At 41.4% G+C, this 70,077-nt stretch overlaps 6 protein-coding genes across 8 annotated transcripts; 3 read left to right on the forward strand and 3 right to left on the reverse strand.

Moving 5' to 3' along the window:
* Positions 1-9,130: 9,130 nt before the first annotated feature.
* Positions 9,131-14,042, reverse strand: rhoua (ras homolog family member Ua). Its single transcript, XM_052064107.1, has 4 exons — positions 13,499-14,042; positions 12,401-12,459; positions 11,461-11,649; positions 9,131-10,750 (listed from the first exon to the last, which is right to left on the reverse strand). Exons 1-4 carry the CDS (start codon positions 13,743-13,745, stop codon positions 10,466-10,468), a joined length of 780 nt encoding a protein of 259 aa, XP_051920067.1. The 5' UTR covers positions 13,746-14,042; the 3' UTR covers positions 9,131-10,465.
* Positions 14,043-14,646: 604 nt separating this feature from the next.
* On the forward strand, positions 14,647-17,338 carry pdcd2 (programmed cell death 2). The gene is made up of 7 exons (XM_052064105.1): positions 14,647-14,941; positions 15,052-15,160; positions 15,235-15,291; positions 15,741-16,076; positions 16,766-16,866; positions 16,947-17,060; positions 17,151-17,338. Exons 1-7 carry the CDS (start codon positions 14,762-14,764, stop codon positions 17,328-17,330), a joined length of 1,077 nt encoding a protein of 358 aa, XP_051920065.1. The 5' UTR covers positions 14,647-14,761; the 3' UTR covers positions 17,331-17,338.
* A 539-nt stretch (positions 17,339-17,877) lies between these two features.
* Positions 17,878-22,141, reverse strand: tbp (TATA box binding protein). Its single transcript, XM_052064106.1, has 9 exons — positions 22,013-22,141; positions 21,485-21,703; positions 21,029-21,188; positions 20,707-20,884; positions 20,485-20,572; positions 19,812-19,903; positions 19,556-19,723; positions 18,947-19,041; positions 17,878-18,771 (listed from the first exon to the last, which is right to left on the reverse strand). The coding sequence occupies exons 2-9, from the start codon at positions 21,533-21,535 to the stop codon at positions 18,692-18,694; spliced, it is 912 nt and encodes a 303-aa protein (XP_051920066.1). The 5' UTR covers positions 21,536-21,703; positions 22,013-22,141; the 3' UTR covers positions 17,878-18,691.
* psmc3 (proteasome 26S subunit, ATPase 3) lies at positions 22,141-24,236 on the forward strand. The gene is made up of 2 exons (XM_052064104.1): positions 22,141-23,115; positions 23,782-24,236. The coding sequence occupies exons 1-2, from the start codon at positions 22,171-22,173 to the stop codon at positions 24,118-24,120; spliced, it is 1,284 nt and encodes a 427-aa protein (XP_051920064.1). The 5' UTR covers positions 22,141-22,170; the 3' UTR covers positions 24,121-24,236.
* A 1,325-nt stretch (positions 24,237-25,561) lies between these two features.
* On the forward strand, positions 25,562-35,669 carry ddx21 (DEAD (Asp-Glu-Ala-Asp) box helicase 21). Of its 3 annotated transcripts, none has more exons than XM_052064101.1 (16): positions 25,562-25,736; positions 27,479-27,700; positions 27,809-27,943; positions 28,161-28,236; positions 28,559-28,737; positions 29,672-29,789; positions 30,147-30,332; positions 30,908-31,053; positions 31,437-31,586; positions 32,660-32,821; positions 32,934-33,053; positions 33,213-33,286; positions 33,440-33,599; positions 33,910-34,044; positions 34,219-34,263; positions 34,781-35,669. In XM_052064101.1, exons 1-16 carry the CDS (start codon positions 25,656-25,658, stop codon positions 35,021-35,023), a joined length of 2,232 nt encoding a protein of 743 aa, XP_051920061.1. In that variant the 5' UTR covers positions 25,562-25,655; the 3' UTR covers positions 35,024-35,669. The 3 variants fall into 3 exon arrangements, with proteins under 3 accessions (XP_051920061.1, XP_051920063.1, XP_051920062.1); XM_052064103.1 differs by lacking the exon at positions 34,781-35,669 and adding an exon at positions 34,650-34,673; XM_052064102.1 differs by lacking the exon at positions 27,809-27,943.
* A 717-nt stretch (positions 35,670-36,386) lies between these two features.
* chs1 (chitin synthase 1) lies at positions 36,387-54,181 on the reverse strand. Its single transcript, XM_052064100.1, has 36 exons — positions 54,074-54,181; positions 52,789-52,861; positions 52,593-52,690; positions 50,528-50,663; positions 50,209-50,394; positions 49,885-50,086; positions 49,612-49,772; positions 49,139-49,214; positions 48,752-48,870; positions 48,444-48,621; positions 48,288-48,384; positions 48,057-48,153; positions 47,298-47,419; positions 46,092-46,187; positions 45,826-45,990; positions 45,481-45,628; positions 45,157-45,219; positions 44,903-45,075; positions 44,633-44,691; positions 43,087-43,287; positions 42,826-42,994; positions 42,571-42,686; positions 42,299-42,478; positions 42,094-42,198; positions 41,886-42,003; positions 41,584-41,665; positions 41,263-41,492; positions 40,713-40,828; positions 40,532-40,613; positions 40,256-40,409; positions 39,909-40,013; positions 39,663-39,773; positions 38,758-38,895; positions 38,565-38,644; positions 38,373-38,439; positions 36,387-36,943 (listed from the first exon to the last, which is right to left on the reverse strand). The coding sequence occupies exons 3-36, from the start codon at positions 52,637-52,639 to the stop codon at positions 36,869-36,871; spliced, it is 4,254 nt and encodes a 1,417-aa protein (XP_051920060.1). The 5' UTR covers positions 52,640-52,690; positions 52,789-52,861; positions 54,074-54,181; the 3' UTR covers positions 36,387-36,868.
* Positions 54,182-70,077: the final 15,896 nt, after the last annotated feature.

Raw genomic sequence — 70,077 nt, forward strand, 5'->3', positions numbered from 1 at the left:
GTATGGGAGACAAACAAAGGTTCATGCACAAAAACTATTAAATGTTCAAACAAACAAACAAACAAAATGTACTGCTTTAAAATTGTCCCCCGAACCCCTGTCCCCCAAAAGTTGATTATGTCACCTGAGAGAATACGTTCCTCCACAAGACAAGAACATTTGATGCAAAACATTTTCTCTCCCTTTACACTTGTAATCATTTGCACATGATGCCGTCACGGCCTTTTCTGCCTCTTTATCTCATTTATTTACTTTGTCACGGAGTAGATTTGGAGCCTTTTGAGGGGAGGGGGGAGTATTCCTTTGCTGACAACATGGGTACATTCAGACTTCTCTTACTCACTCCAGCACGAGCTGATAAGAGAACTTGCCTTTCAAGTAAAATATATTGCTGCACCAGTTGCAATTTTGCATTTGTGGTAAATGAGGCAACAGATTCTACTGTGATGGAAAAAATAAGTTGTTTTTCCTTTATTCATCCATTCATCCTTGACCGCTTGTGCTTATGAGGGTCAAAGCTGAACTGGAGCTGATCCTATCTGATAGTGAGCGAGAGGCGAGATCCACCCTGTAATGGTCACATGACAAACATGAATTATTTTCCTTGGTCTTTTTACATCGCAAAAACCTGGCATTTGAAAAAGGGTGTGTGGACTTTTTGTATCCACTGTAACTTGTTTAGGGCTTAATGCTGTTGGCGGGGTTACCCGGGACAAACAGGTTCGAGGCAAAAGACTGGCTTAAGTTCCCCTCCGATGACAACAAACAGTGAACGCAGGGTGAATTTTTTTTCACCAAAAATTACAAAACCGAAAATGCATTTAATGAAATGAAAACTAACTGGAATGATATCTTATGTTTATAAAACTGACTAAAACATTGGTATCAAACTCAAGGCCCGGGGGCCAGATTCGGCCCACCACGTCGTCTTATGTGGTCCTCCGAAAGACAATCATGTGTGTCAACTCACATGACCTTGTTAAAATCTGTACCAAAATGTCAAATTCTCATGTGAAATAAATAAATAACAATGACATTATACAATTTTTTTTTAATCCTATTTACACTCACTTGAACAATAGCCAACCAAATATTATAGTTGACTTGACTGATTTCACAATTAGAAATCCATTAATTTGTTGTGTACAAGGGGCGGCCAGGTAGTCCAGTGGTTAGCACGTCGGCTTCACAGTGCAGAGGTACCGGGTTCGATTCCAGCTCCGGCCTCCCTGTGTGGAGTTTGCATGTTCTCCCCGGGCCTGCGTGGGTTTTCTCCGGGTGCTCCGGTTTCCTCCCACATTCCAAAAATATGCGTGGCAGGCTGATTGAACACTCTAAATTGTCCCTAGGTGTGAGTGTGAGTGCGAATGGTTGTTCGTTTCTGTGTGCCCTGCGATTGGCTGGCAACCGATTCAGGGTGTCACCCGCCTACTGCCCGAAGACAGCTGGGATAGGCTCCGGCACCCCCCGCGACCCTAGTGAGGATCAAGCGGCTCGGAAGATGAATGAATGAATGAATGAATGAATGTTGTGTACAAGTAATTATGCGATGAGACAGTCAAACATTTTTTGTGGTTTCACTGTCATATATGAGATTTTAGGGTCCATTTTACGTGTTTATTTTGAAATTGCTGCACGTCTGTACAGAAGGAAGGCCTAACAGTCGTTTGAGAATTGTTATTGACTTTGTTTGATTACACTACGTGTATATATTTTTAATTTATTTTGCATTCGACACATACTCCATATATAAAAAAAAGAAAAAATCAACTAAAAGCAAAGCTTTCCTAAAAAAAATAAAAATGAATAAAAACTGACCCATTGTCAGCATTACAATCGGCAAACAAAATCTCCACTGTCACCATGGGAGCTTCCACACCGGGGAACATTAATAAGAGTGCTTGGTTCCTAAGCAAAATGTGACCAACATGTGCATTGTACGAGTGAAAGAGCAGCTGTTTCACAGTCACATGGCACACATAATTTTGTCACACTGGAAAAAAAAAATAAGTATTACATTTGGTTGTCTGAGGCCATGAATAGAAACATGCTTTAGTAATTGATTGTTAGGAAAAGATCTTGTGATGGAGGGGTGGGGGTCGGTAGGGGTGTTGTCTTGTGACCTGATTGAAAACGGCGACCGCACTGATGCTACCAGCAGGTCTGACGTCGAGATGGAGCACACAGCTCTCGGTTCATACGGACTACAGTTTGGTAACGTGAATGATAGATTTTAGAGAGCAGTCATGCGTGTCTCAACAAATCAGTCACTGCAATGTACTGTTAAAAAAATAAAAAAAGATGGAATTCCTAATTTATGATTACAGAAGATTAGTACGGAATATGCAAAGGATAATCCCTCGAACAATCTATATTAGGCACTTTTAGGTTGACACGATGGACTGGTGCTTACCACAACAGACTCATAGTTCTGAGGTTCGGGATTTGAATCTCTGCTCCGGCCTTCGTCAGTTTCCATGTTCTTCCCGTGCTCACATGGGTTTTCTCCCAGATCCTGTGGCTTTCTCCCACATTCCCAAAACATGCCACAACACATTTTCCCACGTGTTCGGGAGATTTGGTAATGACGTGATGAAGCCAGGGATGAACTTTTTAGAAAAATCTATTTGGCGCAAACACAACATTGCACTCATCAGAACATCATACCTAAAGTGAAGCATGAAGGTGGCAGCAACATGCTTGGGGCTGGGTTTTTTTCGGGTGGGGCGGGGGGAACGCTGGTCTTAGACAAGGTGGTAGGCTTTATGAACAGCTTGAAATAGCTGTCGGTGTTCTCACAAAACCTTCAGGCTTCTGCTAGAAAATGAAAGAAGTGTCAGGAGAAGCCTTTGAGAAAATCTGATCTTTATTTCGGGTTTATCAGAGGCACTTGGAACAATTGGTGTGCCGTCTCCCATTTAACACAAGTTTTGAATGTGATCGTTGTTGATTTTTAATTCGCCTGTTCAAAAAGAGTTTTAAAAAAATCTATTGAGTTGTACAAATTATAGGTCACGCAAATGTCTTATCTTGGTCCATCAATCCCTCACCCGAGCCGCTTCTCACATTTTTTTTTCATTTCAAAAGCCTATGAGGGGTGTGTAGAATTTGTTAATCTGCTGTCCCGATCAGGTGATGTCATTAAACGTTTGGAAATACATCTGGTTGAAGATGCGGAGGAACCACCATTTCATCGCAAATTATGAATGTTCAATGAAATATTTTTTTCTCATGAGGAAAAGTATGAACAAAACAAGCACACAGACAAAAACATGTTTCATTTGATCATCTGAGTGATGCAATTTACAATCTCTTACTTTGTTTTCCAGTCACAGCTGGGTCCACTCGCTGAAGGCTTCTTTACTGAGAGTTATCATCTTCTCCTCTATTCATACAATCAGACACACTAAAGAAGCGAGACAAACGCCCTACCGCTATTCTCCTCTCATTGCTGGAAATGCTCAGTTGTTCCGAAAGTGTTTTCCAAGTTGCCCTCTTGGTCAAAGCATCATATATACATCATGTTAATGGTAACGTTCATCTTTTTGGGATGGGGGAAGGGGGGAGTGCTCACATGAGGATCATCTGGACCGACACTAAGTTGCAGTCACCTGGTCCCGAGTAAAGTCTATACCGACAGACATAGTATTTGTAAAGATTATGTATACATTTATAGAGCATAGGAAGCAAGCACCGGCGGCCCGGTAGTCCAGTGGTTAGAACGTCGACTTCACAGTGCAGAGGTACCGGGTTCAATTCCAGCTCCGGCCTCCCTGTGTGGAGTTTATGTTCTCCCCGGGCCTGCGTGGGTTTTCTCCGGGTACTCCGGTTTCCTCCCACGTTCCGAAAACATGCATGGCAGGCTGATTGAACACGCTAAATTGTCACTAGGCGTGAGTGTGAGTGTGCATGGTTGTTCGTCTCTGTGTGCCCTGCGATTGGCTGGCAACCGGTTCAGGGTTTCCCCTGCCTACTGCCCGAAGATGGCTGGAATAGGCTCCAGCACCCCCCGCAACCCTAGTGAGAATTAAGCGGTTCGGAAAATGAATGAATGAATGAATAGGAAGCAAGCATGAAACACAACAAACCATGACTGAAGTGACACAAGGGAACAAAATATACAAAGACGAAACACGATGAGACACAGCTGAACAGGCCAAGGTAGGAGAGAGGGAGCTGATTGGAAGACTATCTAATCAAAGTTTAAATTACACAGTTTTCTCTTGGTATAATGTGGCTTTATGTTCATGATCCACCAAAATTGCGGATATTTCAATGATCAGTTTTGATGAGTTTTTACATCACAGTGGCCAAACCGATTTTAGAGTTGCACACCTTCAGTGTAGTACGGAGTTGTGCCATAACATGCCAGGCAAGAGACTAAAGCAAGAGGAAGCGGACACCCTTTCATTGTAACACAATAGCGTGTTTTGCCATTTTAATATTTGTTGTTCTAACAGGGCAGAGAAAATATATGTCTCTGCGTATCGTTCGATGCAATGTTTGTTTGTCTTACTGCTCCGTGTGTGTAAAGTAGTAATTGTTTGAAGATGTATAATTAGCCTGCCTGTGATGTTGGGCATTATGTGTTAGCATTAAGCTAGCACAGTTTCACAAAGTGAAATTATAAGGCTGAGTTGAACATTTTGGTGTTCAAACAGACTTTTTTTAAGAGCTAAGCTTTGTTTCTTGACGGTTTTCCAATAAAATCCACCTGGGTGTGACACATAAACAGCTTTAAACAAACACACTGTGATTCTTAGCCATCTGAGCTAGAGAGTGAGACCAGTCATTAAATACCAATTTGAAAAGTGTGTTGAACTTTAGAGTGTGTGTGAGGAAAAACTATATTTTAAAAAAATCAGATAGTCTCTCAATATCGCACCTTTTCACTAGTTGCGTCTGGAACGTATCCCTTGTGATAAAAATGAGTTCATTGCATATACTCTTTGGTAGGAAAAATAACACTTAGGAGAAATGTTTGCAAAGTTGTGTTTATGCATATGTGCGAGGTTGTGGTCAGGAAAAATGAAGTGGATTTTGACCCTGGCAGTCATGTCTACAGTGCTATGTGTCTCACTAATGTGCTTATGTCAACACAGTGGTCAGCTGTTGTTAGTCTTCCGCAGGGAGGAGATGTGTCGGGAGACAAGACAGAGGAGGTAGGGGGAGGGATGGTGCAAGTGTACGCCTTACACCGTTTCCCCACTGTGTAAATGTCACATGGCTCGCTGTGTGAACTTTGAGCACACATGCAAACATGGATGAGATCACACATAAAAGCCAGACGCACATACACAGGCAGCTCTCAATGGATGAGGGGTGAGGTGATGGTCTGCGGAGACTGGAGGGGAGAGTTTCATGGGAACCTACTGCAATTGCAACAGTGATAAGAGAAAGACGGTTTAGAGCAGTGGTGGCCAACACCCGGCTCACGTCCCGCTCTGTGGCTGGTTTAATGCGGCTCCTGGGCTTTCACACGACAAGCGTGGAAAACGCCTCCGCGGTGGCAATGTCATTCAAACAATGGCGCTAAATACACAGAACGTACTACGTTAGCCTATCATCAATCCCGTTACTTGATTGACACAGAGGGCAACCAATCAGATGACTGAATCATCGCTCCTGTGCAAACAACGGCACTAAGCGCAAAGATAATCGGCGAATTACCTCTGTTTTTCAGGCAGGGCTGCCCAATACATCGATCGCAATAGACCGGGATCCAGCGGACTGGTTCCAAGTCAACCGCAAGGGGTGGGAGGAGGAAATTGGGGGCCCGATCACACTTTTGATGGAGAGCTTGTGCAATCTTACAAGAGTAAAAACACTTTTAGACACAATTCTACACACCCACGCACACAAACTGTTTCAGTTTATAGTTTGTCCAAAAAGTTGTCGTTGAACTAGTTATCTGTAAATGATTCGAACTGTTGTCACTCTTGCCCTAGTAACAACACGCAATACACACACTGACGACAAACGCACGTACTTTCCCTTTCTCGTGTGCATGTGCACAAGTGACATCTTGCAGCAATAAACACTCAAACAAAAAAATGTAAATTTGTCAAATGCATCTGTTTCTTGTTGCTCTGTGGAAATTAAATTGTTTTGTGTTGTTTGGATAGCACACATTTCCCACAGTTTGATGTACAAAAGAACAACATGCAACTGATAAAACTAAGTCCTAAAATATTCAAGATGATGGCACATGAACCCAGAGGCCTCAAATATGGGCGCATTTTGTCATGACATAATAGATGAAAAGTCTTTTAGGCACGCCACTAAATTTGTTGTTTTACCGAACAATTCTATGATTGTCAAACTGCAGTCCTGAAGCCATTTGTAAGTACTATTCCAGTTACAATCCACAAACACCCCGACGGCAGGATTTATTCTTAGCTAACGGTGGTTTTCCCAGCCCGAATCTTGTGACCTAAAACATGTCCGGCTTCAAAGCGGAACATCTTATCTAACCTTAACAACCTCACCGCAAAGCCAAGGGGGGCAGGTTGGTTCCCAGACTGAATTCATTTGCAGCTCGCTGCCACGTCACAACCAAGAACAAGGCCACTAAGCAAATGAACACATGACATCTTTCGAGATAAAGAGCTTGCAGAACTTGCTGAGGGTTCTGGCTGCAGTGACTGTTTACAATGATCTGGCTGGGAGATGGACAACTTGGACGTACGCTCGGCAGAAAACACGTCTGCTACTATCCTGTTGTGCATCAGCCGAGTACATCGCGGCTGTTGTTCTGTTTGGTTATCACAAAGCCAAAACATTACCTCGGTCACATGCACATGAAAAGTTTAGCTTTGAGTTCACATTTGGGAGGCAAACAAAAAGTCTTTGCATCACACTCCGATTTTATGTACAGCGATCTGAAATGATCGCAGACGTAATTTAGCCTCGCGCGGGTGAATCATTACCAGTGCTGATTTACAGTATATGTGCAACACAAACATACAGTACATGAAATGTATCTAAAGAGCCTCAAAACCAAGTACCGTATGTATTATTGCAAAGGTCCTTTACATCTCAAACTATAAAACTTTAGTACAAACATCCTTTTGGATTGGAGCCGACAATCTGGTCTCAAACAACCGCAGCAACAAGTTATATTTGTTAACAAATGCTGAAATGACAAACAAAGAAAACAATCGTTCTCTACTTGGAGTACATGTACACCTCTCTCGACAGCCTGCTTCTGTCTTAATAAACTTAAAGGGAGAGAAAAAAAAAACAGTGACAAGAATGTGTTTCATACCTCAAATGGATCACAAATTTGGTGTTTCGACTGACAGCGTGACAGACGGAAGCCGTCAAATGTCACGCTTTGTGCGCGCCACGGGTCAAATAAGTTGAGAGGAACATGAACAGAATCAGTTTAATGCCAAATATCATCAAGTATAAGCAAATGAGCACAGAATCTAGATGAACGATGACATTTGTTTCTCTCGTCTTTTAAATCATCAACATATGCAGAGGAAAACTGGAAAAAGCTGACAAGGAAAACCGTCAACCGACAAGAGGGTCTGTGTGACCTTTGGCCTACTTCCATGTGCCGTCACTCTGCGAGGCTGTGCATAAACTGCAAGACAGGCCTCTTTGTGCGTACTTTCCCCACCGACAAACAATGTATCGCTATCAGGATGGACACAGAGGGGCCATTCATTGGCAGCTGGAACATCTGAATGACCAAACAATTCCAATGATACAATCACAGCTTGATACTAAAATCGAAACTCGGTTTTGTCAATCTTGGTTTCCTTCTTATGACCAAACTTGTTGGTTTGTGTCAAAGAAAACGTTTAATAGGCACTTTTTCAGGAGGGTGGGGGGTATCGCTGATAAAAACCTTTCCGACTGAGGAAGGTATTGGAATTTGGATAAACAGTGATAAACAAACCTTTTTATTCTATCGTAATATATTATCTTCATTTGTGCAGATGGACACATGAACAATAATGCGCGGATATCATGCTTTGACTTCTTCTTACACGTGTTTTCAATAATATGCACTTATATAAATCTTTCCATACTCCAAACTTGCTCACGCCCTTATCCCTTCTGATGCTGACACACGAAACACAAAGACCCGTTTTTACAACTGGACCTCGGAGAAAAGATACACTTGTTGACTTTTGACCTGACTTTGGGAACAACAATGCACAAAAGAGGGTGTGGACGGCATACTTTATGTTTCGGTGTGTTTTGGATGACAACGTGGAGCAGAATGGACTGCAAAAGAAGTAACAGGGCTAGTGGTCATCACTGTTGGACACTTTGGGAGATGGCGCACACTCTACCAACAAGAGTATTTGCACATACTCTCTACATGGGATTTGGAAGACACTTTAGGTCCTTTTGAGTTTTAATTCAACAACAATGACAAGTAGATTGCACACAGATCAGATTGTCTGAGTCGACCATTTTACCGTGTATTGAATGTTCACCAGAGTTTGGGGGAATTTTTCAGTTAAAATATTATTTTTCCCCTAATGCTTTTCAATGGACATCAGTTATATGTGAATTGTGGGCTGCGTTGGTCGCAATCCCCCACAAATAATATAATTTCTATAACTATATTTATCTATAATAATTTCTATAACTCGGTGGCGGCCTCGACCATCCATTATGGCATTGTCTGCTGGTCAGGCAGCATCTCAGCCCGGGACAGAAAGAGACTGGAGCGACTGGTCAGGAAGGCCAGTTCTGTCCTGGGCTGCTCCCTTGACACTCTGGAGGAGGTGGGCAACAGAAGGATGCTAACTAAGCTAAAAGCTATGATGGCCAGTCCCTCCCACCCTCTCCAGCCCGCCCTGACAGCACTTGGTAGCTCCTTCAGCCAGAGACTGTTACACCCGCGCTGCAAGAATGAGAGATACCGACGCTCGTTCCTACCGACTGCTGTCAGGCTGATGAATAAAAAATAACAAAGACAATAATAATAATAATTAAATGATGTGAAAAACTATTGTAAATAGCACTGCGATTTATCCATTTTGTATTTATATTGCACTTGATTGAACAGTGTTTGTTTGTTTTTTCTTCTTTCTTCTTTCTACCCACATTCTTGCTGCTGGAGGCTGTAAATTTCCCCAGGGTGGGACAAATAAAGGATATCGTGTAAGTATAAATACTTTTAATAGTTTGATCCATTTTATGATCAGTTTGGTAATGTTTTTTTTAATAACTTGAGCTCAGCAATCATTTCCAAAATCCTGATCATGTAAAGTCTAATGGCAACAGATTTTGAACAATTGTATGCTTCTAAGTTTAAGGGAAGACCCTTCTCTGTTGCAATTGCACAATCGAACCTTATCAAACACTGTTGGGATGAACTAGAGAAGAGCTTGTGAGCCACCGGGGGCTTGTCTCGAGTCCAGCATCGCTGATCTCACAGCTGGATGAATGGACAAAAAAAAAAAAATCCCAGAGACACATTGCAACATCTTGTAAAAGGCTCTCAGAAGCGTGCAAGCTGTTATTGTTGCTGAGAGGGGCTAACTCCCTATTTTCTTCCGTGTTCACGTCCTGCCTGCGTAATGCCCGCATACTTTTGTTCATACAGTGTGCCACAACCCAACAGATAAAAAGAGCCCTCAACAATCTGCACCTGGAAGCTATGATCTCATGATAATCAAAAAGTCTAAAAAAGGAAATGGATGACAGTCATGGTCAAGCGCGTGCCAGCAAGCAGAGGATTTACGGTTATCTTCACTAGAAGTCATAGCGTTAAGATCCTTGATACAGATGCAACCGAACAACTCACTTCCTGTTACGGGATAAGACTTTGATACTAATCTCTTGGCCGGGCATTGTCTTGACCTTCTTCAGATAGCATAAGTAGCGCTATGAGCACTTTAAGCATTTTAATCTTGGGCTTTTTCCCAACTGACCTGGTCAACCATCTTTGGGTTGTCTACTGCGGAGAAAAAGAACAGCGGGAGGAAGTTTGGGTCTTTCTTTGGTCTGGTCCATTTTGCTGTTTACATGCTGCGACTTCCATAATGTCCATTTGGTGCACTCGCCGTCAGACGTTCAGTTTCAGTTTGGCTAATCAAATAAGTGGACTGAGCTTTAACCCCACGTAAATACGACGTAATAGGTCTTAAAGAGATGTGATGTCTTCACATTCAAATAGAGGAAAAGAATTCTCAACAATGTTTCACTTCTTGCTGAAATCAGCCTCCTCCACCGTCCGTTTTCTGCTCCTGCAGGTCACGATAGACATACCAACAAAGGGTCACGCTGCAGTCGGATCACCCATTGACTGGGCTAGTTCAATGGGTTCTTTTTTTTTCAGCACATGCCGAAGGAGACTGGAGTTTGGTTGTGAATGTCCCACGTCATAACACAAATATAACTTTGGTTACCATCAACACTCCTTAAAAAGGTTTGACTCAGGCTCCGAGTTCAGGTTTGTCTCGAAAGTGTTGTCAAGATAGCAACCTGGAGTGCTTTACGCCACACAGCAGTACCTTTTCCACCACGACTTGGACAAACTTTTCATCTTATCGGGCGTCTGCATTTGCTTTGTTCGCCGTTTCGGTTTCCCTCTGGAGTGCTTCTGGGAGCTTTGGTTCTGCAGGCTGGCCAGTATGGCCGTGTCAAAAACTTCTTTTAAGTTTTTCTGGGTCAGCGATGAGCACTCCACGTAGGCCACGGCGCCGATCTCAGCCGCACAATCTCTAGCATCGGCTGGGTCCACCGGCCTCTCTCGGTACTTAGCCAAGTCGATTAAAATCTGTGGAGAAAAACACGGTCGTAACTTTCTGTATCTATTCAAAACATTTATTCATCATTAGGAAGGGAGCTTTCTTTCTTTCTATGACTTGATCACGTCGATGTACGACAAACGTTAACCTTTTAGAGACCAAAGAGACATTTTATACAATTCACTTTTTTTATTTTCAACCCATTTGGGGTGCATTGAATGAGAAAAGGGTCAATTTGCCAAAGGAGAGTGATTTTTATTTGGAGTTGTAGTGTCCGCTCCTTAAATTACCGGTACCCTAAATGATCACACTGAAACATTGTTTGGATCCCACCTTAATGTTAGTTTAAAATCATGCTGTCCATTTTCTATATGACTTGTCTTCATATGCTGCCGCATATTCGTGCTGAATTTGGGTGCGAGGCAGAGTACACACCGGACTGACTATTAATCTTTTGCATGGCACAACAACGATTTACATCTATAGTTAATTTTCATTCATCCATTTTATGATCAGCTTTATCTTCAAAAGGGTCGCTGGCGTGCTGGAGCCTTTCCCAGCTGTCTAGGTTAGATACACCCTGATTTAGAATAAATAAATCTGATACTGTTTACTGTAATACAGATAAATCTATTGCTCGTGTATGTTAAAACATACACGTAACGAGGACCATTGTATCTTAAAGTGAAATATTGAGGAGAAAAAAAAACAACAACAGATGAATGAACGATGGCCCAACCTTGACATCTTCTCGGAGGTCACACTGGGTCCCAACGAGAACCAGCGGTGCGAAGGGGGCGTGCCTCCTTATCTCGGCGATCCACTTCTCAGGGACGTTCTGGAAGGAGACAGGGCTGACCACGCTGAAGCACAGCAGGAAAACGTCCGCGCTGGTGTAACAGAGCGGACGCAGCCTGTCAAACTCATCCTGCAGAGGAGGGGACACCCACACGGCATCACTCAGAGGCGAGGAGGTACAGTAAGTAGTAGGGGGGTGGGTGGGGGGGTTCACACATGAGTGCAATACTGTAGTACTTTTGGGGGAAGGGGGATTGACAAGGAGAGGAAGACTCAAGAACAGATGGAGGAGGGGGAACAAGGTGACGATGATGCACTTCCTCTGGTCTTTGAAAAAGAAACGTGGTCTATTGATTTTCAAAGATCAAATATATTTGCATAAGCATCATATAAAATTGTAGTTTCTTCCCTCTTTTTGTCCATCCAAGTGTCACAGTGGATCCCATCGAAAGGGACGATAATGAAGATTAGCAGAGCTCCACTTTGAGCGAATCGCGATGAATACTTGGCATGCTATGATGACATTCGATACTTGATGTCAGGCAAACAGCTGCAAACGCCAAGCCAGAGAATTATTTCCTTGCAAAAGGACGCATCAGCTGGTGCACAGACTCAAGTCCAAACCTCAAAACTTGACTTTTCACAACATGTCAAAACTTTTAATGCATTTTTTAATATTAGTATTTTGTCATCTTCTCACACAAAATTAGACGATGACAGGAAAATAGATGACTATGAGTTTAGAATGGGTTTGGAACAAGGAAACACGGATTGGGTTTTTCCTTTCACTGTCAGAGCATTGTTTTGATTACAAATAAAGTTACAGGAAGTGTGTGACTGTGCGTGCATGCGTGTGTGAGAGTGTGTGAGAGATCCATTACCTGCCCAGCTGTGTCACAAAGTTGGAGTTTGACTGGTTGCCCATCCACTGAAACCACCGCTACACACACAAGGAACACGTTTTTACACAGCATGAAATACCTATTTTAAAATATCATAAATTTAGCATGTTCGGGGCTTTTTAACCAATTAAGACTAAAATATTAATTGGTTTAAATCAAAGAAAAATGTACTGTATTATGCGAACACATTTCTATGAGATGTTTGGGGGCCGAGGGGGGTCACTGGCATTGTCTGCGTTTGCCTAATGGGAAGTCCGCCTCTGTGAAGCAGAGTTTCTGCCTCACCTTGCACAATATTTGCCATTTTATGCGCTCATCAAAACTAAATATATATTGCACCAATATTGAATGTATGCCTAACTATGGGAAAAAATTGTCAAAAAAACAGGTTATTAGAGACGTGACGAGACACCGAAACTGGGAATTGACAAGTACAAGCCTCCTCAACCCAGTGAGTGAAGGGTTGCGCAATCTCAGGTGAGGTTCGGCTGCTCACTGCCACACTTCATGACTCGCCCACGTACAGTATTTGAGCAAGAAAAACGCCAATTCGCCATTTTGTCTGTGAAATCACGCAAATTATTAGATTATAAAATAAATAAAAAGATGATACCAGAGAGCTATGCCTTTAAAATCATAAACTTGCAGTACACATAGGAATACAGCTATTGAATGGCATCGGCTGGGAATTTGGGGCAATTTAGACACTTGTTAAGACAGTGCAAAGTATCAGCCGACTACCACCGCAAACCAATTTTACACGGGTGTAATTTTGTTGATGTGTCTCAGCAATAAATTGTTTCCTCACACATAATCCACCAACTAAACCAAGCACATCGTGTACCATAAAGCACGCTACAAACAAGGAAAGGAAAAACACGTGGAAATTAATTGAAAAGTTAAACTGGTTTATAGAATGTTTTTGTGTAAAATCAATGTACGAAAATATATTCCCGTGAAAACGGAAACATTCCATTGCTGCAAAACTTTTCAGACTTTACACACACTTGACAACGTCTTCTTTTTCGTGTATATTGTGTGGAGAAGGTATCAGTCGATGAAGAGCCATCATCTTACCCGAGAAGTTGTCGAAGGCAGTGGGGACATACTCGGTGGGGTACCCATTGGTAGTGTAGCTGACCACCAAGCTGGTTTTACCCACAGCTCCGTCCCCCACCAGGACACACTTCACCCGCCTCTCCGCTCCTCCGGCCCGCCGCGTCTTGCCCAAGCCCCCGTCCCGGCCACGGAGCCTCCTCGGTGGGACGGGCGGAGCTGGAGACACGGGTGCTGTCTTCGGAAGCATCGGGGAGGAGGGGGACATGGAGCCGCCCTACGAAGAAGTGCCGGGGCGACGGCGGCTTTTCGCTTCGCCCATTTTTCTGCTATCTTCCGGACGATGACGCTTTTTGACTACTCTTAACTTTCCATAACTGGGCGATCGCAACTTTGACTATTCCTGGTCACGAAATGACATCGCGTTCATTTTAAGCTACATTGTGCATCGTGGCTTTTTCAAAAGTCAGCGTCTATTTCAAAGTAAAGATATTCAACGAATGCTGCTCCGGTCCACAGCCCCAAACTCCACTTCAAATGACATCACTACAGTGTAGCGTGCGCGTGTGTTCTCGCGCGTGTTTGTGTGCGTGCGCGCGCGCGCGCGTGTGTGTGCGTGAGAGATAGAGAGAGAGAGAGAGAGAGAGAGAGAGAGAGAGAGAGAGAGAGAGAGAGAGAGAGACCTTAATTAGGAAACATTTACCTTCTGTCTGCTTACTTGTATTCAAGATTTAAATTGTTGGCTTTGTTTGTAATTTAGAAGACAACGCGACGGCACACTGTTTTATTAGATACTCTATGACAAGTTGACATTATAATCGATTAAATGGGAAGTCAAGTCTTCTTAGGTGAGAAGAAACGATAGATGTGGTTGATTCAATGATGATGGAGTGACGTGCAAATGCTTCGGCTGCCGATTAAAAAAAAGTGCAATCCATCAATAAATATGATACAAAAGTAATACGCAAATTAAAATGACATTCAAGTATGTGTTTAATTAATGCGTTAGCACGAAAACAATTTCCACAAAAAAAGTGCCTGGCGGGTTTATTTTGCAACCATATATTATATGGGTATTTTCAGAGCACAGCTAATAAATAGATTTATAGTTACAGTATGCATGACCATATTAACCAAGAGAGAGCATTGACATAGGATCTTGAAAAATGCTGGTTAGTATTTCTACACGGACATACTTCCGTGTTGGGCCACACATGTGTTGATTCGCGCCGTAGTTCCGGTCTCGCGCACCGTCCAGTTTTTTTATCCCCGTAATTAGACGTCATGTCTTCATTGGAGGTCGTTTTGGGTTTCCTGGACGACGCGGAGTCTTGGAGGCTTCGTTCGCCGCAATTCCCCAGTAAGGTCGGCGGCAAACCAGCGTGGCTTTGCCAGCGAGACCTGCCATCGCTGGACCGACTGGAGTGCGAGACATGCCGCCTGCCTATGGCCTTTCTGCTCCAGGTTAGTAACCCAGAGTCAGGAGTCAACCAAGTTTTAATTCAAATTTCTCGTGTGATTGTCCTGTTGTGAATCCGAAACCGCGGATTAACTTTCGTCAATGTTTTCCTCAGGTGTACGCCCCAATCTCCGGTCAGGACAGAAGTTTCCACAGAACCCTCTTTGTGTTTTGTTGTAAAACTCCACAGTGCTACACACACAACGACAGCCGCAGTATGAAAGGTATGTTGACCCGTCAAAGATTCCAGGTTTTTGATTGCCTCATATAGTAATGACAATTTTCTCTTCACTTGTAGTTTTCAGAAGTCAGCTGCCTCGGAGGAATGAGTTTTATTCCTACGACCCCCCACCAGGTTAGTGGATTGAAATAGGAAAGGTACTTCGGAATATATATGTACTGAATATGTATTATGAATGGCCTTCTGTTCGAAATATGTGAAATTGTCATTGGAAAACAAATTTTATTTCTTTCCTCATATAGTGTTCAGGGGCAATTCCTCAGCTGGAGGTTGTGGGAAGTGTTTATTTGTAAAAGCACATTTGAGCTGAATTATATTAAACCTTGTTCAACGTATGTTAAGATTTGATTTAGTTGGGGGAAATGTGTTTAGTGTCAATTATAAAGTGAAGAGAATTTTAAAATATTGCACATATTTTCTGTCAAATCCAAAAGAACAAATCTATATGGAAAGATGGGCTTTATTTTGGCCAGATCTCGCTCCTGGGCCTTGAACTGTATTCGAGGGATAGCCATTATTTATTATTTCTATATTATACCACCTCTACCTCTGCACATCTTCAGAGGATGAACCCCCCAGTGACTTGGATCCAGACCAGAGCGTGCTGCCCGCATCTGGAGTGAAATTGTGTTGGGTTTGTGGTTGCCCCGGCAACAAAGCCTGCTCTCGCTGCCACGCTGTCACATACTGCGGAAAGCACCACCAGACACTTCACTGGCAGCACACGCACAAGAAGGATTGCGGCGGGTGTAAGGAAACGGTGGACTCTCCATTTGTCTTCCCGGAGTTTGAACTTTTAACTGAGCCAGAGGAAGAGGACGACAATGACAAGGGCGATGAAGGAGATAGCGAGATGGCCGTCACTCAGACCAGTGCAGACACTCCCTCCTTGGCAGAAAGTAAATACTTCCATACTCTGGTGTTACGTTTTGGTGTACAAATGTGGCATAGATGCAGTCACTGTTCATATTTGTGTTTTAGAATCCCAACACAAGGCATATGTATATTTTAAATGATAAAAATCTAATGGCAGACCACCAAACAAAAATATCAACAAATGTGTACTGTTTAATGAAATAATGATGTAATCTCTATCCTCAATGTCTCCTTAACAACATGACATCTGTGCCCGTTTAGTTCTACAGTTATCTCTGGGCGAATGGCAACTGCGTATACAGTACACATCTTCTGCCATCTAGTGGAAGAACATCAAATTGCTCTGCCTGTAACTGCAGATGAATGAACAAAAAATGTATTTACTGTAAAGTGAATGCATATATTTTTGCAAAAATGAAATGGGTGATGATCTCTCATGGCACGGTGGTTGAGAATTGCTGACCTACGGGACTAGAAGTGGCAAAAATTCCACTCTCCACCTTAGCCTATGTCTGTCTTGAGACATTGGATGTTTTTTTATACAACTGTAATAGCAAAACAAGGTGACTACATTTTGGACACATCTGTTTCCTCCACACTAAGCTCGATTGAGTACCATTTTGCTTATTGACCCTTGACCATGTTCAGTAGTGGAAATGACACAATTTTTAATATTGCGAGTATTTGCAATGATGTTTGTATTTTATTTTAGTGCTAGCAGAGACGGACTTGGAGGAGATGGCAATGCATGAGACTGAGGACAACAAAGTATTTCAGCGCTTTAAAAAGAAGATTGCACCTGAGCCACAGCAGGTTAAAAGTCTCTGCAACGATCGCAGCTGACTTGTTAGGTTATACTGTTTTGTCCTTTTTTTTATGTGCTGTTTGTACAGGTGTTGCGTTACAGTCGGGGCGGCTCTCCTTTATGGGTTTCTTCGCAGCACATCCCTTCAGATACAGATATCCCAGCATGCACCTGTGGCGCCAAGCGGACTTTTGAATTTCAGGTTGTTTTATTAAATGTTTTTTTTTTATGTCAACATTGTTCATTGACCCCCTCATATTCTCACCTTTGGGTTTTGTGTGCACTTATCAAGGTGATGCCCCAGCTGCTGAACAGTCTGCATGTGGACTCCACAGGTGTCAGTATTGACTGGGGGACTCTGGCTATATTCACTTGCTCGGTCAGCTGTAACAACAGTGATCAATACTGCCTTGAGTTTGTTTGGAAACAGGACTTCAGTACAGAGCAGCAAACCCAAATTAAACAACCATAATATCTCTATGGCCTTGGTTAATATTCATTTTGTAATACTGCCACTTCATTTCCCCACACAACTAGTGTACCGGTACATAGAAATTACAAATTGTATGCAACAAAATAGCTTGTGTGGCAGTCTACTGTCATCACGAGGCAGAAGAGTGCATGCTCAGTTATTGCTCTACTTATTAATTTGTTGTATATTTATTCCCCCTGATATTTTACTGTAAATTTTGACAAGTCTGTTCATGTCTTCAACTGGTTTAGAGAGTGCTTCCATCCCCAGCTCCCAAGACTATTTGCATAGCTTACTGAGTTAAATGGTGAAAAGAACATAAGACCTTGTGCCTGATCATCCCATATTACTTTACCTTCATTTTCCAGCAATCTCAAACAGAATACAGTATGCTCATACACACTATGGTTAAATACTGACCTTGACTGAAATTTCCTTAATTAAAGGGAGAGAGACCTACTTACTGAGAGTTTACAATAAAAACAATTGTAAAAGTTGTCATCAGATTTGTTCATTTAAAATGTAAAAAGGAAGCATTCACAAGGGCCACTATGTACAGATTTATTGTACATGGGCAAATTTCAATACTGCATTTGTTTTAGATCAAAGCATTCAACTTATTTTCAAAGCGTGTTGAGAGCAAATTTGTCTTGTTGAAAAAACAAAACTGCTAACATCTCAGGAGCGGGTGCTCATGTCAAGTGCAGGAACACTATTCAAAGTATAACATTGTATGAGAGCATTTGAGAAGCTGCCTATCATGTTTCTTTCAATAGACCAACAAAGAAATTTGTGATTTTAGATGTTACAGTGAGCATACAGGCCAAATGAAAAGGTTCCTGTGCGTCATCACCTTAACCACCAGAAGATCAATCAATGTAACCATTTGTAACTTGTCAAGTTTAAACGACAATATTTTGATACAGAAACCTTGAATTTGATAGGACTGTTCCAAAATCTCACACACAAACCCAGCATCTGCTGGCGACTATACATCAACTGAAACATAAGCAGAAAAAGAATCCAAAGAAACTACTTCATTGTATAATGGAACAGAAAATTATTTAAAATGTATAAAACTATTTAAAACCGCTTGAAGATTAACAAAAAAGAAACGGTCAACATTTTTTTCAGACTTATGTACAAGGGTATGAAAAACCTTTAAAACTAGTGAAAACAAGCGTGAACGTGTCATAAAAATAGTTGTGGAAATGATCAGATGAACATATACTTGTAAATAGTTATTCAAAATAAAAAGTCACATACTTGCACAACTATCAAATTTGCAGTTCACATGTCAGAAGACATTTAAAAAGACTTGGAAAAATAAAATCATGGCCGGGGAAGAAGGTGCCATTGGTCTACGTCGTCTTGCGGAAACCTTTCAGGATGGGGTAGATGTTCTCAAATGCTTCATAGATTTCACCTCTCACCTTTGCACCTTGACACACGTGCAGAAAAAGTGACTTGATAAAATGAAACACTTGAATGACGATCAGTGACCGAGTTGAACATTGAAACACACTCTTTAACCTGTATATTTCTAAATCTCCAGGAGCGCGAGACTGCATTCAAATTAATGAGATGAAAGATGACTCCAGAGAAGCAGATATTACCTGTTAATACCACCTTCCCGGAAACAAATATGAGCAAGACGATTCTGGGTTTGATCATTCGATAAATCAGCCCTGGAAACAGCTCTGGTTCATAGCTGCCAGAAAATAAAACAATGCAGGTTGGTTAAAAAAAACAAGGCTGAAAGTAAATCACAAACTCAAGGCCCAGATCTGGTCGACCGCATCATTTTATGTGGCCCCCGGAAGCAAATCAAACATGCCAACTTACCGGTACATGAAAATATCAAGCAAAATGTAAAATTCTCAAGAAGTAATAGAGATATTCTAAGCATTTTCCTGTAACCAATCCCCTCATTACAGTAACTTAAACAATCGTTGAATAAACCGTTATCATTGATTTTCTTTATTTTGCTTTAATCATAGCGGCCCTCCAAGGGAAACTGTCACTAGAATGTGGCCCATGACAAAAATGAGTTTGACACCCTTGACCTATGGCAGTATAAATAAATAATGAACACTTTCAACTGTTCAGTTTTAATCTCATATCGAGGTTGTCAACACTTTTCTGTTATTTGCCCGTTGAATGGTCAAGTATCAGGAGGCTTTGCTGGCTCTTTTTGTCAAGTTCTATGTTCCAGCGAAACATACCTGCTGAACTGTTGATGCGTGAGGACCAAGCCTTCCAGACGAATGGGGAACTTCACGTCACAGCTGCCCACCATATTCTGAATCTTGAAGTCCAAAAATTTGGCTTGAAAGCCGAGTTTTTGCACCACACGAGCATATTTCCTGGCCGCTAATCGTGACTGCTCCTCGCTAGGAATACAACAGGCTCAATGTGAGATTCAGAGGAAGGAATATGGAAACGGTGTTTATTGCGCTTGAACAGATAATCTCTTCTAACCTCTTTGCACCTGTGCAGACCATTTTCCCAGAGCTAAAAATAAGAGCTGTGGTGCGGGGTTCTCGTATTCTCATGATGACTGCGGCAAAACGCTAAAACAGAGGAAGCAATGTACAACGTTGACCAACGTGGTATTATACCGTACGTGTTACTCTGGCCCAAGGATTCCCAACCACTGCGTGTGCTATGCGGGAGCAGGTATGTAGCGGAAAATCATCTAATTTCAAATTAACTACTTAATATATTTGTTTATCCAGCTATGCCAGTAGCATATAATGACAGGCAGAACAAATCAACGCTGTTCTATTAGAGATCTGAAGGTGTGATTGTGTATGCACACAACAGAATACAGTAGAACCCCTATGATCTTAATTCGTGAGCCAATTAGTAACTTGAAACATTCATTAGTCGAGGTAACATTTCCAAATGAAATGAATGGAAACGTAGTTGATCCGTTTTCGCCCCCAAAGTAAGTTATACTTAGCTCTTTTTTCCGTACAGTGTATGGTTAAAAATATGCAATAAAGAAACAAGTGAAAACACACTCTTATAAAGAAAAGACATACACGCTCACCCCCATGTCAACTTTTTTCTTTGATACAGTACAAATGTGACTTGCCAGGCTCAATAAATGGTGAGCAGTATGCCTCTACAGTAAAGCTGAAAAATTTACCTTGGGGTTGTACTCTGCGTTCCTGGCTCTCAGTGCAATGGTCTTCAGGTCCAATTTACAGCCTAGATTAACTGTCGACACAATGTTTCTGGTGGTGAGAAAAGAGGAAATGGTTGATGAGATTCATGAACGGACAAAATGGTTGGTCATAGATTTGTGACCTTAATGAAATGTTATTGCCGTTCACAGCCCGCAATGCATTCTCTTAATGTTGAAACATACTGTAGCTGTGGCACAATTCCAGAGCTCTCTGAGGCTGGTGTGGCTGGTGTGATGGGGGTCATGGGGGTCAGTGGAGTGTTGTACAGGGGGGTGTTCCCTGGAAGCGCTGTGGTCGTTGAACCTGTGACTGCCTGGGAATGGAAGAGCTGAGGAGCCTGCCCCGATGTTCCTGGAAGGCCTGGAAAACAGCTTCTCCTATCAGAATTATGAACTTCACAAACCGCAGGTAGAGAAAGCATCTGTAGTCCCCATGTTTGTTGTCTGCTTAACCAAAGACATTCACATCTCCAAAGGGATGCAGAAATGATCATGTGTCATGTACCTGCATTGGCCTGTTGTGCTTGTTGCGCCTGTTGCTGCTGCTGCCGCTGCTGTTCCTCCAGTATAGATAAACTGTTTGTGTTTTGAACGGGTTGAGGTGTTAGGCCTGAACCATATGGCATCATGGGACTAAAGATGGGCGTTCCTGGTGTCATGGCACCCTGCAAAAAACAACAACAAAACATTTAGGCTGAACAGCCATATTAACATAAACCTAATCTAATGAGATACAGTAACATAATTTGATGAAACATTCATACAAAAATTCAATTTCGGGCATCCTAACTGATTGTGTGAGAATTTCCCCCAAAGCTGATCAAGAAAATGTAGTCACACACGTGCCCGTAAAAAGGACAGCACACGCCATTTAAAATACCGGTACATGTATTGTGATTCGCTTACACGTATTGTACATGCGATAGCAAGATGGGTAGAAATGAACTGGAAAATATATTACCTGGGGGGAGGCCAGCCCCTGAAAAGCTGGTATGCTGTTGTTCTGATCCATCTTCTTAACTTATCACCTCAGGGAACCGAACCGCACACACCGACACGGTCGCTTGTGTGGCAACCGCTCAACAGTTGCGTGTCCAGTAGTTTGACAAACAGGAGAAACACTTTTCTTAAGTCGGCCAAGAGAAAGTCCTCTTTGCCCTTCTTTCTTGACAGTTGGACCCTGCGTGAAGATGTTTGATCGGAACCAATTACAGTACAACCAGTGGCGGGAAGTATCAAAGACGAAATACTTAGTTTATCTGCTTAAGTAGAATTTTCAATGTACTTTCGTATTTATTTTTCTGATGACATGTTACTTTTACTCCCTACTTTTGAAAACTGTAAATGTACTTTCTAACCAGGTGTCGGTAGCTACACGCCGAGCTACTGTTAGCAACAAGAGCTAACGCCACTCGCTGTACATGAAACGTGCTACATCCTCAACACACCGAAAACGAGCAATTGCCTTCAAATGAGGCTGCCAACTTACGCGGTGTCGACACACAACCGTATTTTCTTTAGTTTGCAATTGGTGTCATCTTCTACGTAAGTCGCACACATTCATCCGGCAACTACAGTGAATCTGCGACTTCCGGAAGATGAATGCTTTATCTTCCGGTGTCATAGGTCACGAATAACAGAATCAAGATGGCGTCTCTGAGTGACAAATCAGTTTGGGACGAAGTGGAAGATGGAATCGGCGAAGAGGTGTTAAAAATGTCTACGGAGGAGATAGTTCAGCGAACTCGACTCCTCGACAGCGAGATCAAGATAATGAAGAGCGAAGTTCTGAGGGTGACCCACGAATTGCAAGCTATGAAAGATAAAATTAAAGAAAACACGGAGAAGATAAAGGTGAACAAAACCCTGCCATATCTCGTGTCGAACGTGATCGAGCTGCTGGATGTGGATCCCAATGACCAAGAAGAAGACGGGGCGAACGTGGATCTCGACTCGCAGAGAAAAGGAAAATGCGCTGTCATCAAGACTTCCACCCGGCAAACTTACTTCCTGCCGGTGATCGGGCTCGTGGACGCCGAGAAGCTGAAGCCCGGGGACCTGGTGGGTGTCAACAAAGACTCCTACTTGATCCTGGAGACCTTACCCACTGAGTATGACTCCCGGGTCAAAGCTATGGAGGTTGACGAGCGCCCCACCGAGCAGTACAGCGACATCGGAGGGCTGGACAAGCAGATCCAGGAGCTGGTTGAGGCAATCGTCCTGCCCATGAACCACAAGGAAAAGTTTGAAAACCTGGGCATCCAGCCTCCTAAAGGAGTCCTAATGTATGGACCACCAGGGACGGGGAAGACCCTCTTAGCTAGGGCCTGTGCGGCTCAGACAAAAGCAACCTTCCTGAAGTTGGCTGGTCCACAGCTGGTGCAGATGTTCATCGGAGATGGAGCCAAGTTGGTGAGAGATGCCTTTGCCCTGGCCAAGGAGAAGGCCCCATCTATCATCTTCATTGATGAGCTGGATGCCATTGGTACTAAGAGATTTGACAGCGAGAAGGCGGGAGACAGGGAGGTGCAGAGGACCATGCTGGAGCTTCTCAATCAGCTGGATGGATTTCAACCCAACATGCAAGTCAAGGTAATGCTTCTCAGAACAGTCAACCACACTGCAAGTCTTTAAATGAGGATTTACCAACTTTTCCGACGCTGAGAGCTTCTGTACTTCTTGGGGAGTGATTAAGGTGAAAACCGCCAAGTTTGATTGCTCTGAAATATTTATTTTTTCCAAATTCACCTTCATGATTAAACTTAATGATAAGATAAGATAAGATATACATTTGTATGAAGGCACTTAACATTTCAATAAATTTTCACCATAATTATCACCTGATTGCTCGAAAGCAAACGAAAAATGTCAGCAAAAGCCGACTAGAACATCTGAAAATTATTTTGGGTTACCGTAATCAGATGCACTTTAACGGAAATCATCGGATGTGCTGACTTCCACTGAACATGATGTTGAATGTAATTAGTGAACTGGGATGTCGATCCCAGTTGTTAGAGGGTGTGCAGACCTCTGCAAATACAGTATCTCAAATGTCTATTTTTACTTCCCCTCTCAAAAATGGATAAAAGGAAATTCTTTATTTTGGTATATATTTTTTTTCGTGTTAAAAAAAAGTCATTTGAACAAGGATGTGTAGACATTTTATATCCACTGTATTTGTAGCAAAGATTCTCCGTATACGTCCTTGGATGGATTTACTATCTCGAAAGGCAGTAATCATCTTGTCCACACGTGCAGGTGATTGCAGCAACCAACAGAGTGGACATCTTGGATCCGGCGCTGCTGCGTTCAGGTCGTCTGGACAGGAAGATCGAGTTCCCCATGCCAAATGAGGAGGCCAGAGCCCGAATCATGCAGATTCACTCCCGCAAGATGAATGTGAGTCCCGACGTTAACTATGAAGAGCTGGCTCGCTGCACCGACGACTTCAATGGAGCCCAGTGCAAAGCTGTGTGCGTGGAGGCGGGTATGATCGCATTGCGCCGTGGAGCCACAGAGCTGAACCACGAGGATTACATGGAGGGAATCCTGGAGGTGCAAGCCAAGAAGAAGGCCAACTTGCAGTACTACGCTTAAGGACACTGTGGGTTCATGCTTGTGGAGGAGTCTTTAATTTGTGAAAAAAGTTGTGGCATTCTCTACACTTGTTACAGCAGATTTACATTGAGCTAATAAAAAGACATGACAACAAATCATTTTGTTTCTTTTATATTATACTATTAATCTAAGCAAATACTGTATTAACATACAAAGAGGATACTAGTCTCAATTCACCTAACATGCATGTTTTTGAATGTGGGAGAAACTTGAGAAAACCCATGTTGGCACAGTGAGAACAGAAAACTCACAGGATGGCAGAAAGCTGGATTCAACGCCCCAAACTCGGAACTGTGAATGTGGCTGTGATAACCAGTGCCACCACACTGCACAAAAAAAAATAAGTTAGTACTGATATTCTGAACCTAAAAGCATAGGTGCCTATGTCTTTTTTCCTTCCATTATCAATAAAAAAAATACCAGTGGATGTCCCCAAAATTTTGTTTTTCTTGGTCCGTGTAGATTCACATTCACTATGGGCATGCTAATCCACAAATTTTGAAAACGAGGAAAGTGGACTCTTAAAACATGGTGTGTGCAATTAAGCTAATGGTCATGTCACTGTAAACAATTGTTTAGTACATTGCCCTCCTTTGAGATACTGCAAACAATGTATAAGTATTAGCTAAAACTACTCATTGCCCAAGTAAGTAGCCGATTGTCAGATCACGCAAAGCTTTTTTTCCGAGAGGAACTAATTTTTGAATGCGCGTTTATGTACTTCCGAGTTATCTACCGGGTAACGCTATTTAATTTTATTTGAAAACAACAAGTCGACGTCCTCCTGCACGACTTTATCCAACCTCGACGGATTGCCATTTGACAAATGGCATTTGTCAAACAAACGCGCACATTTGAGGTTAACGTCGCCAGACTGACCCGAAAGTACATAAATACTCATTAAAAATGCATAACCAAAAATGTGGGTGATGGCAAAGTTGTTTTTTTCTTGCTTTTTTGTGCAAGCTTTTATAGGTCACTTAAAAAAAAAAGACAATTATCTCAAAAACTGCACGTCCAAGAAAAAAATGAAGCAGCGTCAGAAATGCATTTCGGGACACGTAAAGCCATGTCTGATAAAAATAATGTGTTGACCGGTTTTATCATTTCAAAAACATTTTTTCCATTGGTAAAATATCAGTCATCCCCCTAACCCCAATACTCCCCCACCCCACCTTTCATGGTGGTTAATATAAGGCTCATATTTTTGGTGTGATACCCTGACTGTCAGCCTGAAAATGTTAATAAATATTTTATTCTGTGTATATTTCACGATATATATCTCATATTCTATATGTAGGTATTGTGTATGCAAGTATATACTGTACATCAGTTACTTAAATATTTATAAATAAATAATTTGCGGGATGGGTCCCGGTAGTTTATCTATCGCGTGTATTTCTATGCTCAACTCCGGTCTTGTTGTGCGCTTGCACCAAGTACGTTCTTTTCCATCCGCGTGGCCGAGACATTGCCTGTGTGTCCACAAAGTAGGATTCCATCCAGGGAGAGAAATGCCGTCTAAAAACGTCGTTGAAGTGATCAAAACCATGGAAGAAGAGATTGACACTGCCGCGGACCTTAAGACGTCCAAAGTGAGTAGAATGTCGCTTGGACTGCCTTTTAAATCCAAATAGCTCGTGAAGTGCATCGTGTTCACGACTACTTTCATGCTAGACGACATGTGGTGCGGCACGCTACGTCAAAATGTGAATTAGCGGCTTGTGAAAATGTGACACGCTTGTCAGAATTAGCTTTTTATAAGCTAGCTACTTGGGTTAATGTGATGAACATTGAGTACAACAACAATTTAAAGTCGGAAACGGCTATATTGAGGTTGTACATTAGCGATCTAGCCTAGCAAGGAGCTCACGTTGACAAGCCGCGTGAGCCAGTTCGGATCTTTAAACCATGTGGACACCGGAAGTTGAGTACGGAATACTTCAAACAACGTGACACGTGCACGTGAAGATCTACGTTTTTGTCCCCGCGTTGTTCGCTATTAAGCTTCCGGAAACAAACAAGTATGATATCAAGTATTTGTATTTAGCGGTTGTTATATGTTAGCATTTGATACATTCTAGCTATGACAGTATGTTGCAACATGAGCTCTAAACGTAATCGAGGGTGCACACAATGGGTTTGTTTAGACTCTAATTTACTTATCACGTAAAACAGTTTTTTCCTGTATTAACAATACTGATTTGCATTACAAACCCAATTTGTATTGGCATCCTCGCAAAGCGTTTTTTAAAACCGTAACAGGGGGTTTCCAGGCTCAAATTGAGGCAGAGGAGGTACCATCGTGACAATGCGCTATGACGTGCACGTATTCTATGAATTCAACGGAAAAATAAGTGTTTGTGTTTCTCATTATGTCTGAGCCAGGTAAATTGATTTAGCCACTGCTTGTCAAAGCCACTGCCTTGTGTGTTTTTAAGACCATATGGAAAGAGGAATTAAAACATGTTTGAATCACAAACACATTAATTCTGTGTTTTGACTTTGAAGTCTGATCTTAAAAGCCTCCATGTTGAACAAAAAGAAAAACAAGAACAATGTTATTTTGCCTTATATCGCGAACAAATCTTTTTTTTTTCCTGGAACAAAAATGTCATGTTTTGTCTTCGCAGTGTAGCTTATTATGATATGAACAATTTCTTTTGGCTTTAAGTCCAACCTTAAGTGTAGTAAAAATCTAGTAAATGGGTCTACATTTCACAAATGACTTTCCATACTATTTTTACTCCTTGTAATAGAATAAGCTACATTTTATTTTTGTCCTATCATTGTTTTTAAGGAACTTTATTTTATTGTGTAAGTACTTTAAAATGTACAGTACTTTAATTATGTGATTATATTATACCAGTGGTCACCAACATGGTGCCCGCGGGCACCAGGTAGCCCGTGAAGACCACTTGAGTAGCCCGCCAGTGCCTGGACATTGTGATTTGCTAGTAGTAATTATGATTTAAAAATGCAAACATTGGCAGTACTGTGAGACATTTCGAAACACGATCAAAGTCTGACAATTTAAATCATCAAGTATTAAAAATAACACATCCTCATATTATTGAAGGTATTTTGGACAAATATGTTATTTCAGACGTGTATCAATTTGGTAGCCCTTCACACAATCGGTACACATGAAGTTGCTCTCACCCTCAAAAATGTTGGTGACACCTGTATTATACTTTACTAGAGTTTTATATTATATTGTGCAGATACGCGTGGTGCTTCAGTGTATTGTATATAAATGGCCAGACCGCTTTTTCATGTACCGTAAATGTGGACTACAAATCTCAAAGCAATTCAATTTTCTTTCCTGAACATGAAGATGAAATCAAAGGATGTCAAGAAACTGAAGAAGAAGCTGATGCAGGAGGAAGAAGAGGAGCCGGACTGTGAAAGTCCTGTACCGAAAAAAAAGAAGAAAAAAGACAAGCTGGCAGAGAACCAAGTAAATGGCCACATAGATGAAGCCATTGACCTGAATGGCAACACTGACACTTCTGAGCCACCAAAGAAAAAGAAGAAAAAGAACACAGAGGCAGTCGAGGTTAGTACTAGTCGTTTTACCAAGTGGTGCAAAAAATGAACTACACTACAATCATATCGTTAATTTATTTTTATTTTTATTGCAATTAAAAACATTTCTTGGGTTTAGATGAAAAAGAAGCAAACTAAAGCAATCGTTAAAGCTGAAATCAATGGACATTCCATGCCTGACACACCGGCTCCAACTCCAAACCAGACACCATCTCAGTCAGACGACTCAACCAGTGAGAGTGAAAAAGAAACTGTAAGATTGCTATTATATGTACATAAAAAACCTTAAATAAGAAGTTAGGAATGTGTAATACTGTTACAGTATCACACTTTACACACAGTAGTGACACTTTTTTTCCTAAATACTGTTATGTAATTAGAGGTAATTTAGCATTGACCTTTATGTAGGGATTTTTTTCCTCCCAAGTTTTGAAAGCCCTCATATGTCATTTATGTTTTACAATTTTTAGGAGGAAACGCCTGAGCAGAAAGAAGGAGCCTTCTCCAACTTCAGAATTTCCCAAGGCACCATTCAAAAACTAAGCGGTAGCAATCACGTTTCCGTTCACACACACACACTCCACACCAAACTGTTGTCAAAAACTGATTTGAGTTGTTATTTGGTTGCTGAACTACAATTTAGCTCTTGAATGAGTAAATCAAAGTCCAGCAAACCTTGACAGAACAATCCAATTCCTTTGTTCATGGCAAAAATAAATGTCACCACTAGGTGCCGGCACTCTGTTAATGCTGTACTTGGAATGATAAACGAAATGGTGTTTTGATTCCGTTCTTATGCTACAGTTTAATTAAAAAAAAAAACTTTTTACTTGGAACTAACACTCTGTCACTTCTCTCGCGCTTTCAGCTCGAGGAGTCTCCTACCTGTTTGACATTCAGGTCCAGACCTTTGATCACGTATATGATGGGTATGACGTACTTGCTCAAGCCCGCACGGGAACAGGAAAGACCTTCTCCTTTGCCATCCCACTGGTGGAGAAGCTCCAGTTGGCTGGATCGGAGCGGCCAAGAGGCCGCCCTCCCCAGGTTTGCTCACTCATTAAACCCATTAATCTAGCTGTTGCCATATCCTCACTACTTACAATACAATACAATACATGCTGATTTATATAGCGCTTTCACAACAGCGGCAGCTGTAACAAAGCGCTTTACAAAACAGTTAACATAAAGTAAAATAATAAACACAAAACATAACATAAAACACGGACAGTCGTGCAGTCCTAACCACTTTTCCGTCACACGCTTTGTTGTTTGAAGCGGTTTGAGATGAAAGAGGAGAGAATCAAAGTGTCCTTTAACCAGTGGATCAGAGACGTCATGCTCAAAATGTGCACACGTCGGCTACAAGCTAAGTTTCAAAGTCAACAAGAAGCTGTAGCATCCATTGACGAAAAAAGAGATTGGTTCACTTCTCCTGTCCCATGGAAATCCATTTCAATTCCAAGCGGCGACTCACGGTTCCAAATACGCATCGGCGCTCTTCGCCAACGCTCCTCTCTCCTCCTCCTCAACTTCAGCGGCCATCCATCCAGCCGCACCAACGTCGACTGTCCAACAGCGCTGACATAGCCACTGAACAAATCGGGGTTGTGAAAAATGCTGCCCATTACTGGCGCAAAAAACACAAGCGCCCCAGGTCTGTCCAGCACCGACAGTCAATGGCGCCGACATTCCTCCCAATCAAAATCTGTGCTGGTACAGGCGTGCTGCCGAGAAGGCGCAACCACCAAGCACAGATACTGCTCCTTTGACGAATGTCGTGGCCAAAAAGCGCTGAAAACAGTCCATATCGGGTCCACACAATGAAACAACAAACAACATGTGACAAAACAAAAGACAAAAACAGCAAAAAAGAACAAAAAAGCAAGGCTCTTGAAGAGCACTTGCCGAAGGCTGCCTACTCGGGCGGGGTTTATTATTTTTTTTGTCTCCCCCACCCCCTCACCTCATTTGTCTGCAGGTGTTGGTGTTGACTCCCACCAGAGAGTTGGCTATCCAGGTCTCGAAGGACTTTAAAGACATTGCCAAGAAAGTGAACATCTCCTGTTTCTATGGGGGCAGCTCGTACAACCCGCAGAGTAAGTCTTCCGTGAACAAGCATTTATTTATTATGAAGAACGCTTTTCAAAAATTGGGATGTAAGTTGTACCTTAACTTGCAAGTGTTCCTGAATGTCCTTAGCTCCAGTGCTGGAGTCTTCATTTAAATACACCATGCACCAAATTTTACATTTAGATAAATTGCCAAAAGTTGATTCATGTATTTACGTTGACATCAGGGAAAATTGTCGGAATGCTGTTTTGTGGCCCTTGCCACACTTTTCTACAAAGTTGGAGTGTCAAGTGTTTATGTACACGTTCTTGGTGGAGGAAACAAAACTTTGTATTTGGTTGTCATCCTGATAACAATTGTGATCATATATTTTTTTTAACCAGTTGACGCTGTCCGTAACGGAATTGATATTTTGGTCGGAACCCCTGGTCGTATCAAGGACTTCATTCAGAATCACAAACTAGACCTCACAAAACTGAAGCATGTCGTTCTGGATGAAGTGGACCAAATGTTGGACATGGGATTTGCTGAGCAAGTGGAAGAAATTCTAGCCGCCTCCTATAAGAAAGGTATTTGTATGGTTGATTTTGATGTACAGTTCAGAAATGAACGTCGAGGAAAGCTACATAAAAACACACACACACACACGAAAACTTATCATAAGCATTCAGAAAATTATTCTCTATCAAATTGCAGGGTGTTGAGGGGGTGGTGGTTACTTTCCACTCATTGGCACGGTGAATGTTTGCAGCATTTGTGGACAACAGTGGAACAAATTTTGGCTACCTAATGAATGAATAATTATTGCATGGACAACACTGTCATGTAAATGGATTTTTATAAATACAACAAGAACAATCAATTTTTTAACGTGGGTCTATCTGCAACTTTTGCGTTTTTAAATTGGGATGATCAGTTTAACTAGTGCCGTAGCATAGCCTTAAAGGCAGATTTAAAGTAACATTTAAACATTGAAATATTGAAAAAAAAGTTGATGGCTGAAAACTGAAGTGCAATAACAGAACATTGCTTTTTTTGTAACATCAAGTATTCATATTTTATTTGCAATTACTCACAGTTTGTGTTGTCACAGCTTTGTCTTGATTTGACAACAGTGCCTACTTGTGTTTGCATTTCACACAAGATGGCGACGCCAACCCTCAGACTCTCCTGTTTTCGGCCACCTGCCCTCCATGGGTCTACGATGTGGCCAAGAAATACATGAAGCCCGATTGCAAGCGTGTTGACCTGATTGGAAAGAAAACGCAGAAAACTGCAACAACTGTGGAAGTAAGTATGGGTGTGTGTCCAAATGGTTAAAGGCAGAGGTTAACAAGTGTTGGGGTGAAGGTGGTCCAAAGAACAACACCATGATGTCTGCAATGGGACATGCGTCCAAGCAGGCACTACTCATCTGCTCATAGTCCAGACAGAAATTTTCCTTCATTCTTATGTAACAATTTATTGACTCTAAGTTTTCCCCATTGTTGATCAGGGAAATGTAGTCATAGATTGTGATAATTATCGTAGCGTGAGGTTCATATCGTGATAATATTGCATCGTATCATGAAGTTTGGATATTGTTAAATCCCTAGTCATCTACCCATCTCTCTTCAGAGCAGCAGCAACAAGATCACCAATCACTTAACATGCACATGTTGTACCCCATGCAGCATCTGGCCATCGCATGCCACTGGTCACAGCGCGCGGCGGTTTTAGGAGACGTGATCCAGGTGTACAGCGGGAGCCTTGGCCGAACCATCGTCTTCTGTGAGACCAAGAAAGAGGCGAATGAACTCTCGTTGAATACATCCATCAAACAGGTAAACCATGTGCAGTTAATGGGCACCTACTATTTTACTAGTACAATGATTTTACTTCTTGAATTGGCGGTGGGAGAGGAGAGAACAATAGACACACACACACACACACACACAGGAGCTCATCCTCACTTGCACAAGGTCACACATCACCCTATTTATTAAGCGCTGCCTCAGAAAGGCACACACATGTACAGCCACTCCTATATATGTGCAGTATATTCTATACATTGTATCCATTTAATATTCTTGTTTTGAAATACGCTTGCCAACTGTTTTTAAATACATTTGTATTTTGATCCTTCCTAAATGTTCAAAGAGAGCAGGAGGGGAGAAGGTTACATTTGGTCTGTATTTATTGCAGTTTTTTACATACGGATAGTCGAGAATTTATTCCCCGTGGTAAATAGTTTCACGGGACTATGTAATCATTTAAGAGCAGTACAACTCTAGTTGAATTGAGTGAAATTTTATGTAAAAATGGTTAGAAGATGAAGTGTATGAATCTTCTAATCTCAGCCCGGGACAGAAAGAGACTGGAGCGACTGGTCAGGAAGGCCAGTTCTGTCCTGGGTTGCTCCCTTGACACTCTGGAGGAGGTGGGCAACAGAAGGATGCTAACTAAGCTAAAAGCTATGATGGCCAGTCCCTCCCACCCCCACTCCAGCCCGCCCTGACAGCACTTGGTAGCTCCTTAAAAAATAACAATCATAATAATAATTAAATGATGTGAAGGAAAATTGTAAATAGTACTGCGATTTATCCATTTGTGTTCATATTGTATTTAAATGAAAGATGTTTGTTGTTTTTTTTTCTCTTTCTCCTTTCTTCTTTCTACATACATTCTTGCTGCTGGAGGCTGTAAATTTCCCCAGTGTGGGACGAATAAAGGATATCTTATCTTATCTTATCTTTTCCATGTAAGGCATGTCCCAGCATAAAAGCACTTTATGCCACGCTTATCCGATTTTTTTTTCTGATGTTGATCAAAATTTTTTTCATCAACCAGTTGCAGTGTTTAGTTTGTTCCAGATGTATCACTTATATATTGTGGTGTGTGAATAACATCTCTCCAGAGTACACAGTCCCTTCATGGTGACATTCCCCAAAAACAAAGGGAAATGACGTTGAAAGGCTTCAGGAGCGGATCCTTTGAGGTTTTGGTGGCGACCAACGTGGCAGCCCGCGGGTTAGATATCCCCGAAGTTGACCTCGTGATTCAGTGTTCTCCACCCAAGGTGTGACACCCTGCTCAGCTGAATTTTCTTGTCAAGTTTAAATTAAAGAGCGACCGTCCCATCTACTTTTCCATGAAACTGTTGACATCAACCTCTCATCTTCAATTGTTAGGATGTGGAATCGTACATTCATCGCTCAGGGAGAACTGGCAGAGCTGGAAGGACCGGAATTTGCATCTGCTTTTATCAGAAGAGAGAGGAGGACCAGCTACGTTATGTGGAAAACAAAGCGGTCGGTACCTGTTGTCCGTTAAACCTAAAGTATCCATAGACCTTCTAAAGAATTTGTGCTGCATGGAAATCTCAAATAAAAGAATTGCTGAATTGTAGCAAGACAAGCTGAGATATTAATTTTAACACCAAAAGTTGAATGTATTTGGTTTTGCTGCAGGGCATTTCATTCAGACGAGTCGGTGTTCCCACTGCCAATGACATCATCAAGTCATCGAGCAAGGATGCTACACGGTGCGTTCGGGACACAAAATGAGTATGCCTAAGGAGGCATAGGTTTTGCGTTTGCATACCGGTACTTAAAAACAGTTGGTCTGTGCTGTGGGAATACAACACCGCATCATGTGCAATTGCCTGATTTGAATGGATTTATGTTTTTCCATCCAGGTTCCTAGACTCTGTTCCAGCGGCAGCCGTTGACTACTTCAGAAAGTCTGCCGAAAAGCTTATAGAGGAGAAAGGAGCAGTGGATGCGTTGGCTGCTGCCTTGGCGCACATTTCTGGAGCGACGTGTCTGGAGCAGCGGTCACTGCAAAACTCAGACGCTGTAAGTTTAACTGGACAAACTGCGTGTGAATCTGCTCATCTCGTGCTGCAGGCCGTGAATGCTCACACAATATTTTGTGTAGGCATGGTAAAAAGGATTGTAGCTTAAAAAATATGGAAGCATGCGTGGACACGAACATATGTTTTTAAAACGCATGAGGAGCAAAACTGGGTGCAAGGAACCCCACCCCCTCAACCCCCATCCTCCCCATGATTCGGCACTCCATCCATTTTGGAGAAAATTAAAGTCTTTTAAATGTGCCTTATTGTCTTCAAAATACGCTATATCATGTTACTGTTTGTTTGCCCAGGGTTACACCACCATGCAGTTGATATGCTCTCAGGAGATGCACTCTATGGGTCTTGCCTGGAAAACAATCAAGGAACAGCTGGGAGAGAACGTTGAAAACGACATTTTTAGAATGAACTTCCTCAAAGGAAAAATGGTACATATTGTTGACTTAAGTGATTTGCCAATAGTTCTGAACGGCTACGACATACGCACGCATTTTGAAAGCCACCGACATAGATGATGTGGATAATGATTTTTTTTCCTCCCCAAAACAAAGCTGTAACCATTAAATTTAATCATTGCATTTTATCAAATGTGTTTCCAATAGGGCGTGTGCTTTGATATCCCAGTTGCCAAAGTCAAGGAGTATCAGGTAAGGACATATATTTATTCCTCTCCTTAAAGTCTGCATTATGTGTGAAACAGGACAACAATGGAGAATGTAATTTTTTTTTCTGGATGAAATTACACTCTTACTACATTGTTAAGAGAAAGAAAATAGTGTGAAGAAGAGTGTGCTGAGGCTCCATTTTACATACAAATGCACACGACAATGGTAAACGACTAAAAAATTTTATGCTGCTTGAGGATTGTTATTTTTCCCGAGGAAATTTTAGCTGTGTGGCAAGTGTAAATGCATGTTTGTGATAGTAAACCCAGCAGCTGAAAACACTTTGTCAGGAGGTACACGTGTTGAAGGCCTGTGTGTTGATGTACCAAGTTACCATTTTACATTTTGAAAAACATTGTTTTTTTTAGGGGGGCTGACCCGGTGCTGGAACAGTTTGATGGCGTTTCTATTTGGGATGAATGAATTGAACTTGTGATTCAAGGTACCACTCTCGTTTGTTTGGTCATTGAGTTGCATCCTGCCTCTTGTTCGTTAATAGGAGGGCTGGAAAGATGGTCGCCGCTGGCAGCTGACCGTAGCCACAGAGCTCCCCGAACTGGAGGAGAAGCCGCACAATAACCGCGGCGATAGAGGAGGAGATAGAGGAGGAAGATTCCAAGGAGGACGGGGCCGGAGTTTTGGTGGAAGAGGTGGGCGTGGTGGCAACGGGTTCCGTCGAGGCAGCGGGGGTGATGGCAGGAACAGAGTCGGACAAAAACGCTACTTCAGCCAAGCGTTTTGATCCCTGAACTGCCAACCCTTTGGACTAATAGGACTGACTGTCTCGCCTTTGGGTGAGCAGTGTTTTCTATTGGCTGTCAGTTGGAAGCCACAATTAGCATGTTCAACTCCCCTCTATGATACAGCGGTGTCAGGTATTCATAACATGTTTTCAAAGTTTATATTCAACGTAACACACAAGGAGGTTCATATGGAAAAAAAATGGCACCGCTTGGTTTGCTCGTGGCTATCTAGGATCACATGTTGGACCAGTGGCAGCCATTTATACAAACAGACTTTGCTCCAACTGACATGCTGAGCGTTCACTTTCCATATCAGTACATTACTGAAATCCAAAGTGAGTGTGAGTGAAAGGAGGAGTATGTCACCGTGTTGCATAACTTGTTTTACTTACTTTGTATTTGGGGAAAAGTGGCAGCGCGAGGCTCTCATGTAGGACTTATTTGTGCCCCCGCCAACCCCCACCCTTCGGGTGAAGTGATCAGAGGTTGTCAACCTTTATAGTGGTGGAGTCACTCGTGTTGCCTTACCTCAGCTGAAACATTCTCCCCCAAATATCGGATGATTGCTTTGCTATTGCCTCATTTTACTGCCCATGTTTGACTGCTCTTTTAGTGAAATGTGTTCATTAAAAAAAGGTCAACCCATGTTGTGTCTTCACTGCTTGAAATGTAACCACTTACATCGGCTAAATTGTTGCTATCTTGCTTTTAAGGAGAGCCATGACAATCACCGAAATTTGCCAAAATATTTTGATAAGCCACAAAGCTTTGCACACTGAGATCAAGTCTCTTGTCACACTTAATGTCAAAAATGAAGACTATGAAGAAAAGAACATTAATTGTCAGACAAGGAGGAGCCGTTCTCTTGCTTCGTGTTTTGAATCTGTAGGATGCACAATCGCAAGGAAACCTAAACAGTCCCTGTTAGGAAGTGACCAAAATTTTGGTCTCAGCTACAGTGTCAATTCGTCCAGCGGGTTAGTGACCAGCAACACAGATGAAAGCACACAAGAATGGCCAAGTATAAAACTGCCTATGAAATGGCCTTTACTGAGTCTTGATCTAAGTCCTAAATATCTTTTGAAGTAGCAGGACATGCTAGTGAAACCTGAAAAAAACATTTTTGATTTGCAATGTTGCATTGTCTCCCTATATAGTTGTACTTAAAAAAATAACGTTGATGGCAACGTCATTAACAAACTGTACAATTGTCACGTCAACAGTAGTTATAGAGCACTTTCAAACAGCCATCGCTGCATACAAATTGCTGTACATGGAGCAATTACGGTAATTAAAGGCGGTAGAAAGCACCAAACAGTAAAACCAAGAACAAATCTTAAGTCATGGGCCTGAAACTGAAAATTGTGTTTTCGAAAATTTTATTGCAGTACTATAAAAAATATTACCGGTAATTTTCATCAAACCATTTATTCATGATCTTAACCTGATTAAAAAAAACATCAATCCAACAGTATGTCAAACGCTACAAAGTCATAAATATTTCCCCCAATAATGTGCAAAAGTAGCAATTTAAATCCATTTTCAGGGATTGGGCTGTTCAGTTTCCAGATTGTAACACATGACCATACCAAGTCCCACAGAAAGGCAAACATTTACCCTCAGTTCAATCCTAATAGAGTGAAACTGACATTCAATTCATAGGAAATTTTGTTACTGATTTTTCTATATTCCTTTGACAATCGTGAATGTGACTCAGGGTAAGTTGACAAAAGATAAAACTCTCGGAATGCTTTATGACACCTTTGAGTTTAGCTTCAGAAAAAGCAAATGATGGAGAAGGACAGCAATGAGGCACAAATACAATCACAAAAGGCATCCAGCAGCTACAAGTCATCGCTTGTGATGCTGAGTCCACTGGTGTTATGGTTCTCTAAGATCAAGCCATCGTCGTCATCCTCCTGGAGAATGAATGCAACAAATTTTAAGTATACTATCACGGGACTTTTGATAGAGTAAATAAAAGATAATGAGCTGGCTTTATGTTGTTTTGCCCATCTCTGATTGAGATTGTAGTTTTAATCTTTCTAGCGTGTTGAAGGTTGGCTGTGTCCAAGAAAGTACCAACGGCATTGAAAAGATTTGGACCCATCCGAAGAAAACCCTACTCAAATAGACTTGATCTTTAAGTTCTTACGCACACACACACACATAGATATATACTGTATGTATTGGTTGATAATAAGAATAAAAATCTACATGCAACAGACGTGCGCGCCCTCGTCAATTTTCTCAGAATCGATCTAACTGCTAGCTAAACCAGGTAACCCAACCGCCTGACTCAAACGGGTCCTAGATTATTGGCTAAAAAAAGTCATGACGTCATTGCCAAACAGGTGAAGTTGGCCTGTCTAATTGATGTTTGAAATGTGCATTAGTTAGCGATGTGCAAAAAACAAACTGGGACTGTTAACTCTAGACTAGACTAGTAAAACAGTGAGAACAATAAACTTTGAGGTGAGCGTATCGAAGTCATTGTCGTTACGTACCCAATGGATTATTAGCAATATGAGCAATTGCAACAACTCCAAAAACGGACTTGTCACATTGCTCATCTTTGCAGCATTTCGCAGGATTTCTACGGGCGGAATACGTCAAATGATGGTAAGTAAATCAAATTACGTCTTTGCTTCTGAATGACGAGATGTTATTGCTTTGCTCCGAGTGATTACGTTTTAATGAAATGTACAGTATAACATTTTTGCCATTGGCAAACATTCACCTGAGAAATTAATTTGTTTTTCCTGTATGTCAAGTACTGTACAGTTCTATTTGTCCTGTAGTTTGTGTAACTTGATATTTTAAAGATATATTCCGGACGAAAATGTCCCTAAATTTCTGCACTTCAACATACCTCTGCAACGAAGAGCAGGTGGGTGGGGGTGCTGAGGATGGCGGTTACCCAACCCTGATTTCAAAAGCCTAATTTGAAACCCTGGATCCCCCAAAGTGGATGCTCTCAATCCCAATTTGCTTTCACATGCCCATAAATAAACAATTGGGTTTGCTGTGCTATGGTTGCGCCTGCTCGGGTAGGTGCTCGGGGCTGGTCGCACCTTCTGCACGCCACTGATGTTAAGTGTATTCAAACAAGTTGTGCATTGGTTATATTGATTTTATTTTTTTGTTTTGTTTTACTTTGGTGGGAGTGTGTAGTTCATTACTGAAGTGACTGAGAATGAATACAATTAAAACAATTGCAAATGTTTTGTAATTTTTGTTTATACTTCTCGGTCACCGGAGATGACTTGTGCGTTGAAGATTTTACTATTTGATGAGGATCTAATTACATGACATGACAGTTAGTGGATTTTATTGTGTGTCACTTACATCATCTTTCAGTTTGTAGTCCTTCTCTGTGCTGCGGTATGACACCACGTGGATCAAAGTGTAGACCCTGTAATCAAATGAAACTCCGGTAGATCAGTGCTTGCATACCACTTAACCTAAGGCCCTTAAAAAAAGATGTAAGTAATGCAACATTTGTGGTGCTGTGGAGGCACCGCGTGTGTTTGTGTGTACCTGTGATACAACATGGCGATGAACTGGACAAGGAGAAGGATCGCAAAAGACAACAGAAACATCAAGCTGAGAGGCTCCACCTGTTACAACATAAAAAAATGTTATACACGATATGGAACAATTCACAATGGCATCACACATTGTTCGAGGTGGTTCAAGTTTTTGTCATCGTTTCAGTCGTGTGTGCACCAACCTTGAGGACCTCTCCAGATGATGTTCCGTTTCCATAGTATTTAGGGATCTTGATGCTGATGACGTCATTTCCAATGGCTTGCAGGAAAAAGGTGGCAACCACCCACAGCACATTGACGATAAAATAGAGGAATACTGCCTATGGATTGTTGTGGAAAAAACACAAGTATTTGTCTGTGGCTTTTGGCATCCTTATTTTGCCAAATTATTGACTTGAAGTCAAGTTCTTTGAAAAGCAGCCGTCGGGAATTAATTGAAACAGAAATCCAGTGGAACCTTAATCAGTTAACAACAAAAACAAAATCTATCTATAAATAATCCATCATAGTCTTTTAAAACCTTTAGCAATTGTACAGGCCAATAATTTAATGTTCTGGAAAAGAAAGAAGTTGACCCCTAATTTGCATATTGTTACATTTTTTGCCTACATGTGTTACTGGAGCATTTGTATTCTAATATCCATAGCTTAAGCGCTTACTACTGCAACAGCGATGCGAGTTTGATTTGTTTCGCATCATGTTTTAGCGGGGTTAGGGTTGGGGTTAGGGTTAGGGTTAGGGTTAGGGTTAGGGTTAGCAGCTATGGTTTACCTACACATTGTGTTTTATACGCTATATAAATCAGCATGTATTGTATTTAACTTTCAATTGAGAATGGCAATGAATAGCTAGAGGCAGTTTTTTAGCCTCTTTTTTTTGGGAAGAATTCTTTATGTGCTACTTGCGACATTCCCTGCTACCATTTAGCACTTGTAACTGAAATTTTTTGCTCGCGACGTAAGACAAAATAATCATCCCAGCAATGTTCGTATCTCGAAAAACGCTCGTATCTCGAAAATTTTGAAGTACCACATAGAATTACCGGTAGACAATTAAAAATCAAAACCGTGCAGAGAAGTTTACTGACCTTGTTGCGCAGCGACTTCAGCTCTCTGGTGACCTCCTCTAGATGTGCTTTAGTGTCAACAATGGGCTTCAAGTAGCGCTCGATCAGCTTGTTCCAGAAGTCATTCTCATCCTAAACCCACACACATCCAGCAGATATGTGCTTAACTTGCTCATCATTCATTTTTTGGGGGGGGGGGGGGATCTCTACTGTGCTAGCTGTCAGCAGCTTCCTCTCCCAGACCTAATGGCTGAATGAGTATCTTACCTCGTCTAGTTTCTGCACCTGAGGGGCAGTCAGAGTTTTCTCGATGGCTCTCTTGACCTTTTTCTCTAATCTTCCCATGCGACTGGTCTTCAAGGTGCGCCGAGCCTACGCGAGCGCACACACACACAGAATGAATCCACTGGATTATATTTCCTTCCGTGTTAAGAGATTATTGTAAATGCTCCTTACATGTATTTTTTTAACAAACCAAACCAACAAATTAATATGTATTACAACAATCAATATCAGATTTGTTATCCATTAATATTTGGATCTTTATATGTTAATTTTACACAAATTTAAAGGCAAATTAGCCATGAATGTTGTTGCTCTGTCATTATTTTTACCTGTTCCGTCAATTCCTGTTGTAGTTCCTCCAGTTGGCCTTCTGTCAGAACATCTTCAGGTCCAACTCCGTATAGTTGTCCACTGAGTGTGTCTGTTAACATTAATATCAACTCCTCACACACGTCCTCTTGATTCTTTTTGCGGAGAGAGTACCTGGTTTCAAAAAAAGAACAAGAACATTTGTCTGGAGATTCACAGTCTTTACAACACATGAATGGCATGATGTGACCAAGAATTTCAGATTCTTTTTTTTTTTTTGTAATCCTATTCCATACCGTATTTGTTCTTTCAAGTTCCTCTTTAAATTGGCAAAAGTCAACTTCTTTAAGAACTCTTCTTTCACTGGACTCACCCATTCTAAAAAGACCCATTCACAAAAACACAGTTCTTGATTTTATTTTTATCCTTACCATGCCAACATGTACCGTTTTTGTCTCGGTTTCTCGGGCATCTCACCGCTAATGGGAATGTCTTCGTTGTCCTGGTTATTGCCGTAATCGTCATCATCCTCTTCGTCATCATCATCTTCAGATGCACTTGATGATAGGCTCACTTTTTTCACGCTATCATCACTACATGAACAGACATGTGTACATGGGTGACTCTTTGGAAGTTGTAACCTTAAGTGCATTTATTTTCATACTAACAACAGAACAAATATAATTGACTGTTAGAGCTCATTTGGCTTAGCTAATATCTATCTATGGCCATTTTGTTTGGCTCCATTTGTGTAAATGGGAACCCTTTCCAAAGGGGATTAGTGATAACCCAAGTTATGGACTCTGAACACATTTTTACTGTGACGGTGACTTTTACCGTCTCTTAACACTTGCATGGCAATAAAAACCTCTTAAACTTCAATAGTTTCATGAATCACAATTTCTTCCCCTGAAAATAACTAATTATATGGGATGAATCACACACATTTGAGCATGAATTGTGTTGGGTTCCATTCTTCAGGGTCACTGTATTAACAAAGGTGAATTAAAAAGAAAAAAAAAGTTACGTGTTTCTGGAAATGTTGTCAAAACGTTTCATCTCTATCCTCTCTCGATCGGTCGGTGGTTTCTGTCCTCCTTGCTGTGCTATTTTGGTGGTGTCAGGAGTATCTTGTGGCGCCACATTTGAAGCGGCGTGTTGATTCGTTTCCTGGGCTGTGATTGGAAGGGGAGGGGATTGCTGAGCGGCCTGTCCTTTGATTTGTTGAATCATCAGGTTCTCCGTTTCCTGAGTTATCTGTTGATTCAAACCGGAGGTGCGATCAATTCACTCATCCAGAAGCACACATTCAAACGGTGTACAGCATGTCGGTAGAGGTTCATGTCACCTGCAACTTCATGTCCCAGCAGCAGAGTCTGCAGTTTCGGTCACAAAGCACGTTGTGATTCTTCTTTATCTCTGTTCCTCCCCTAACAGATTAAACATAAAATAAAAAGACCAACGGAATGATCATGTTGTTGACTGCCAATAGCGAACAACTTCATGCTCTCAGTACACCAAGTATTTTAATTTAAACCATTTTAGAACATGTGTTTAACAAATAACTATTTCTTAATTGTAAAAAAAAAGTCTACGGCTCAGTCATGCAATAAGTAATGAATCTGCTAATGTTGATAATGGGTGCATTACTTATTGGATTCTCTTGTGCCCCAGGTTACAATGTGCATGTTAACCAATGAGTAGATGGTAAGTAGAAGGTAACCACTGGGAATGCAGATGAAATACATCAGGCCATAGATGATCATTGCTGTAGGAGAAAAAATACCATCACAATGCACGCCGTGACACCATTAAACAGGAATGCGCGAACCCTGGGGACAATGTAATCTTGGCATACCACACTCCTCGGGGTGGAGGATAGCAGTCACCGAGTACATGATTGTCATAGAAACCAGGAACACACCAGTCGGGGTCAGGATCGTACCCTGAATCACTATATCGCCTGAGGGCACATTGGAGCGTCACAAAATGCATCTCGAGAGAATCACAAGAAGAGTTGCAAACGTCAACGTAAAGTCGCAAAGATCCACGTATATGCTCACCGATGATGGAAAACAAGGAAGCCGTCATGAGGAAGGCATACAGGACGCTCATAATGCCAGCGATTGTTATCTGGTTGTTTGGTTTGGCGATGAAACAAATGATGAGGTAGAACACAGGAGGGATGCTTGCGATGATGATGGATAGTGTGCCGGCAATTTTAAAGACAAACTGGAAAGCACCTACAGGAAACGACATCACGGAATACGTAATAGTTAAGTTTTATGCAAATTGCCGGTTGAAAAAAAAAGCCACGTGGATGAGTTCAACCTACCTGCCACCATAAGCGTCACAGAGGCTGGTCCAAGAATAGAGGAACCAACCGTGAACATCTGGTAGAAAATATACAGTTTGGATATGGAGGAGTTTCGCTTCACTGTCTCTGCGCCACTGTAAACATCAAACCAAAAGACTTCATATTTATCTGACTGCGTTGCATGACATCATTCTGCGAACTACAGTAATGGGAAAGTCTCACAGGGTGACGTTTGATTTCAGTGTTTTAAAAATAATTTCATCGCTTAATAACCTGTGCAGGAGGTCCAACGTGTTAGCCAGTGTGGATGGTCCCCACCGTCTCCTCTGGTTATAAAACTCTTTAAACTCTTGTGGTGAGTTGGTGTAGGCATCGGATGCAGCATTGTATTCCACACGCCACCCTTGCTGCAGTAGCAAAGTACACAACCAACGATCCTCCCCTGGAATATTTAAAGAGACCAAAAATAAATGAAAAAACTCAGCTGTTTGCAATATTCTTCCATCAAGGAAAGAGTGATGGAAAAGTCTTGACCTTGGTCATATTGTACGTATTCCGCAGCTCGAGTGGCAGTCGTCGTGTATCTCTTCAGCACGTTGTCATCCATTAAGGCCGATGCTCGAAACAGACTGAAACATCCTGGACTGCACAGCACTGATCCAAACACGTGTTCTGCTGTCTTCTGCAGCCAGTGACCCACTGCATACTCAAACTTCTGGTACCACACCATGGGACCTGAACGTTGCAGGGACTCAATTTACAAACTTATATCATTTCTTGCCATGTCCTCATGTTGATCATGAACTAATGACAGCAATTCATCTGAATTCCCGCTGGGCTGGTCTGCAATATACACTACACGGGCCAGTACTACAGCTCGCCTTTTAGTTTCTTTTAGCGCATGGATCCATTTTGAAATCGGCAAATACAATGCCTCCACGACACCTGAGTCCAACTATCACCTTTTCTTAGAAATGTACCAACTACGCTTCAGGCAGGCAATTACATTATAAACGGCAGCGACTGCACTACCTTTGTTATAATTTGCATCATGGGAAAGTTACCCCTGATTACAAATACTAAGTATTATTATACTTTTAAAGTTAGCGTGAGGTTACTAAGTAATGGTGTGAATCGTTTTCCAAATAAGAGCACAAACAAGAAGTGCAGTGTGCACTGCCCAGCGCAAGTCGAGCGCACAGTGCAATCTAATTGTGCACATGGGTGGAGTTTTTTTTCATTTGGTAATTTGTGGTAAAAATAGAAACCGGTGATGTACACGGGTCCCGCATGAGTCCTCCCGCCCAAATACCGGTATATAAGAATTGGATACCTTTGTTCCCATCAGTGAGAATCGGATGCAATTGTGAGTTAAGTTAAAATGACAATTTCTACCACGACAGAGTGCAGTTACCGAGCTAGCTATATCTTCCATCCATCCATCCATTTTCCGATCCGCTTATCCTCACAAGGACCGCGGAGCGTGCTGGAGCCTATCCCAGCTGTCATCAGGCAGTAGGTAGGGTATACCCTGAACTAGTTGCCAGCCAATGCTAGGCTATACCTACACCCCCAAAAATTGATCTTCCCTGGATGCCGCATTTTCCAGAGCAGTTATGTTATTCAGGCTACGTAGTTTAGTTTGAATCCAAACTGTTGTGGAAAGTTGTGAAGTTAAATTGCAAGAAGAGTGTTCTCCAATGTCTGTCATGACATGATCCTATTTCTTGTACTGAAAAGGAGCAAGTGCAAATGTCCAACATTTAACAAGACTCTGGCTATTTTTGCGCCTCGAGACGGAAACGCATCACAAATCGGATGATACAGATGAACGAAACAACTTATCAGTCATGAACTCTGTATTTATCTTGCTCATTTAAAAATAAGATATAAGCTGCGCATATTTCAGACTCTTGTCATTTTGTAACTGCATTTTTATTCGTTGTCTGTCAAGGTAATGTGACGAGTAATAGGTGGAGTGTAATGACCTAGCATAGCATTCGCTTTTGGCCTGTCACCACTGACTTTAAGACAGTTTATGAAACAAACATGGATCGCATATCAAGACATTTTTGCTTACCCATGCCGGTAGGATGGATTCGTCCACAGGCTGCGCCAACATTGTCATACATCCTCAGCCTGTCAATCAAAATGTCAATTGTCATCAATCGGAATGTTAAGTACCCTTAAAATTTTGTCCTGTTACCGGTAAATAAAATCCATGACGGCCAGAGTGTTGAACACAAAGTTATTTGAATGATATGATTTACCTGCTGTGTCATTCAGTTTGTGCGGGTAATACGAGTGTGTTCGGCAAGGCCGCGATAGAATAAGTTTGTCTAATTCTGACCTGTCCACAAGCAGAATTACAGCTTTAGGCTGGAAGTCGGTGTCCCCGTCCAGAGCCAGGATGTAGACGTTGTCATCTGAGATTAATCTTCTTTTGTTGTCATTGTCATACTGGGGCATGATGAATATCTCACTATCCATCGAGATGAGAGATTCTCTGCATACGAATTGACGCTGCAAAAACCAACAGAATTTAGTTTAGGGAGTCTGTATATCACTCTCTTGTATAAATTTAGGTGAGTAGAAGAGCCTTACTTTGGTCTGAGGGTTTTTGGAAAGGTAGCCCTTCCAGCCAAGTAGATAATACATGTACATAATCTAAAAGATAAAAATGTTTGTTACACAATGTCATTTTCGAAACTGTGATTTTTTTTTTTTTTTTTTTAAACCACATGTCCAAGTAAAAACGGTGTCCTGTGTAGCTGAACATTTTATGTAAAGGTCACCTGCTTAGTTGAACGAGACGCTTTATGTGCCTTAATTGCCTGCTGGCTATTTTCTTCCCGTTCTGTCCCAAACAAACACCGCCCACCTCTGATTTTAAATGGAGTGATAGACCCAAATGGTCCAAGTACATACCTGTGACCATCTTTTCTTGTTCCTGATGAGACTTTTGTCTTTAAGATGAATGTAGAGCATGTTGCCTTCTGGCATAACAAAGACAAGTCTACCACCATATGGAGTTTCCACGATGGATACGTCATCAGGCTCTTTGTTGGTAAAAACCCTGGATGAAAAGTCATTGTTTTAATGAGAGATATGTTTAACGGGGGTGAGCGTTTCACAGGTGTTGTTCTACTATGGGGGAAAATGAACAATTATTCATCAATAGTCAATCAATGAATTCCACACAGACAAATAGTTTAATTGACAAATCAATTATGGTGCCAATCCCAAATTCTTACATTGAAGGAGAGATCTCACCTGTAAACCTCGATGACGACTTGAGTCAAATCGTTAACGTATGAATTCACCAGCCTCTTGCCCGTGTCCTTTTCAGTCATAAACCCGTCATCCACGTAAATGTGACACTCGAAATCAAAGCAGTCCTTATGTTCCTCTTTTGGATCACCTCGGTAACGGTCCAACCTGAACGCAAAAACAAATAAGAACAAATCGCTACCGCTGCAGATGACTGAACATTGATTATTTCACTGCTCGGTCGGGTCACATGTGGCCGCGATTCAAACCTGAACATGGAGGTCAGAATCTTCAGCATTTCATCGTAGGTTTCATGCCACATGGTGGCACAGAGATAGATCACGCAGTTCTGGATGTCGTCTTGGCTGTAGCAAAGACAGGAGAGCTGCTCAGTGTTTCAGATCAAATCATTATTACACGTATATCACAATTGTGTGACAAAATCTGTATAAGTATTTATTTTTCATTCGACTAATGTAGCTGTTGAAAGCCAAAAAAAAAAAAAAGTACACCAGCACTCTGTAATTAAGAGCATGGCCAAGGTTGGAAAAATCAATATGGCGTTTGAGATTTGGCCCAAGTGTGGAATAAGGTGGCTTTGGATTTCATAGTCTTCCCTGGTCAGCAGTTTATTTTATGTTCTCAGAAAACAGTGTGAAAATCTATCGCATAGTTTTATTTTATGGCAGATGGCGACTTTAAGGTGCATTGCTGCCGCCAACCACGTTGGCGCGTGGACCAGCGCGACTATCGAGACATGGCATTTCTCCAACAGAGGTCATCAGCTTCCAGCTTCCATCTCGAGTAGCTGCTTTAACCGTGCACATTTTTGGCAATATACAATTACATTTTCGATAGTTTTGATTCTCCTGACGTGGATCACATGGCTGTGTTGGGTGTTAAGTAGATAAAGCGTGTTCATGAGTTTGTCACGCGGGAGCACAACCTGCTCCACCCTTTTATGTAGAATTTGACCATTCAAAATCACAGTCGGAAATTTATCATCCAAATTTTGTTGCGAACTCTCACTTGCATGATTTGTTTGGCATGGTTTCTATACAGAATGCCTTTTTTGAGTTGAAATTGGCAGTGGATCAGTATAAAAATGAACATTTGTTTTTTAGGACCCATGCCGTTCTATTATGGCATCATAACAACATTCATTCATACTTTTGAAGGAAAAGCATAGAACCTTCACACTTGAGCCAAACATATGGTTAACTTATTACAGGCTCCAGATGCAACATGACATATTTGCATGGACTGTGCTTGTTCGTACAGTAAAATTAATAAAATATTTGAAGGACGGTCACTACAAATGTCAATGGATATTTTGTTGTGTCGTTTATAGGTAATCCTGCTAGCAACTCAACTAACGGGTTAAAAAAAAATCCTCTCATCCTTGCGTTTTCACATTTGGGCTTAATAATACTCAGTGCATTGTTTGTGAGTATTTCCATGAAACACCTTCTCACCTTTCTTGGTTTCGAGCGCGAGAGACCTTCATCTTGGTGTTGAGTAACATAGACAAGTCGATGAAAGCGGATTCGTAGAGCCGCCGAACGAACAGCTGAGAGGTTCTCTCTATGCGCTGCACCTACAGTAGGAGGTAGTGCATAAATTTAGCCATGTCATTAAATGTGCGGTATGTGTGTGGGTGTGTGTATTTATTTATTTATTTTCAGTTGGGATTTATTTGTTCCTTTCTTGCATGAAATAAGAGTGTGTGGACAGCAAAGTTATAATAAAAACAAATTAAATAAACCATTAATGAAAAAAATTAAAACGGAAAGTGCTTTTTTTTAAAAAAAAGGACTAACAGGAACTGCATTTTATTATAGTTTATAGTATAGTTTATTTATTATAGATTTTTTTCTTTTAGATTTAGATTTATTTCTTACATGAGGTTTCAGAGTTTGTGTTGAAGTCGTTTGGCAGTTGTAGTTTATTACATAACACACATTGGGATCATGTATTTTGATTTTATTTATTTCATCTCGCACTCAACAAATACTTCATATACGGCCATCCTACCCCATCAATACTACACCTAATAAAATTCAAACTAAAACCAAGCATTCTCCCCATTAAAAAAAAACACAAATAAAAACAAATTAACCTGCTTAACAAACCGATAAACACTGAATTTAAAAATCCAATGTCAAAAAGACATAAAAACGCCCTGAATGAAAAATCCAAATCTATTGTAACCATGGTGTAAAGTAGGTGCGTACCTTTGTCTTCCATACGTAGTAAGTGCATGTCACCAGTGCTAACCACATGCATACTCCCTCAAGAGCCAACATCAAAAAAGGCCATTGCAAGTAATAGCTGTAAATCAAATGATCACCTTGTTAAATGAATTGCAGATGCTTCATGTTATATTTTACTGTAATTCCCACATAGATATGTAACTTAATGTACAGTCGACAAACATCGCAATATACAGTTAAAGGACAGGTTACCTGTTAAGTGAGGTCCGGCAGATGCTCCTTGTGAGTTCTAGTAAGACCACAGGGGTTGTGTTCTTGTGGCTCAAGAAGGACAAGCTTTCACAAAACTCTGCAACGGAAAACCACACGATAATTTTTGTGAGACGACGAGTTTTCCACATAACTCACCTGTGATGCTCCCATGCTTTGCTCCATCCAATTTTTCTGCTAGGGTGATGAAAAGTATAAGTCCCAGTAGAAGCACTGAAGGTCCTGTGCAACATAAGGGCAAGGCGAAACTCATCCTGACAGCATGAATCTTGCAGGCCACCACCCCAAACCAGTGGCACGCTGCTGAGCAGAAGGCCTTTGGTAAGAGAGAATGGGGGCTTGTTAGTGCCGGCGATGTCAATACCAAATGAAGAGGAAAATTTGATTAATCAACGTGGACAATAATTTCATAGGCTTTAGTGAGCTTGCTTTTGACCTCCACCTACCTGTAAGAAGAACAGCACCAATCCAACTTGTAACAATTCCCATTCGTCACCGTTTAAATTGAAGTCTGACCAGATGACGGACTCTTCAAGAAGCACGTGGTAGAACAGGTATACAGCTCCTAGGAATGGAAGTCATTTATAATCTTATTTACAAGGCTGAATGAAAATGCACACGTCCGTAATTTTCACTCACATACATACATGTAGTCAAACAAGTTCAGTGTATCTTCAACAGCCCTCTCATTTATTTCTCATTGGGAATCTAATACATGGGTGTGTCCAACCTAAAGGGTGAGGGCTGTTGGAAGGCTTATCCGGATGTGTTAAATGTTGTTTGCGCATTTTTGCGAGTGAGTGTTGTTCCAGACAGTGAGTGCAGACAATTACCAATGACGATTATCCGCAGAAGACTGCTGATGACAAACACAAAGTCCCTGAAACCATCCAGTTCTGACAAAGTATCCTATAGGGAGGTACAAAAAAAAACCCAGTCTCAGTATACAGCACTTTGTAGTTCAAGTGGGGTTAATCGAGAACCCCATATGTACAGATTGACGATCAAGCACATAGGATATTTGAAAACACAAAAAAACAGTCAATCTTACACATTTTATTCTGTACTGATTGTAAAACATTTTCACCCCCCCCACACTATGTACATTGCATACAGAAATATGCCCCTTTTGTGAGTACTATGATGAAAAAGGGTCCAACACACATAAACCTGTCCATAAAATGCTCTCATGTTTCTGTGATAAGCAGTTAACGAAGGTGATTGTAGATGGAACTCTGAAAAGAAGAATGAGAATGAAATGATTCCACCCAAGTTACAGGTGACGGAATAGAAACTTTGACATTACCTGAATCCGATTAGTAGCTTGCATTGGATTCTCCCACCAGCACAAAGAGATAAGAAGTGAGGCGAAAATTCCAACTCCCACATAGACAAAGCAGTCTGCACTCTGACTGTCCACAAAGGACGATACGCGGACATAGTAGTCGGTTCCTAGCAGGCAGTATCCTGTTTGGGGAAACATGAATGAATGTAAGGCGACGTGTTTTTGGCTTCACTCACACAGAATTGACATCAGGAGAACAAATGTTCTCTGTGTCAAAATATGTATGACAATTACCAGCACAGGTTAGAAGGAGGGAGCAGATTGGGAATATAAGTTTCCAAGTTTCTGTCTGTAGTCGAAAGACGATCTGAAGTAGTGCGGGCACAATACAGACACCTCCACTGATGAACAGATTTGTCAGAACGTCAAACCGAGGCATCACCACAAGTACCAAGATTGAGGTGCCAAGCGACACCAGGCATTCTATGGCGCAAATCTGCAAAAGAAGCAGCACACCATTCCATTTTGCTCATTAGTCACTTCATTGGTCAGAAAACGTCAGCGATCAATTTGGTGCCAACGCATAAAGTTTGAATCGGGTCAATAATTGTCACCCACAAATGACATGGTCCTCAGGTTGGGCTGTACGAAGCTTTTGAAGGCACACCTCCACAGGGATTTTATGAACACCAGGAAGTTTGGGCAAACCAGGCAGAACACCAACATTAGCATGTAGAACTGTTTTTCCTTTGGACTGCGCGTGGATTTTGGACTGGACAATGTTGACAGCACCAAAAGAGAGCCCTGATTGGTCAGATCAAAACAAATTCAATCTGATAGTTTCTTTTCTTCCATAGATGGCAATGCGTCTGAGAGATCTTAAACAAAGCAGGTGATTGAGGGTAATTTCAATCTCAGTGGTATCTTTGAGTCCTACCTTAGCAACAATGGCACTGGTCAACACAGCCAAACCCACAATAACAGCCACCAGATACTGGGCCAGTTGGAAACACCTTCTCTTCTGTTCCTTCTCCGCACCTATTGGGTTGAGTTGGAATGGATCCCATCTTTCCCTGAGTCACGCACACCCATGCACACACAGGCCATTCTTAAATTGTAGCATTGATAATGCAATCACCGCGACTGGCTGATTATTATTGCACAATGACCCGTAGTAAAATAAGGGAAGAAGGAATAAGGGAATTATATCATAGCCAGGGCAGCCCGGTAGTCCAGTGGTTAGCACGTCGGCTTCACAGTGCAGAGGTACCGGGTTCGATTCCAGCTCCGGCCTCCCTGCGTGGAGTTTGCATGTTCTGCTTGGGTTTTCTCCGGGTGCACCGGTTTCCTCCCACATTCCAAAAACATGCATGGCAGGCTGATTGGACGCTCTAAATTGTCCCTAGGCGTGAGTGCGAATGGTTCTTCGTTTCTGTGTGCCCTGCGATTGGCTGGCAACCGATTCAGGGTGTCCCCCGCCTACTGCCCTAAGACAGCTGGGATAGGCTCCAGCACCCCGCGACCCTAGTGAGGATCAAGCGGCTCGGAAGATGAATGAATATCGTAGCCAGCGTACGTCCTTGGAGGAGAAACCCCTTTGCTTTATTGTGACAACTCACATGTATAAAAGAAACGTAAATGCAAGAAAGCAATAGATTTTCAAGCATCTCAACTGCAAGTGGTTGTTGTGACCCCCCCCCCCCCCCCCATTCCATCCTCCCCGTTCACTACATGTTAAATTTCGAGATTTGTTGTCCTTGTCCTTTAAATGTATGCGACGTGCTGAGTTTTTTTTTTCTCAGGCACAAACCATGCTCCCCTTTAAGGAGAATGGTTGGAGTCTGTCGTCTTTTTTTACCCCCCTCTCCTCTTCCTATGTTTTATTTTCACATCGAAGATATCGGGGTGCATACTCCTGTTCTGTCTCCCCCTGTTGACAATTGTTTTGTTTATGTTCCTCTAAACGGTTTATACTGTGTTGTACGGTATATGCCATCAGTTTTACTAAGAAAAGTTTTCAGTAGCCGGCAAGGATTATGCTTGAAGCAGATTGATGGCTCAAGATGGTTAAGGTGAAACTTCCTTGTTGCAAAACATGTGACAATCCACTTGTGGGGGGGTACATGGACTGTATATATTTGCGCCCATGTGTAAACGTTTGACCCTGTGTGGATTCAACAAATCTAAAATAGCACAACTTTAATGTGAAAGATTTTCAAAATTCATTTTTGGTTGTTTGTATTAGTTTGAAGAAAAAAAAATATTTTTCCCCACCTATGTCGTTATGTTTTTTATTCAGTTTCCTCATTCTTTTAGACATTATGACATGATAATACTTTATTGATTCTTGGGGGGAAATTACATAAGTTTGTTTACTTCATTTTTATTATGGGTTTACCATGAATTTTATGCAGTTTACAATGCACTATTGCCTAATATTGGGATTTTTATGGCACAAATTGCATTTATTCCCAGGCTCATTTTCCTTGTTTCTCAATGTGCATTTAAACACGAGCACATGATTAAGTCAGCTCTGATTTAGGCTCGGTAATTAATAAGGATCCTATTCAGCACTGTACTACCGCACTTGAATTATTGATATGATTTAAAAAGTGGAATAAGTCAATTACCGATACTTTATTCGATCTCTTGCAAAATCTTGCATTGTATTAAATAAAGCTACGTGAAACAAGTTATTTCTCTCTGGAAGTAGTGCGCTCTCCACTTCTAGATATTTTTGCCCAACAGTGCCAATTTTGTTCAGTGTGACAAAAAGCCTTCCGGAGACCAGCGGGTCACAAGAATCAAATCCCTTGAGGAAAAAAAAAGATTTTGTTCTTATGTTTAAGAAAAAATATCTGCAAGACCAAGTTGGAATAATTTGGAAACTGTCTAATGAAGCAGACCGCCATTTTATAAAATATATGGCGATGGATTCCATGTACCAATCTGCACAGTAAAAGTGGCACCAAATTGAAATTAGACTCCATATTATTTCTTACTTGTGTCGTTCCTGCATGACCTTTAATCGGGTTTTTATTTCCTCCATCTTTCTTGTCTAGTTTTGCCTCTTACGGGGCAGGAAGAAGATCACGTTATTCTGTCACAAAAGAGAAAGGTACCAGATCTATTAAAACCTTGAATAGTTTTTATATTGCAACATGAATACAATTAGTCAAATTCAAGTACACATTTTACCTTTTGTTGTGCTTTCTATTCGTTGTCGTGTCACTATCTGTAATTACCTCCAGTCACTCCTGTGCCTTGTCAACTAACAAAAACCAAACCACTAAGTGATAAGGTAAATCCCGAAGGAGCAAAGTTGTGTCCACAAAAAAATGGAATCCTCCCTAAATCTGACTTCTCTGAAGACAAAAGTTGTCTTTCACTTTTTATTCATTCCTTTGCCGTCACCGGTTGAAGAAAGAAAAAATAGCTGTGTAACTTGCACCAGAGCTCACATGTGCAAGTGCTGCGGTCAACGACGTGTGCATGTGTCCTTTGACAGATACTGTTAGATAACCATGTGAGGAATGCTGTAAAAGCTTCTACTGTAACCACCCAGCCCGACTTGACTGTGCATGACTAATAAACAAAATCTCAGTAATCTCTCCTGTTTTTATGGACGAGTCCATAAAAAGGTCCAAGGATCGTATTTATGGACACGCACATACACACGCCCTTTCCATGACTCTTAAGAGTTTTTAATTAACTGAGCCAACACCTTGCTTGGTGCTCTCAACCAGAGATGATCATGAACAATGACAAGTAATTGTCTATGTCAGACATCACAAATACGCACTGGCTCCTTCCTGTAATTCCAAATCTTAACAACACATTCTTGGTTTATTTTGTTCCTGCTGAAGCCAGATAGATCTTGACTTTTCTTTTTTCATAGTAGACTTTTTGTTGACTATAAGGCAAAGGAGGCAAAGCAGTAAGGCTGTGATGCTTAGATGCAGCGTTACAAACAAATTTGGTATCCATGAAAAGAATTTGGGGGTGGGGGGCGGTGGTATACATGGTGGAGTACTTGGCCAAAATGATGGAAATGGCTCTAGTGAACATTTTCTTCTCGAAGAGGTGGGAACATAGGGTGACCTACAACAGTGGGGGTCGGAGCCCGCAGGTGGATTACATATTGTGCAATGTGCATGCGATGTAATCACAAGGAAGTTACTGACTGTAACGTGATGGTTGGTAGGTGGGAGTGCTCTGAAAAATTGATGAATGAGGAAAATGAGAGCGCGAGAAGAGTAGAAGAGGCAATTGTAGTGGGCCAGGAAGTAGCAGTGATAACTAAGGAGGAAGGTGGGTTGCAACTAGTGGTTTCTCTAAGAACATATTTGTTGATTAATCGGTCGATTAATTTTTTTTGGGTTAACCTATAGTTAGGTTGATTGTTTTTAGTTATCATACATTTGCATATTGTAAATGATGAACATGCCAACAGGAAGTCCGGAGCCGGAATCAAAAGCTGCACCTCTGTACTGTGTGGCGGACGTGCTAACCTGTCAACCTCTGTGCCACCGAATTTGTTTCCAATGGGAGCAAAATGTAGGTTGAGGTGTTATGATCCACCTTTTGAAGTTCCACACCATCTGAAACTATTTTCATAAATGTGAATGTGTCTCAACCGTTTGGTTTTATCTTTATCTACCAATGTGCCCATAAAATAAAGCAAATGTCACAGAAATACCCAGTTGTACTATGGGAACTATATCCACGATGTCACGTAATAGCACTATATAAACCTAATGTTATTCTGTCACATTAATCTCAAAATGCTTGTTTGCTGCAGCATCCGGGTGTTGTATAAATATAACGCATAAAACATTGTATATATTTGAATGAATATCACGTATCATTCAAGCTCTGCATCCTTTGGCTTTGTATAAAAAATAATTTCTCCCAAGGGAAAAACATTACTCAGTGCCGACCTTCTAGGTCAGGTCTTGTATCTGTTTTTTTCCACTAGGTGTCAGTACAGAGCTGTGGCTGTGACTCGCGGTAAAACAGAAATTGTCATAGTCAAGTGTGATGGAGTAATACCGCAGCTTGCTGAATTTGTTCATTTAAATTTCACTTTGGTGTTTCTTATCAGGTAATGTCAATTTAGCACAGTCCGACTCCTATGTGATCCAATGTATGAAGGCATGGACGGACCCATTAATGCTGCTGTGCACCTGTGTCGTTGGGTACTGAAAAGAATGTCTCTGTCAGGTTTGGACCCTCATTAGGATGTGCTGCCAGCGCATAATCAGCTGGCCATATGGTCGAGATGGAGGAACCCCCCCTCCCCCAGCCCCTCACACACACACATGCAGTTTGACAGCAGTCCTACAATAATTACATGTAGCAACGACAGAGCAAGTTTTTAGCTTGAATGGGTCGTCGAAAAGTAATTTCAAATCCAGTAAAATACTACGAGTCATTAATGGATGGAGTCATAAACTCTCAAAATATGCGTGTGGCCACAGTTGGGCACTTTAAATTCCACAGTCTTATGAGTTTGGCAATCCCGCTCCCATGCCCGTGAGATGTTCACATCACAATGGTAATGTCACCGAGGGCATTGTTATAATGCATCTGATACCTCTCAGATTGACAAAAAGGTCGGGGACAAGGCTATGGTTTGAGCTGACTGAATTGTTCAGGTGTAGTGGTACATTCGCCTGACTTGTGTGCGGGGAGCATGAGATTGGTTCCCACTCAGTGACCGGGTGAATGATTGTTTGTCTTTCCCTATGTGCCCTGCGACTGACTGGTGACCTGTTCAGGGTGTAGTCTGCCTTCCGCCCAAAGTCAGCCAAGATGGGCTCCAACATCTCCCCGCAACCCTGTTCAGGATAAGCGGTGTTGAAAATGGATGGATGAATTGTTCAGTGCCAAGCTATTATTAGCAGCCATATGGACTGTATGCTAAGAACCATTGCTTGCGGTTTACTCTCAGGCAATTTTTCTTTAGTTGACAAGGGAGTAGGCACGTGAATGCAATTTTAAACTTCTAATTCGGAATTATTTTTTTAATCCCCCAAAGGCTCCAGTTGAACACCAAATAAGGGCTTATTGAAGACATTCTCTCCAGCTGATTTATAACCGGAAGCTTTATTTCAGCCATAAGGGACTTTAAGCCAATGGTTTCAGACAGCAAAAGAAAAAGCAAAATACCTGAAATATTGTAAATGTTGCAGTATAGATTGAAATATGCATCCATTCCATAGTGCCCAACTTGTATTTTCGCCTTTCCCATCCATCTCTAATCGACACATCATACATGATGCACTTGTGGATGCTAAGGGATTGAGTGTGCAATCTTAAGTGTCACTTTATACAGTCTTCTCCAGCTACTAATTATAAAGAGCTCTCGTGACCATTGCCAAGCGCCCAAAATAGAACCCAGTGTAAAGCGCTCTTCATGTTACAGATGTGGCTGGTTCAAATTTGAATAAATCTCGCTCATCACCTGTCGATGGAGAGATTGTTTGCGGGTTTGAGAGGGCATGCGGTATGGCTTTATTTCAACTGAATGACCTGGGGCACACTCTCCATCACTGATTGATGAAATGTTAGGGGCTGGACACTAATTAATTGTCAAGTCCTGTAATAATTTTATTTACTGGAGGGAAGCGAGGTGGTCTTCCTCACAGTACTGAGTTCTTGGGCTTTGAATTTTGGCTTGGGTCTTTCTGTGTGGAATTTGCGTGTTCGCCCCATGCTTGTGTGGTTTTTTTTCCTCCGGCAAGCCACAACAGGCACATTAGGTTGCCAAAAGACTTCAAATTGTCTATGAAATGTGAATTCTAATGATTTTTTTTTTATTTCTCTCTGTTTCATATGTCTGTATGTCCCCGGTAATTGACGAGTGAAATGTTCAGAGTATACACTGCCTCTCGCTCCAAGTTAGCTTGAATAAGCTCCATCTCACCCTAATATAAATATAAACACGCATAGAAATGGAATGGCTCGATATATATGACACAATGTAAAAACCTCATGCTTACACATTTAGTTGTTTTATGTCCGCATTGTTGCAGTTTGGTAAATGTATTTGAAAAACAGTGAACCCCTCCTATTCACAGGCTAAAAGCACATCCTTAGTGCGAATATTACAAGTCTCCAAGGGTTCAGCAAATGCAGTATGTTTATTATGACAATCAAATATGAGCATAACAAACGAGCAGTTTCGTTTCATTCTGTCCCTGCAAAATCTATCAAGTCCCTTGGTGACTTCTTCCACTTTTTTCTTCACCATATCATGGAATCACATTTGAATATTTTGCAGACCATAATGGCACCAGTTTCACGCTTTTGCCTCGTCTCCCGTTAACTCATTTCTTTTTCCTCTTTGTCTGCCTTTGAGTGTGTAGATTTTGTTTGCCGCCCTCATTGATATCAGATGAGGTAAATGAAGTCGCTGTAGCAGCACAATATGTGTTTCCAGTTTTGTCACGCTTTTATTTTGCTCGCGCAATGCCGTGCCATTAGTCAGATATCACAGAGGCAGATCACAATCGGCAGTCGTGTCTGTTCTTGTTTGAATTCAGCGAAACCCCAGTGTGACAGAAATAAGAACTTGGTGGATCCAACTGCTTTCCAAAAAGAAGCCCAAATTACTTGGAAGCTTCTTATCAGGAACTCAGATGCAGATTTGTGTTTCCTTTTCACTCTCGGACAGTGTGATGCTAATCTTTTCTTTTTGGTCTCCTAAATTGCCTTCATGCTCATTTTTCACAGTCGTTCCACATTGATAATAACATTGTTTTTGGGGACGAGCTCTCTCTGAATTTCTGTTTTGATGCCAGTGTTAAGCAGAATAATCTGTGTAGAAGTATCTTATCTTTCCATAGCTGACGTTATGTTTGCCTTTGTCCTTCTTTTTCTCCTTCACACAGCGCCTGCATCCTACATCTCAATTTGTGTCTCAATGACGCCCACCCGCGATATGCAAGTGTCACAAAATGTGACCCTGTCAATTGAGTCGATTGAAACCTTGACAGTTCAGCAAACAGAGTACACATGGATGTTAAAGTAAAAGGCAGAAACATTTAAAGGAACAAAAACAAAAAGATTGGTGTTAAGAAATGGTCAAGAATACAAGTGAGACTCGGCTATTTACTTCGTAGCCAAGGTGTTGGAGAAACAAAAAGGGAAAGAGGGAGTCCCACAAAATATGTTCAAGTTTAACCTGGGGAAAAAGGTTACGATGAAAATGGGTAATTAAATGGAAATGCCTCTCTTGTTCACTCAGGCTGAAAGTTGAATTAGAGTTGACATGCTTCTGGCTTCACATTGCCATGCTTTGCATGTGTCTTTGTTTTGGCAACTATATCTGACTCTAATAATAACCGTATGTTCTTGTTATTCTTTTTCGACTTCACTGAAGGAGGCCCAATCTCGTACGTTTGTATGCCTTCTTATTTAAGTACGAAATAGAAACGTACCGCACAACGGATGATAACTGTGCTTTTAATTAGCAAATGTGTCTCCAGTGTTTGTGACCAGACTGACAATTTTTATCATTGTATTGCCACATTAGTACATTTCACTCTTATTATTATCTTCAGATGGGGGGAAATTCTGGATTTGAATAAAGTGCGCGTGTGTGTGTGTGTCGAGTCCTTACAAAGCGTCCTTTTACAAAATCCTACTTCTGGTCTCTTACAGTATTGTAATGCGGAGGAGACACATGCTACGTGAGTTTTGCACTTGGCATTAATTGTTGGAGCACTTCTCTGGATCCCGCGATTCATTTTGACCACTGGCTCTCACTTGATATGGCAGTTGCATTTGCAAACGATCTCATCCGTCATACTGTTCCTCCCAGAAAGGTTCAATGAGGTGTCGCAGAATGATCGATTGAGTATGGCACAGGTCCACAATACAAAGCTGGCAGTCCTGCCGGACATAGCCGAGGGTTTAGTTGTTTGCCCATGCGCGGTGTTAAAACCTGACTTATCCAGGTGATGGACTGTATCTTTAGCATAGCCGCATCTGAAATGTAGGGCCATGCTTTGAAATCATCTTGACAAATAAATCTGATTGAGCAAAGGAATAATTTAATTACTCAGTCCTTTTTCGGCCGCCGTCGATTTGGAATTTCCAAAAAGACACGGATGGAGCAATTCCTATAAAATTGGTAGATGAGACAACCGCTTGTGGGGTTGTCAGACAACTCATTTGGTTTGATATTTTCAATTTTAAACAAAGATTTCGAGCCTGTGTGCCATTGGTTCAAGCCTGGGGTTAGCCAACTCCGGAAACTGAAGAATTAAATCCTCAATTCAACTCCTCTTGATTTATATAACACTTTCACAACAGCTGCAGCTCTATAAAGTACTTTTTACAACACATAACCTATAATATTAACAATAATACAACAGAGCACAATTTACAGTTGAGGTAAAACCTTACAAGTGAGTTGTTTTATTTGTTGCTTTGCTCTTTCGCTTTGATTGATAGAATCAATCACACACACACACACACACACACACACACACACACACACACACACACACACACAAATAAATAGAAAAGCTCATCGATTTCCATTTCACTCTGCGACTTCATCTGTGGATACAACTTGTTTCAATACAAGACAAATGTTACACGGCAATGTAAAAAGAAATTTGGTTCCCTTCCCCAAACAGCGTTTGCATTCTATTTTGAAATGCTGCAATGAGGATGGCCATGTGTTGACAGCTCTCCGGGTTTGAGGAGGAGACTTTGGTCAAGGTCTTTCATGTTTTTGGTAGGCAGTGTCAAGGTGCAATGTGCAGTCGACTGTGGGGATCACAGAGGGCTTTGTGTCTGTGTGATACATGCTTGATGCGTTATTTCTTGGCTCAGGCATCCTGCTCAACTCACTGGGAGTCAGAAAATAAGTGGAGATTCGAAAATGAACGAGGTCATTCATGTGTCAAGGTGTGGCATAGCCATGTATGAAAGCATGTCTCACTTGGGATTAAGACGAAGAGCCCCCATTTTACTTGAATCATCTTATCCCTGGAGAATTAATGTTCAACCTTGAACACCCGGGTGTATGAATCATGCATGCATTTGTACAAGCCGTTTAGTTTACGTCTTTGTGGGGCGTGATAGTAGGCCCTTTTGCAATAACCTAATAAATAAATAAAGCAAAAGGCCACAGCTGTGCTTCAAAGTTGTATGCAATTTAGGCAGGTGACGCGCTTCCTGTCTTTCCTCTTGCTATAGAATACCTCAACTCAAGCCTTTCATCACAGACCAACTGACTTGATTTTTCACAATTGACACGATCTTTACTTTGTCATTGCTTATGACCAAATGTACAATTTTCAAAGAGTGTAAGATGATGTTCAGTGAACTGCTAAAATGGTGCAGAACTTGATTTCATCTCACCGGATCAAACCAACAAATCAATTGAATGAAATGTCAGAGTCCCATCTACTTTAATCAGCTATTCTAGCTTGTGTGCATCTGTGTGTCATGTCTGTCTTTGTTTTTCTGTCGCGCTCTGTGTCTTTATTATGTTCGGAGAAAGTAAGTTAAAGGTTGGGTGAAGGTGACCTGAGATACCACAACAAGCTAATTAGCTGCTAACCTAATTAGCCTGCGTAAAAATGTAGCTAAGAAACGGATAGCAATAAAAGACAGTCACTTCCTCTCCATACCTCCTGTCTCCTATTTATTAATGAAAAGTGCGTGCGTCTACCCTTCATAATCGGAGTCTTCTGGGCACAGACTGAAGCTTAACCCCCTGAAAGTCAATTTATCTTCTTATTTCTTTCTCTGCCTTGTCCCTCAGTTTTTACTATTTTGAATCTTGTCCTCAGACTCCCCTAATTTTAGCTTTTTCTCTGCTGTTTGACAGCAGTTTCCTCTGGTCATGTTTACTCGGCCGCGGCGCTGCCCTTCTTCCATATGTCTAGCTGACTTTATGCCAGCTTAATGCTCATGCGTTAGCTCATGTATAAGTAGCTCATCAGTAATGGGATATTGTGATTTTCCTTAGAATGTTGTAGAAAGTGGTTTGAACAAATGTAACCACTTCCACAGATTTTTTTTCTTTTTAAAATTAAGTGTCATACAGATATTTATGTTTCTTACCATGTTAAATCCATGTTGATAATTAGTATGAAAAATCATTAACATAGGTGTCTTTACATCGATGAATATAATTAATTATTAATATTCACTGAAATAAAGATAAAAGATAATTTCTAAAAGCTTGGTGACCGCTCTTCTAAACATTATGCTCAGTAACTTGAATACAAATGATATTCTGTCTCAAGCTTGTTTTCAGGTCGGCTGACTCACTCTGGAAAGCACGGTGTTACTCGTGTGGTTTACGGGGGGGAATTAGGAGTGGTTGACTGAGATCAGATGAACGTCTGGCATGTCAGAAATTTGGTTGGGTTAAAAAATGATCAAACACATTGGAAATAGCGTTAGGTCCACATTTCTCAAGTCTACCCTGAGCTTACTAAAATCATGTTAGCAACACTCTGGGAAGGCTTGTCAGTGCCTCTTTCTTTGAGTTTGTAGCACATACATGATTTATGTTATTTTTACCGATGGAATAATACAGTTTGAAATATGTATGTAGACCTTCTGGACCCAAGTGGAATAGGATTGTTTCAAATGTAAAGTGTGACTGAAGTGGTCTAAATTGCTTCATTTCTTTCACCCCTTTTGATGCAGACTTAAAATTATATAACAATAATTGCAGTTAAAACTCTTTAGTTAAAAAAATTGGGAAGGAGAAACCCAAACTGTTATGGACAATTTTTGCACTTGAAAAGCCATCCATCTTTGTTCTATGTGGTTCCAAAAAGATTCCAAAGTCATCAAAGCATTGCAAACGGTGTACCTTGAGATCACCTGCCTACTTTTGAACTGTGGGCCTTGATCAGGCTTACTTTTGTGAAAACAAGCCTTTATCGTTAAACATCTGCTGTCAACATTATTTTCCTCCACAAGGCGACTGATACTTGGTTCATTAAAGCAACGTATCAGGAATCCGCCATGGTCTTCATCTGTTTTGAGTTGTCACATTTTCATTGGTTCAATGGTTGTCGTTGGCAGCGACAATACTGCATATAAATCAAGAGTTTGCGACATTGTTAAATGTGTCTTTATAATATTGGATTATAGTCTGAAACATGACATAAGCACTTTGAGATAGCTGTAATCTGTTGCTTTATGGTGAATAAGGATTGCTATTGATTTCATGATCAAAAAAGTGATGCAAAGGTGGGAGAAATGGTTTCAACTTCAGTTCTTGTAGCGGCTTCATTATGCCTTCCAAGTAAATGTCACCCAGCTTTATTTGTTGACTGCTTTCAAAAGTCAACATAATTAAAGATCATCTGAAATGCTTTCAGTTGTTCCCCATTATGAAAATCAATATCCAATACAACTGCCTTTTGCTATTCGTCTATACAGTGACTTTTTACTCACTGACCTGCCTTTTCATAGACGAGTATAAATTGCTTTCTGATAAACAGAACAAGATCAGATAAGAACATGCTTGCAGTGCGCTCCCGAGGAGCTTAAGGAGGTTACTTAGCCACCTCATTTTGAACTCTATGATGGTTTATCGACCCATGATAGACTACACATTAAAATTTGATAAAAGACTGTTTTCACCTTCATTGGAACCCAGGACGTTTCATTCCAGGGGATGGTAGGAACAAAGGGGTGCCGTGATTGTATTGAATATTCAAGAGCAATGTTTTATTTGTATGACAGGAAAATGACAAACACGCATTGGTCCTAGGTGTGATTGTGTGTGTGAATGGTTCTGCCCTCTGTAAATCACATCCTGCTGATTTGGGACCCGAGGACCTTATCTAAATCCAATAGTCTCAAACTTGGGTCTTAAACTGGACAGTGATTTTAAATTGGACCGGCAATTTGAAGTTGTTGTGAAATCCAGCTTCTTCCATCTCAAGCAGCTGGCTATAGTAAAGCTTCTCCTTGCTCAACGGTTGTTTGGAACTATAATTCATGCTGCGATCCCATCTAAAGCACTTTATTTTGGAGTCAGACGATCGTCCATCAAGTGTGTCCAGTTGTTCCAAAATGCTGCTGCAACTGGTATTCTTAAGAGGGAGCACATAACTCCTACTCTGGCAGCCCTTCACTGGCCCGCTGTACTTTTTAGAGTTATTTTTAAAGATTAAATTATTTTTTGCACCTTTAAATAGCCTCACCCCAGATTAGCCTCTCTGAGCTCCTCCACACCTCCGAACCTTCCCGTTGCCTCAGGTCTGTGGACCCGACACTGTTAGAGGTACCGGGGACTAAACAAGTACTTCGAGGGGATTGAGCCTTTTCCGTTGCTGGGCCCTCTCTTTGGAATAACTTCCCGCTAAATGTTAGGCAAGCACCGTCACTGCTCATGCTTAAAACTTGTCTTAAAACCAAATGTGAGATTGGTCATAGGATGCATTGGACTGGGACACATCATCAATGATGTGCATGAGATCATCGGGGCTTTGCGTCTTCCAACAGCATAACCTCTCTCTCAGGTGATCCAGCCACAGTTGCTCAGACCCCGGCTAATGTCTCAGAAGCTTTGGCCCACAGATTGCTTCTCCTTATCTTGAGCCATCTAGAGGCTCTCACTGCTGCCTGCGTGACCATTTTTCTGCACCTGTGATGCCAAGGAGAGTGAACACCTTGCACAGTGAGCGGCTGTTACTGTCAGTTCTATCAATATTCACTTAGTTTTTGAGTTTTAATAATCCTCTTCGTAAAACACTCACTGAGAGCACACACAAATACCACTTCAATCAGCATAATTTTCCCTGTTTTGCCATTGCTGCTTCTCACTTGTAAAGACATCGTGTCACATTGGCTGCATTTCATTATCCTTTAAAAACAATGTATGGCCAGGCATTTATACCTTAACTACCATTTCATTTCACATTCATACATTGTGACTCTTTCTTATGATGTTAATGTTTAAAGTTGGCGTTCTGGGACGAAGGCAATTGAAGGTTTCATTCAACAAAGGGAATGTGGTTGAAATGAATCCCTTTGGGTGTTGAGGGAGGCGTCAGCACTCTGACTAACAGGTACACTCTAAAGGCTTTGCTATGAGTAAACATCACAGTGATGGCAGCTTATCACCCAAAATTATGCCCAAATCGAACAGAGACTTGGGGGATTACCATCGTTAGGTAAATAAATTCGACTTCAATCACGAGGAATTAGACATTTAAGACTGTGTGAGGCATGCGTAAATCACAGCCGGCGTGCAGCGGGACAGTCGGATGAATGATCAAAGAGACAGATGGATACGCATACAGATGACGCCTGCTTAATACTGACAATGTGCGCAACCTCCGTGGGGGGAGGGGTCAATAATTTTTCATGGATTAGAAATTAACTCGACTCAGGACGGTGCATGCCTTTCTGTGGTGCAGGAGAAAATGAGTATTTAAAGGGGTGAAATCGAGGCGCTCTCCGATATCAGAGATGGACATCAGAGAGGCGGCGGCAAAGGACGAAAGATGGAGAGAAAGAATCATGCAATGAGAGGAGTTTTGAAAAAGAGAGTGCAGAAGAGCAAGACAGCAAGAGAGTGACAGAGATCAATAGAGAGAAGTGGGCAGAGTGAGAGGAAAAGGAAGTGAGCAAGGCTGTGGAGATGAAAGGCTATTTGCTGACTTGTTTCCTGACTGGAGAATTGAAATTGATCTCTGACCTGTGTGTGTGTGTGTGTGTGTGTGTGTGTGTGTGTGTGTGTGTGTGTGTGTTTGTGTGTGTGGCCTGTCAGGATGCACAAGATTAAGGAGGGCACCATTGTGTACCTTTGCGTAAACTGTGTGTGTGTGTTCTGTGTGTCCACGCAGCCGTAATAGAGAGGTAGCGCAGGCTGATTGATCTAAAAACAGGCAGAGAGAGAACATCACGCACAAATATATTTCGGTCACATGCGCTTTTAATAAGGGTCAAATCATTTCAAATAGCCATTACTACTGGGTCATGTACTCTTCGATTGCGTTTCATCAACTTCAACTACAGGGTCAAACATTTTTTTAACTGTGGCTCAACTTCACTTCCTCTCAAGCGCAATCAAAGAAGAGGGAAAGGACGTGATCTGAGTCGCTACCTGCATGTTGAAAACCACACCACACAGCCTATTTGGCTTCATCTGTGCATTGATTGTGCGAGCAAAAACGTCTGGCTGCCGCGTGATTATCACGTCATGAATATACTAGTACTATATAGATATTGAATAGTCACATTTGGGTCCAAGAAACTAAAAGACAATGAGACCACAGGTATAATTTGTGACTGCCGCTATGTGCATGTAAACGTTATTTTCACGTTAAATACTTTTCCCAATATGTTTAACTTTACGTTCTATTTCATCATGTAATTGCACTGAAGTCTAATACAATTTTCTATTAAAAATGAGTTGTTGTTTTTTTGGGGAGGAGGGGCACTAGACAGATAAATTGTCTCGCCATTCATTTCAATGGGGAAAGATGATTTCAGAAATGTTTTGCGAATGAATGAAATTCATGTTGTTAAGGCATCTCTCTAATTATGTTTTGAGGTCTGTCTTTACAATGACGTCACAAAACGTTTTTCTTTACCCACAAATATTTTTAAAGTTGCCATAACACCGCCTGAAAGCATTTTTCTCAAAGATTTGCTCCTGGCCCTTTTCCTTCATTGCTAGCTCCCAACTTCTGAAAGAAACGTGCGAGGGAAACTTATTCTCATTCAGCTCAGCGATTGCTGTGCAATCACAGCGAATATGCAATTAACAGGCAAAGCCTTCAGTAAATAGTGCGTTGTGTGCTCATATGGCTCACGCTACCCTCGGCTCTTTGCCTTAAACAATCGGCCTTCCTCCACCCTGCCGCCACTCCTTTTCCATTCACTTCCCCCAACATCCTCTTCTCCTTCGAGCACCTCCTTGATGCTCCTCCTCCATGTTAAAAGCCTCATCTTCATGAAAACAAGCCTCCTTCTATTGAGAACTCTCTCTTTTTGCCCCATCTTCCCATTAGCTCTTACCATGGACATTAACTTACATACCCACGTACACTTCAGTCTATCTTTCCATGTTATACCTGCAGGATTTCTGCTGACCAAGCACCTCCACCTTGCGAGTGGTTTATCCCGCTTACGTTTCTGTAGCATCCTAATTCACGACTTTTCACTATTTTCTTTTCCTGTGTGAGTGTTTTTTTCCCTCAAATCCAGGCAGTATCTGAGAATATCCCTTTCAAAAAACATAGAGCGGTTCTTGACAAGTACAGCCGGTTCACACTTTGTCCCTCTTGAGGATCGACAAGAAAGAGTCTTCCATTTGTAGCTCAGGGAGGGATACTGTAGTTGTTGGAGAACAACTTGAAGCATTTATTCCTCACAAAAAATTCTTTTTAAATGCTGTGTTCTTCATCTCCCCGATTCCCACTCCTTGGTCTGCGACATCCTTTTTAAATCAGAGCCTCATCTGGGCCATTATTCTTGACATCTTCCAATGCACTGTCCTTTGATACAGCTCCATTTTCTGTTAACCTTTATAGCTTTATTCATATGTGAAACTTCTATTGGTGGTTCTAGGCCAGTTTTACTGAGGGGGCTATTATGGCCTATTTAAAAAAAAAAAACTGACAGACCGGGTTGCTAAAATTCCTCCTCGTTGCTTTTTCCCCCCCTATAGTTATATAGAGCACCTATTGAGATGGAGCCAGACGATGATGTGTGTGTGTGTGTGGGGGGGGGGGGAAGAGATGCCCCACCACTGGGTAAATTGTCCTAGAAGATGATGTCACATTCTTTTCCCTTTTATGATGATATAATCTCACATTCCACTCCACTCCACTGCTAAGCAGATGACTGCCAGATCTATGTCCCACTGAGCAAGAAAGACGCCTTCTCATTAAGGCCACTCCTATCCTGTCTGGAAGAAATCAAGACCCATTTTGGTCCCGGTGGCCCTTGTACATTCCATCCTGTAGACTTGGGCCCCCTGTCTCCTTATCTTAAGTCAACAGTCTCTAACTTGGGCCTTAAACTGGACAGTGATTTCAAACTCGATCGGCAAATTGGTGGCATTGTTAAATCCAGCTTTTTACCTTAGACAGCTGGCCAAAATAAAACCTCTCCTCTCACATGAACACTTTGAGACAGTAATTCATGCCTTTGTCACATCCCGGCTCGATTACTGCAATGCCCTTTACTTTGGAGTCAGCCAGTCCTCCATTAAGCTCCTTTAGCTGGTCCAGAATGCCGCTGCTCGCCTCTTGACTGGTACTCGTAAGAGGGAGGACATAACTCCTACTCTGGCATCCCGTCACTGGCTCCCCATTCATTTTAGAGTTATTTTCAAGATCCTCCTCTTTGTTCTCAAATCTCTGAAAAATCTTGCGCCACCTTACCTCTCTGAGCTCATCCCCCCCCTACACACCTGCCCGGCGCCTCAGGTCTGTGGACCAGTCTTTATTCGAAGTACCAAGAACTAAATTGAGGCTCAGAGGCGATAGAGCCTTTTCTTTTGCTGGTCCCTCTCTCTGGAATGACCTCCCACTGAACATTCGGCAAGCCTCCTCACTGCCAATCTATAAAGCCCTCCTCCAAACTCACTTGTATTCTTTGGCGTTTGACTCGGCATGACTTAGATTTGTTCTTGATTTTACTGTTTGGTGCTTTTTACCGCCTTTATTACCGATTTGTCTTACTGTTTATTGTGCATGTTAAATCGCTCCATGTACAGCACTTTGTATGCAGCGATGGCTGTTTAAAAGTGCTCTATAAATACTGTTGACTTGACGTGACTTGACATTGTACCTTGTGCATTGTAAAATATGCCCTTGTTGAACCTTTTAAACAAAATACGACAGATCCAGCTAAAATGTTGAGCCACGTGAATTAGCTAGGCCTTTTGCGTTTCGGCTAGAGAAACCATTTTATTAGTTGCAGTGCTGCATAATTTTAGTTCCAGGGTGACAAGAGTTTGTGTTGTTGTTGTACAACTTTTGAACTTTACTTTTCAACTCTACAGGCAATGTGGTCACACCTTAAAATTCCTGGTCACGTTGAAGAACACCCCCCAACCCCACTGGTTTTATGCTTATCATTACATGTTTTCCCTTTGCCATCACTGATTCACTTCGCTGCTTGTATTACAATCAGGGGGAAAAAAACTCTAGCTAAACAATTAGGAGGACTGAAACATTTAATTACAATTTCAGCCAATAAAAAAATAATATCAGAAAAATTCTAGGTAATGATTATGTCTAAATTGCCTCATTAAAGTTAAACATTTTTCACATGAACTGTGATGTACTGTAAGTATTGCTGTCATTATACTCAAATACCGGTCATGTTGAAAGTAACGCTTCGATACTGTGGACATGAACTTCAGTGTTGTAATATTTGCTCACTACTTTCAAATGACTTTACAATATTTGCTCACGTATCGTCTCAGATATTTTGTAAGTAGCTTCTCCATTACTAAACGTGCTAAACACAAACTCCGTGCCTCAAATTTACCAAGCTAAACATCAGCCAATCAAATATTAGAACCTTGGCACCAATAAAGCCAAATGGAATCCAAACCCACAGGGCAAGAATAATTCAACAGGGAGCAGCAGCTTCAAACCTGCTAGTAATTCTTCCCCTCAGTTAATTAGGGACTTTATGTCGGATTTCAAATCGGCAGGTGTCTACAAGGTTGATAAGTCACTATGGACTCATTTTATCGCTGGCTAGAAGAAAAGAAAGTTGAAGTACAGCACCGAGACCTGTTTTGAGTTTTAATCAAGAAGCCAGTGATTTCTTTTCTTTTTTTTTTGTTCTTTTTTTGGGGAGGGATGAGCTCTTGCTGGAATCACAAGGAATTTTATCGTACTTGATCTCTTCTTTGTCATATACTAAAATCGTTCCATTTCATCCAAAACAAAAGTATTTTGTCTCTTTGCTAATTAGAAATAGAACGGAGAATGTTTGATTAATTACACCACTTGGTCATGATGTGTATTGTTGTTGGTTTTGTTTCAGTGCCACTGTCAGACTTTCCTCTTATATTTTGAGCATGTTGTTGCGCTGGACTTCTACAGATATCTTTAAACACAGCCTCTGATACTACGTCAGCTGGGCATTTGCGTAGTGTATCCTGTCCGGCTGGCAGAAAAAAAGGGAGTAGCCTGAAATTAAGAAGCAAACAACAATAAGTACAGGCAGTGAACACTTCCAAATTAAAACAGGATTTACATGGCTGACAACAGCATTCCAAGTTGATGGTTCTGCTCTTGCCTTCCTGCGTCATGGGCATCATTTTCCCCCAGCATTGATCATGTCTGACACAAATTCTGCCTTTTTCTGTTGCCGACCCCTTCTCTCGGTTTTCTCTTACCTCTTATCATTTCTGCCCTTCTTCCATTTTCATCCTGTCTGACTTTCAGCTCTCTACGGAGAACAGGTGTGTTCTCTATTACATCACACACACACACACACACACACACACACACACACACACACACACACACACACACACCAAAGAAAATACAGTTACAGAAACTCCACAAAGAACACAATTCACCTCCAGACAGGCCTTGTAATTTTGTCAGAGGACGTCTTGAGTTTTTGTCCAGCACAGCAAAGTAGTTCAACATTCTGCTCTAATGTGATTTAGACTTCTTAACCACCCCCCTCCACACACACACACACACACACACACACACACACACACACACACGTCAGGTTAAATAAATACAGAGTCTCTCCTTGAAACCGGTGCTCATTAAAATGTGCTGCTTTTCTTGACCTGTGACAAGTTGAGTCATTTAAGTCTTACACACCAAATAACATCAAATGTTGCTATGACTCATCGGGATTCAAGTCAAATAAAGAGGAGTTTTGGCGGTCATTTGGCGACCTATCTCCAAATTCTTCCACCCCAAAAAGGCTACCCATTGTTGTATAAGATTATCAAAATTCTCAAGCAGACCTAAAGGCAAAAGTCTATATTGATCATGTAATGAGTGAAATAATAATAATAATTATTATTATTATCATGCAGAGGTCGCAAGTTTGAATCTGGCCGTGAACTTCCTCTGTGGAGTTTGTATATGCTCCCCGTGCCTGTTTGGCTTTTCTCCGGGTTGCTACCTCAGCATATGTTGATTAGTTTGGTTTTCTTTTGATGAGCAATGTTTTTTTATGCCAAAACATAACTTTTGGAATCATGGTCAAAAAGTTCAACATTGGTTTCAGGATTTAGCAGAAATCTTCCCAACACGTGAGAATTAGACCAGTAGTTGAATTTTTGGCCATAATTCCTCAGGTATAGCTTAATTCGTAACACAGCTACATCCCTATTATAGGACGGGTTTTGTAATATCATTTGTCCTGTTGTACAGGTATGTAAATAGTTTTAAAGTTATTGCAAAAATCAATCATTTTAACTGGGGTGTAGAGACTTTATGTCCACTTTATGTACTACATCTATCCAACCACTCTCGTTAAAATGCAGAT

Source organism: Hippocampus zosterae, chromosome 4, assembly GCF_025434085.1.
Source record: "Hippocampus zosterae strain Florida chromosome 4, ASM2543408v3, whole genome shotgun sequence".
Taxonomy (NCBI): domain Eukaryota; kingdom Metazoa; phylum Chordata; class Actinopteri; order Syngnathiformes; family Syngnathidae; genus Hippocampus; species Hippocampus zosterae.

What these genes read in the sequence shown, in the direction of transcription:
- tbp (XM_052064106.1), bottom strand. Translation starts at nt 21,535, where the DNA reads ATGGATCAGAACAACAGCATACCAGCTTTTCAGGGGCTGGCCTCCCCC. An exon ending in AGGGGCTGGCCTCCCCCCAG is followed by an intron (nt 21,189 to 21,484) that starts GTAATATATTTT and finishes TGTTTTTTGCAG; the next exon opens with GGTGCCATGACACCAGGAAC. An exon ending in ACGCATCAACAGTTCAGCAG is followed by an intron (nt 19,042 to 19,555) that starts GTATGTTTCGCT and finishes ATTTTCTGGCAG; the next exon opens with CTATGAACCAGAGCTGTTTC.
- ddx21 (XM_052064101.1), top strand. Translation starts at nt 25,656, where the DNA reads ATGCCGTCTAAAAACGTCGTTGAAGTGATCAAAACCATGGAAGAAGAG. An exon ending in CAGCTCGTACAACCCGCAGA is followed by an intron (nt 29,790 to 30,146) that starts GTAAGTCTTCCG and finishes TTTTTTAACCAG; the next exon opens with TTGACGCTGTCCGTAACGGA. An exon ending in AAACTGCAACAACTGTGGAA is followed by an intron (nt 31,054 to 31,436) that starts GTAAGTATGGGT and finishes TACCCCATGCAG; the next exon opens with CATCTGGCCATCGCATGCCA.
- pdcd2 (XM_052064105.1), top strand. Translation starts at nt 14,762, where the DNA reads ATGTCTTCATTGGAGGTCGTTTTGGGTTTCCTGGACGACGCGGAGTCT. An exon ending in CACTCCCTCCTTGGCAGAAA is followed by an intron (nt 16,077 to 16,765) that starts GTAAATACTTCC and finishes ATTTTATTTTAG; the next exon opens with TGCTAGCAGAGACGGACTTG. An exon ending in TTGCACCTGAGCCACAGCAG is followed by an intron (nt 16,867 to 16,946) that starts GTTAAAAGTCTC and finishes CTGTTTGTACAG; the next exon opens with GTGTTGCGTTACAGTCGGGG.
- rhoua (XM_052064107.1), bottom strand. Translation starts at nt 13,745, where the DNA reads ATGTCCCCCTCCTCCCCGATGCTTCCGAAGACAGCACCCGTGTCTCCA. An exon ending in TTTGTGACACAGCTGGGCAG is followed by an intron (nt 11,650 to 12,400) that starts GTAATGGATCTC and finishes CCTCCTCTGCAG; the next exon opens with GATGAGTTTGACAGGCTGCG. An exon ending in ACCTCCGAGAAGATGTCAAG is followed by an intron (nt 10,751 to 11,460) that starts GTTGGGCCATCG and finishes TTTTCTCCACAG; the next exon opens with ATTTTAATCGACTTGGCTAA.
- psmc3 (XM_052064104.1), top strand. Translation starts at nt 22,171, where the DNA reads ATGGCGTCTCTGAGTGACAAATCAGTTTGGGACGAAGTGGAAGATGGA. An exon ending in AACCCAACATGCAAGTCAAG is followed by an intron (nt 23,116 to 23,781) that starts GTAATGCTTCTC and finishes CCACACGTGCAG; the next exon opens with GTGATTGCAGCAACCAACAG.
- chs1 (XM_052064100.1), bottom strand. Translation starts at nt 52,639, where the DNA reads ATGGAGGAAATAAAAACCCGATTAAAGGTCATGCAGGAACGACACAA. An exon ending in CCAGTGCCATTGTTGCTAAG is followed by an intron (nt 50,395 to 50,527) that starts GTAGGACTCAAA and finishes CTGACCAATCAG; the next exon opens with GGCTCTCTTTTGGTGCTGTC. An exon ending in TGCCGGACCTCACTTAACAG is followed by an intron (nt 48,154 to 48,287) that starts GTAACCTGTCCT and finishes TTTGATTTACAG; the next exon opens with CTATTACTTGCAATGGCCTT.